General features: G+C 27.3%; 2 protein-coding genes across 3 annotated transcripts; both read left to right on the top strand.

Moving 5' to 3' along the window:
- Positions 1-17065: 17065 nt before the first annotated feature.
- Positions 17066-23589, top strand: LOC135924027 (uncharacterized). The gene is made up of 5 exons (XM_065459075.1): positions 17066-17083; positions 17512-17601; positions 17819-17984; positions 19646-22744; positions 22817-23589. The coding sequence occupies exons 1-5, from the start codon at positions 17066-17068 to the stop codon at positions 23587-23589; spliced, it is 4146 nt and encodes a 1381-aa protein (XP_065315147.1).
- An 8357-nt stretch (positions 23590-31946) lies between these two features.
- On the top strand, positions 31947-58202 carry LOC135923089 (proton myo-inositol cotransporter-like). Of its 2 annotated transcripts, XM_065457659.1 has the most exons (12): positions 31947-32442; positions 43565-43724; positions 46786-46960; positions 47859-47952; positions 50591-50696; positions 51075-51238; positions 51441-51555; positions 53598-53802; positions 54178-54334; positions 54609-54761; positions 55648-55881; positions 58048-58202. In XM_065457659.1, the coding sequence occupies exons 1-12, from the start codon at positions 31989-31991 to the stop codon at positions 58068-58070; spliced, it is 2040 nt and encodes a 679-aa protein (XP_065313731.1). In that variant the 5' UTR covers positions 31947-31988; the 3' UTR covers positions 58071-58202. The 2 variants fall into 2 exon arrangements, with proteins under 2 accessions (XP_065313731.1, XP_065313730.1); XM_065457658.1 differs by lacking the exon at positions 58048-58202 and having other exon boundaries at positions 55648-56199.
- The last annotated feature ends 9892 nt before the right edge of the window (positions 58203-68094 follow it).

Below are 68094 nucleotides of genomic sequence, written 5' to 3' on the forward strand. Positions count from 1 at the left end.
GCACGTATACAGAATAGCGAGTATTCGTGGAAAGACGTAGATGAAATTAATAATGCAGATAGTTCTGATGACGATGATATAGACGCTATCAAAAGTTTTTGTTTATATAAATTTCTTTAATATTGATAAATATTTATTTATATATTGATGTCTTTTAATCTTTGAGTGGTCAAATGGGAAATATAACTCAATCGGATGGGGTATTGCTCAACTTCCCTCTCCCCCCCCCCTCCATTTTAAAACTGTTATACGTCATAATTACGCGCATCTCGGCAACAATATTCATTTCCAATAAAAATTTCTATGAAAATTATAAATGTTATTATTAGATAAGAAACGAATTTGAACTCGATAGCTTTTACATTACCCAAGAAATTAAAGGCTAAGTATGCAAGAAACGCAATTTTGCCCTTTTCGGATATTATTTGTAAAAATAGAAAAAGTTTAGTTATTTATTAAAAACTAATTCAATTTGAATATTTAATTTGGAATATATCACTAGTAAAAGGTTGATTAGGTGGCAATGTTATCTAAATTAAAATGATATTCCTATAATGACTAGTGGATGTTCGCACAGCTCTTAGAAATTTTCTATATTTTCTGACGGATACATAATAATTTTTTTATAAAGAAAAACCTTAAATTTGCCGAATTATCTGCTTTAAATACATTTTCAAAATTCAGCCCTTATTCGTAAAGATTTTTTGACCAATTTGTCCAACCACTGACATATAATAATTTTCCGTTTTTTTTAAAGATCCACACTTTTTATTATTCTATTAAAAATATATAAAATAAATTATATATCAAGTAACAAATAAAATTTTAAAAAACATAAGTACAAAATTATCTATAAAAACATAATTAAGCTCTTAAAAAGGAGCAGTAATTATATTTAAAATTTGTATTTGTATTTTTTGTTTTAAATAAAGGAATTCATTGGCATTCAATGTTTGGGTTCAAATTTTATTAGCCAACTTTTCAAAAATAAGTATCACTGCTGGTGGGGTAAAATTGATGTTATTAAATGTTTTATATTTATTTATCTTTTTGGTCTCTGCTTGAGTAAGTGTGTTACGCATTCGTGGGAAAATTAACTTAGGTATAATCCAATATGAGAGATTTACCCATGGGATAGTTGTGACCATTATATGATGAAAGGTTACGAAATTCTAAGATATTCGGGATTCGAACCTTATATTCAGGATAGGCTGAGGAGTTTATTTATTGATGAATGACGTTGTTGAAAATTCTGGTTTTTAATATAATTTAACCCATGTCTGCCCTTAGAATTGACTGGTATGTTACAATTCATGCAACTATGAGGTTGGGCTATCTCACTCCTAATCTATGGCCTGGGGTAACAAAACTAAGTTGTTCATTAGTTTGGAAAGCTCTAACCTTTATTATCTAATTAATGGACACTTATTATATCTGCATATAATTTAAGTTAAATGTTTTTAGACTATTATTACGTGAATATAATAGAAATTTCTACCAACAAACTTTATCCTGTATATAAATCACCTAATGTTCATAATAATGGCGATTAAAATTTTTACAACGAATATAATCTCCGAACCAAGTCCAAGATTTCCACACTAAGTGAAGAAAATATAAAACATATATCTGTGAAACTGATAATGAATCGTGATATGTAAAAAAATATAAATACCTTTTTTTGCTGCCACAGTAATTTCTTTTACATAAGGTAAATAAAATAGATGGCCAAAGACAGGTTTATTTTATATATGGTAAACTCCATGACAAATCAACATGAAAGTCAACCCGATCCCCTCAGATCTTTCTAAAATTTTTACTAGTGTTTGAATATATTGTAACTAAGAAAAAAAAATTTTTAGCCATCAACCAAACAGCGGCTTAGATATGGACCTCTAAAGGTCGAAAAAATTGGGCATTTAGATCAAAATTCTCTCTTTCAATTTAAAATATCTTTGGAAATAATTTAGCTAGAAACGTCATTTAAATTTTTTTATATAGCCTAATGGTAAGCCTATAACAATAGGTTATATAAAGAAATTTAAATGACGCTTTAAGCTCAATTATATCCAAGGATATTTAAAATCAAAAGGAGAGCATTCTGCCCATATTTTACATTTTTTTGATCTTTTTAAGCCCGTATCTCAGCCGCTGTTTGGAGTTGGAGGCTAGAATTTTAATTTTTTCTTAGTTATAATATATGCAAAGACTAGTAAATAAATTTTAAGAAAAATCTGAAGGGTTAGGGTTGAAAAACGTGTTTTTTTTTGTTGATATATCAATTACAACAATTAGTTTAGGGGTTTCCTAAGATTTTATTAGGCAAGGCTTCTAAATACTCATGCCAATTTATTTTATCGATATTTTGAGGAGGTGGGTGTCTTCAAGGGTAGAAGAGTGGATAAATTGGAAAAAGATTTTGATATTAGGATAAAAAAAAATTTGTGAGTAATGATATCAGGAAAAACTAATCGAAACATTGTTCTGCACATAATGAGAACCTGATCCAGCAAATTATCATTAAGGGAAATTAAGCTTGATATTAGCGAATTTTTTAATAAGTGGGAAGAGAAAAGATGGTACCGACAAGGTTTGAAGGGATAATAATTCAATGCCACTTATTTTACCAGGAATTTGGGCTAACTTCCAACTGAGATAAAAACTTTTTCCAAGGTTTTGAATAAAGATTACAACTCAATATATTATTTAAGTTATTAAAAAAATGTAATATTCTAGAAACATACTAGCAATTATAAATTTTATAGACTCTGATGAGACGGTAGGGTGTTTGGGATTGGATCTAAGCTGAATATATTGTAAAAATTGTTAGCTAGATTCAAGGAGGTAGGTTGGATAAGGGTGAGCCCAAAAGAGTTAATATATTAAACTCGACAGTTTTGTAGTCAGATCAGATTTCCATCTTAATTTTGTTTAGGATTACACCTATAAGTTTTAAATTTGCATCAATAAAATTTAGTACCTCCATCATTCTAGATAGAGGGCCACAAATATTTCTATCATTCAGCCAAATGTTAAGGTCCGAATCAAATTTGAATTTGAAATCCTGGACCAGATCATGTATACTTAAACAAAAGATAAGGGATCTGAGCTCTATACCATCATCAGAGGCTATTATGCTAGAGCTCAAAAGGAGTGGTATTTTAATGCTATAGCAGGTTTTAATAATTTAGAATAATCAGTATATTTTACATAGAAGCATTTTAAAAATTATTTAGGGACAAGCTGTTAAATTAATTTTTGAAGTCCAATTTGATAATGGTAGAGGATTTAGTAGCCAAATTCTTATTGCATAGGATGCTATTTAACATCCTCTTTTTATACAAGATCCTAATTGATATGTGCTTATAGCATATCTGTAGACACAATTTTAATAAGAATCATTATTTAGTTAATAATCAATAAAGCTTATCTGTGCCGATCCACATATTTTTCACCAATCCGATCCGATATTTTCTGATATTGGTTCAAAACCGATGCAATATTTATACTGATTTTTCACCACCCCCATTTGAACCAAATTTAATTAAGAAATCAATATTTTTTATGCAAAAAATCAAATTAATTTAATAAATCTTTCATTATTCCTCCTCGTGAAATTAGAATTCCACAGATAATGCATTTGCAAAATTATCTTTGCCTTTTGTAAAATATTTCCATAGTTCAGATAGCATATTTAAAAAAATTCTTATTTAAAGTATAAATAATAAAATTGGCTTTATTCTTTAAGAAGATTTATAAATAAAACTTTGGGAGTTTTTTTCTATATTTATTTATTTTTTAAATAGATTTTTAGTATTTAGGGGGTCTTGTGCATTTGCATTGTTTAAAAATATATTTAGAAAATATTATAATATTGTAAAATAAATATACAAACATAAAATAACAAAAAAAAAGAAAAAAAGGTCAGATCAGTTTTTTGCAGGTATCGGCCCGATTTGATATGGAAAACACTAAATATCTGTGCCGATCCAATCCAAAATTGAATATTGGCACCACCCTACTTATGGTTATGAGTCAAATTCCTCCCAGATTTTGTAAGGCAATGAGATTAGTACAATATAAAATTTGATGGATCCATACAGTAAGTTATTATTTAATAAATTTTCCAAAAATGTTCAGGATAAAAAAAACTGAATTGGTCATATTTGTGAAGAAAAGGTTTGAACTAGATATCGCAACGAGCTAGGAAATATATGTCCAAATAGCTATTAACCCACCTAAGAAATAACGAGTGGTAATATTGGTCGCTTTAGCAGCTTCACTCTTCCCTAGCAAAATGTAAATATCTGTAATGAATCGATAATTTCTTTACACATTTAAAGAGGGAATAAAATTTCAAAAGGAATTGCAAATGAGATGGCCTAAAACAATCAAGCAGCTGAACATATATTAAAAGAATCAATGGTCTGAATATGGTGGCTTTTCCAGCATGAATAAAATTGCTAGCTATCATATAAAAATATCATACTATTGGTCTATTTTGTCTAAATAATCAAGAAGGAATTTCTTTTTTTTGAATGGTGCTAATAATAACAAAATTGAATTGGTTTTATTAATATTTAACTAATTTAATGTATGTGATCAATTAGAACCAAAACAAGGTTTATAATTTTTGGTTGTTAGATAAAATAATCTTTTATAATTTTAAAAATTTACAAGAATGAAAACTTATAAAATTTTTGATTAAAGGTCTTGCTGGGCAAAAAAAAATGGGCCACATCAAATTGTAATATTTTGATGTGCCAAGCAAGTTCAAAATATCTTTGAAGCTGATAATGATGTAAATTTATGCCATTATGGGGATTGTACATTATGGTCCAGTACAAAAGATGGCTTAGGACAGCTAGATTAATCTCTATTTTCGATTAATTTCCAGAAGATTTATGAATGAAAAAATCTAGCATGAAAATTCAATTTTTATTATAAAAAAAATATTATAAATTTTTATAATTCATATTTGTAATTAGAATGTGCATAATAATATATCAAAATTATTTAAATAAATATAATAAAGGTGGTATGGATGTTAAAAAATCAATTACTATTCTCATAAAATTTATATTCATCTTTGTTTTACTATTATCATTATCTCTTGAAGTGGGTATATTAAAACAACCTATTGTTTTCTTTCGGATCACCATATTAATTAGACGTGCTTCTACATCTACACACCCATGAAAAATGCTTTTGGATATACTGACATTAAAAAAAATTAAGCATAAACTAGCTTCCTGTGGCATATAAGGCAAATCAAAACATATAGGTGGTGGGTTAAAAGCTTACAATGAATTATTATACATTTCTTCAATAAAAATAAATACCTGATATATTTTCTTCATAAATTGTTATATTATTTATTGTAAATTTAAAATCAAACCCATATTCTTTGGGGTAATATGTAAGTTCAAAACATCCTTTTATTTAGTATTATTAAACAATATTATTTATATATGTGCCTGTATTATTTATCTTGATTTTATCAATTTCTAAATGCAAACAACATAAACATGTGTGCAAAGAATATTTGCATGGCTTCCATTCTATAGACTAAGATATTCTAAATACTAATAAATATCTATTATTGTAACTTGATTATTATTAACATTGATTGGGTTTAAGGTAACTTTTCGATATACCTTATAAAAAACTCCTTCAATTATATTAACAAAAATAAAAATATATGTAATCCTCAGATGCATTATAAGATTGCTACCTGTACTAATGATATGTCATTGACCTGTATTTTAAAGTATGGGTTTGAGGCGAGAGAATTTATCGGATGAGTATTATAGTGTTCTATCACTTTTTGCAAAATGAAATATTTTCGATAAAATTATTATACAGTTCAGTACTGTATTCTTCTATATCAACAAAATTTATAATTTTATTGTTTAAATGCTATATAATTTACAATATTTTATCTAACATTTTATTTTCTTAAAAGTTTAATTTTTTAATTAAATAATTTCCTTTCTAAAATGAGTGTATAGAACATTTTATGAATTGAGAATCAAAATGTAGATGTAAGGGCTACTTCTGATTTTCCCCACAAACGTAAAATAATTTCTGAGGTAATATTGTTTATTTTGTATGTTAATGGCCTTTTTTTGTTAATAAAATTACATTATCTTCAAATTTTTTTATAAAATTAATAGTTTTTGTTAATTGTATTATATTTCATTATAATTTTCAGATGTCCTCGCTACGTCGTCTTTACATCATATCATCGTGACGCAGGGCTGTTGGGGGGGGGGGAGCTCGGGTGGGTGCACACCCCAAAAAAATTTTTGGCCTGAAACATAGCTCTCAGAAAAAATTATTTGACCCCGCAAAAATATCCTCTAAAAAATTTTCCGGCCTCCCAAATTTAAAAAAATTGCTGCTAAAACATGAAAGCTCATTTAAATTCAATAAAAATTTGGTTTGATAAAAATTTTAATATAAATAAGGATACTAAGATAAACACAATTTTGCTAAGCCAACAAATTAACCATAATCGTTATTATCTTAATTCAATATTTGATATGATGCTATTTCTTAGCATATAGAAGCTAGCTTTTCATGGGGTTTGTTCAACAAAATATAAGGATGCTGCAAAAGATGAAGACATAATTAATTCTTCTGGACTATTTATAGCAATGTTTTTATACACCATAAAAAAAGATCTGTATTAAATAAAATTATGAAACTAATACCAAAAAATGCCCAATATACATCACACTAGATTCAAAACGAAATAATATCTATTGTGGCAGATACTTAAAATATCTCAAATTATAACAAAAGTGAATATTTTTTTTTGTCTTAAGGCTGATGAGGCAAATATGCATCAGATTTTAAAAACCTGAGCATAATTATTTACTATATATTTTCTGGAGAAATCCAAGAAAATTTAATAAGTATTATTAATTTACTCTTACTACTGAAAACATTACTAATTGCGTTTTGGGGCAACTTATTGAGTTAAATATTAATTCAACGAATATAATAAGCCAGGCATATAATGGTGCAAACGTCACGTATGATCAGGGTGGCCATGTCTCCCCCCATCAGCGGGAGACCCCCGCAATTTTTTAATTTACACGCAGACATCTCTCTCTCGCAAAACTACCGCAATCGGAAATCTCCCACAAAAATCTATCGCAATTTTTTTTTTTAGTATTTTAACGTTTTTAATATAATAATTTTGAAAGACATTAATTTATTATTTTTCATTTTTAAAAAATTTTTTTAAATACTTATTCGAAAAACATGTCTAGTTTGTAAATTTCTTTCTATCCTGTTTTATTTTTATCCATGAATAAATCTTTCATTCATATAAGTCAGTACAGGGGAGTAAATCTACATCGATTGCAATACAAAAATATTCTCAAAAATAGTAAATAATACAGATGCAACTACATTTGCGGAAATCGTATACATCTATCATGTAGTTCAACATTCACAGAGCTATATCCTCACAATGTGGGTCGAATCTTTTTCTCATGATATTTAATGACTCCAATATAAGTGCAAACTTTAATTGTGGCAGAACAAAAATGAGCAAGGCTATCACAAATATTACCTGAATCCTAGGATCAATTCTAGACTATTTGAAAGATGGGCATCCATTTGCAATTCTAACAGATGCATCTAATAAGGGAAATATTAAAACATTTCCCTCGATCCTTCGCTATTTCAATAAGAATAAGAACATTTTAATAAAACTGTTAAAATTTTTTCCTCGGATAGTGAAAATCCAACAATGTAGCTAGCCCAGTGGAGTAGCTACAGGGGTGGTTTTCAGGTTTGGATCCCTTTCAGAGCAAAAATTTATTTTTAGATTATACGTACAAAAGTCTTATAAGTGGTGACTTTATATCAAATAAATACGAATAATATTTTTATTTTTCTGGTTTTGATGTTTGTGGAAGGATTTTATATTACTATTAAAATTATTCTGGATAGTATTAATATAAAGATTGAGAATAATCTACTAAATTATAAAACAAATTATTGATGCATTTAAAAAAATATATTTATTATATATTATCGAAGATATGGTTATGATTTGTAGGATAAACCCGGCCGAAGGCCGGGCAAAAGGGCCGAAGGCCCGTTAATGGACCCCCTCCAAGGAAAATTCCTAGCTATGCCACTGAGCTAGCCACATAATGGTAAATATAGCTGGTTCAGGGTTATCAATGATTTGCATCTCAGCTTTCTGCGCTGATAATGCCTCTGTAAATTTTGGCAAAAACCAAAGTTACCGAATTGAAGCAGCACAATAATGAATTAATACCAATTGGCTGTATATGCCATATACTACATAATTCTTACAAGAGCAATGAATGTACTATCTGTGGATGTCGAAATATTTGTGATGAAATGTTTTAACGAATTTAGTTCATCAACTAAAAGAGTTAATGAATTAAAAGAGTTGGTGAAGTGGTCTGACTTGGAATGGTGTGAGTTGTTGCGATATATACCTATCAAGTGGTTGTCATTAATACCTGCCATCGATATAATTTTAAAATTTTACAAACCCTTAAAAAAATACTTCTTAAATAGAGATTTTAAAAGCTGTTAATAGTTTTATTGAAACGATTTTAATTTTGTTGAAATAGCGGAGGATCAAGGGAGATATTTTAATATTTCCCTTATTATATGCGTCTGTTAGAATTGCAGTATGCCCATCTTTCAAATCGTCAAGAATTGACCTCCTGAATTTAGCTCCTAAAACATTGATGATAGCCTTGCTCATTTCTGTTCTACAAGTATAGTTTTTATTTATATTAGAGTTCGTTAAATATTATGGGAAAAAGATTCTACCAACATTGTGAGGATAAGTATCTCTGTGAATTTTGTACTACAAGATAAGTGTTTACAATTGCCGCAACTGTAGTTGCATCTGTATTATTTCTTATTTTTTGAGTACCTTATTATGTAATGTTATACACACACACGGTAGATTTCCAATTGCGGTCGTTTTACTGGACATTCGCATAAAATATATTTTTAAAAAATTAAAATCGTTTTTTTTATATAAAATTTGTTGTAAATGTTAAATTTAATTTGCATAAAGATTTCTTTTGGATTTGTTGTACTTTATATGTAATTTGCATAAAGAATTCTTGTGGATTTATTGTTATAACGCGTGATAAAAAGATTATATTTGAATAGTTATGATTAGTTATAATAAGATTGAAAAGAGTATAAAAAGGCCAATTTTTACGATACAAATAATCATTTTTTTTTATTAACTTTTTGTATTTTATTTTTATTTTTATTTTTATTTTTATTTTTATTTTTATTTTTATCTTTATAATTTGTTAATTTGATAATGTTATAATTTTGAATAAAGCATTAAATTGATTTCGTGATTCCTAATTATTATTAATTTCTTTTATATATATATATATTTGTTTTCTATTTTTATATTTAGGTTTTGATGCACAATGACAACCTCATTGGGACAATGGTGTTGGAGAGAGGAGGCGACAGAACCTTTACAACCTTCAGTCTAATGCCAACCAAACTCCATACAAAAGAAAGAAATTTGAAACGGAAAAGGGGTAAGAAAAATATGAATTTGACAAGATGATATTTAAAATGTAGGTTGAAAAAGAGAAATTATTTTGATAAGATTAGGTTTATGTAGGAATATAAAATCTAAAATTAAAGACAAAGGTAACATGCATAGTAGATAAGATATAATTGTGTTTAGTTATTTAAAGGTGATAATTAGGAAGGTTATATTTAGAAGTTATTGGTAAACTAAAAACCATTTGAATTTTGAAACTTAGACTGATATTTTAGATTTTAGAATAATTTAAAAATTCGGCGAATAAGAGTAGAATATAAATTTATTGTTAGGAAATAGTTGATTAAATTCTTATTGAAGATTACGTTTAACTTTTATTTTAAGGGCTGCGAAAGATGAAACAGCCTCAAGAATTAATGTGAATTAGTATATTAGGTTGTAGATTAACCAAAAAATCTTCATAGAGAGAATCGGCTTTTCGTCATTAGAAAATTTATGCCGCAATCGAGCTCATATTGAGATCGGATTTTTATTTTGAATCATGAATAAGATTTAAGAAGAATTATACAATATTATTCTAATAATACAAAAGGAAAAACATGCTTTAGAAATATACATATCAGTTTTCAACAACGGTTGTGCGAAAAATTATAATGATTAGATTTCATAAGTTCTTCAAATACGTGGGGTGAAAACCATAGTGATTAGAGTTAAGAGGTTGTTCATAAACGTAAGTATGAAGACTTTTATGATTAGATGTCATTGATTTCTCAACAACGTATGTGTGAAAAGAGATTTATATATTTCAGCAGTTTTTTTTAGACTTGAGTGTCAAAGAGTACATGAGGAAATAAATACACAATAATAATTTTTTTAAAAGATAGGTTTTGATATATATTTTAGAATAGGATTTTTAGATATAAATTTAGTATAGACATGGCTGAAAAGAAGATGAGGATCAATAGCTAAAGGATGAGTACAAGTAAATTTTTCAATGAAAATATGGGTCTAGGCTTCATTAAGGGGAGAGGGGTGATAGAATTTGATATATTTATATAATTTATTATATTTTGCTACGTATTATAAATTTAAGATTTAGTATAATTTACGTTATTTATTAAAGGCAGAATTAGTTTAAAGGAGATAAATGTAGACATTAGGATAAGGTTGGTATAATTATATATTTTATTAGTATATTTGTATTAGGTAGTTTATATTTGAGAATAAATATAAGAAAGTGATAAAATATTTCAGAAGTTATTTAAATAGATTATTTTAGGTAGAAGTAGATTAGATGTGATTACCCGATATCTCAGCAAGGGCAAACTGTCGTAGAAGACCCGGAAGTCTGAAAGATAGATACGATTACAAGAATTAGAGGCAACAACCAATCAATTACAAGAGGAAGGGGAAAACAAGCGAATTGATAGAAAGTAGGGTCAAGACGTTATGCTGCAATCGTTAATCGCCCAATTATTACCGAGACTTTAGTCTTGATAGGAAACAAGCTACGATAAATTGTAAAAAAGATTAAGACAGACTAGCAAAAAACAAGAGAGGAAAAGAAACTGGATGTCATCGATAATCGTTATCAATCGTGAATAGTGGAAAACAGGAGTGTATCAAGTTCGTCAGTGGCTTACAGCGATATAAAGCTGATCGTTTCACAGGGTGACAAGCGACAGATAGAATTGAAAAATTTCAAGCTACAAAGCCTTCGATAGAACTTAGAAGACAGCAAAAAGTAAGAAGAATAAGTCGAGATCGAAAGAAGATTGATTATTCGTAGAATGTTGGGTCTAATTTAAGTAGGGAGGTATTGTAAATGTTAGATTTAATTTGCATAAAGATTTCTTTTGGATTTTGTTGTACTTTATATGTAATTTGCATAAAGAATTCTTATGGATTTATTGTTATAACGCGTGATAAAGAGATTATATTTTAATAGTTATGATTAGTTATAAGAAGATTGAAGAGTATAAAAAGGCCAATTTTTACGATATAAATAATCATTTTTTTTATTATTAACTTTTTGTATTTTATTTTTATTTTATTTTTATTTTTTTATTTTTATCTTTATAATTTGTTAATTTAATAATGTTATAATTTTGAATAAAGCATTAAATTGATTTCGTGATTCCTAATTATTATTAATTTCTTTTATATATATATATATTTGTTTTCTATTTTTATATTTAGGTTTTGATGCACAATGACAACCTCATTGTGACAAAATTTTATCTTGTGTACATTCTTTTATATTTAAAAAGATCATTGGTTTTTTTTAAATTAATATATTTTAATTAATCAAGATCTTATTTTATTTTGAAAAATAGTTACAGATATTTATATAAACTAATTATAAAAAATAATAAGCGGATAATTAAGTTAATTTAAAATCCCTGACCCGCAAAAATTATTTTAGCAATTTTTATATTTCTACCGTAATTTTTATATTTTGACCTGGCAACCCTGCGTATGATCGAAATGGAGAAGTGCAAATCCTACTTCAAAAAAAAATTAACAAAATAACCACAAGCTGCATTTTGTAGTTCAAAATTGGTATAATATTGTTATCATTTCTAATTTTTTTTAATTTATCTAATGCATTGTATAATTTTTTATGACATTTTAGAGGCTATTGATGAGAACTCTTAACTCAGAGATTTCCACTCATGATTTATTCAAAGCTTCTGGTTTTTTATCTCAATGCGTTAATATAAATTACGTTATATTAGCCATTATGAGATATTAATAAACAATAGATCCAGGGGCGTCGCTAGTCTTTACAATCTCAGGGGGCTCAACTAAAAAAATTTTATGGGCCGGGTTATATATTAATATATTTTTAAAAATTACTAAACTCTTGAAGGATTATTTTTATTTTCATATTTTGTTTTTTATTATATTATACGTACAAAATAAACTAGAATATAAATAATTAAGACTAGAATATTGATCATTTAAACTAGAATATAAATATCATTAAGACTTGAATATAAATATCATTAAGACTTGAATATAAATATCATTAAGACTTGAATATAAATATCATTAAGACTAGAATATAAATAATTAAGACTAGAATATAAATAATTAAAACTAGAATATAAATAATTAAAACAATACATTTCTACAAATTTTTCAATACAAAATCGATTTACTACAGTATAAAGTATTTTAAATTGCTGATATAAAAAATTTCGCGTCTAAAGAATTACAAGTGATAAAACCGATTAATTAATTCATACATATGCCTCAATTGTTAATGTTTTTAAAAACCCCATAAGGCAATATAATTCTAAGCAACTAACATTAACAAAAGGTCATGAAACTAATATAACTCTCTCTTACCATTTAGACAAAGTTTTATAGAATGGACTAATAAGGAAAAATTTATAGGCCTAACCAAATCAACAATTCTTGAAGAAGAGAATATAAACGACCAATCCAAATCATAAAACTATATGGTGGTTAGAGCTTCCTCTTAGATGACATGATGGAAGCTAGATAAGTAATCGAGAAAATTATTGAGATATTAAATTTCTAAAAGATTATATTCCATTTTTAATCCTATATAAACTACTGGACAGTTGATCATTGTTGCTCATCTTAATTATGCAATCATATGCTCTCAGCAGCTTTAGTAATAATCTTAAATTACATAGCCACACAAATAATAGATGCTGGTTAATTTGCAGTCATAGCCATGACATACACGATGTTAACTCATATCAAAATCTAGTATGTTAGATATATTGATAAAGCAAAAACACCTAAAATCTTGGAAGAAATTATGTTTGGAAGATATTATGCAAATATATTAAAGCCTTGAGTTATTTACAATTTAAGTGTGCCAAATTAGAAATAAATAATTTGGGAGCTAGAAAATAAGTACCATAGTGATATGATGAAAGCAATTAAGATCTTATATATTATTGTATTGTCAATGTATTCAAATATTTTTAAAATTTTTCAGAAACTTTGGTCAAATCAAAAGAAAGCATTTACTGCTTTTTTCTGATTTTTTCCTATCTCAAAAAGAATTTTTTTATAAGCACCATGTCTTTTAGCTAATTTTGGATATGAAAAAAAAATTTATAAAATAAATATTAAACGATATATTTACTAGCAGATACTAACGCCTAAAATTGCGTTTCAAAAATTATAAGGTTAAATTATTTATCATTCACAATAATTTCTTCATTATTCAATGAATCTAAATAAGATTAATTTTAAAATGTATTTCTTTTCAGTGTATTTATTTTTGTAAATATAATATATAAAAAGTAATATTCCATATTATAGTATCCATTTTTCAAAAATATATATAAATAAGCAAACTATTCTAAATTTATTTAGCATTTTTATTAAAATATAGTTTATTATTAAGTTAGGATAAATATATAAATATATAATTCTCAAATTATGAAAGAATGATCGAGTAAACAATTTAGCCAATATTATCTTTATTAATGTAAAAAGAATAATAGTGTATGATTTTTTAAGATATTGACTATTTTTATAGAAAATATTTACTATGTTTTATTTAGCTAATATTTTGACATTACCTTATGTGATTATAATAGAAAAATTTTAAAAAAATTTTCTATTTCTAGTGTCCTGCTCCTGAAAGGTGAAAATATATTGCAAAGCAATTTTTGCTTAACTTGAAAACTAAAGAAATCAATATTGTTTAATACTCTGGTGAAAAATGACTTAAATAGAAAATCTATAGAAATTAGGCAAATTTGGGAGGAAATAAGAAAAACATATAACTTCAATTATGATCAAGTGAAAAAGAAACCTTCCATTAAAATAGATAATTAACTAATAAATTTTTATTTTTTAAAACTTAAATGTCCAAAGTGTTTTGTTATTAATTTGTAAAAATTTTATTATTTTTTTCAAAACATTTTGGACACAGACTTATATATAAATTTATTTACCTATTTTCTTTCTTTTAACATTTTTGTTTTCAATATTTATATCTTTTAAAACTATATTTTAATCGTCTTTCAACTAAATCAAAGTTTGAATTTTAAAAACTGTATAAAATATACTTTGTTCATCACCAGCTTTATTATTGAGTCCTCTTCTTTGGTCCTCAAGATTATTGCTACTTTTATCTTTAGTTTTTTTCATAAAGTCTTTAATGCTTAAATTTTTAAATCGCAAAGTCATTTTATTTAAATAGTGATTTTAAACTCGGCTTACAATATTAAATTTGTTAATTTTCAATTAATAAATCTTTATATTTATTTAATTAAGGTTATATAATAATTTAATTAATAAAAATCAATTAAACTTCAACTGTTAATGCTAAATTGATATTTAAACATTATGCATGGTATTGATATTTTATTTTTAACAAAGAATTTGATTGCAAGCTGACATAGTGAAAATATAATTTATATGTATTAATCTAATCTAATAAAATTTAGATAGTCTTATTAATTTTTAAATAATAAAATTAAATCTATATATTACTTAATAGAATTATAATAAACAGGGAACAATCAAAAAAAGTTCTTTTTAGTTTAAGGGGATATTAAGGAACCATTAAAAAAAAAATTTTTTTTGCTTCAGGGGGCTATTCAAATTTTTCAGGGGGCTTGAGCCCCTGCGCCCCCCCCCCTAGTGACGCCACTGAATAAATCCTTTAAATAAGTATCTACTGTCAGTATATATACTAATAAAGTTAATGGTAAAAATTATATTGATTCCACGATCAATATGATAAAAGAAGCGATAATTCTTTTGATTTGATTATTAGGGCTGAAAAACTTTTAACAAAATTTAATTTCATCCTCCAAAAATCATAACGGGTATATAAAATGCTTACAAATTTTTAAGTTTTTTAGTCATGATTATATTACAATTTGATTGTGAAAGACTCCAATTGGAGTTCTTTAAAAAAGAATTATTATGAAAATATTGATTACTTTGTTGATCGTTTTATAAAGAGATTTACACAAGAAAATTATAATCTTCTATCATATTTTATTGCATTGTCACTACTCGACCCTGATTATTTTATATCAAATAAATTGGCCCCGTTATAATTATTATCAAACTTAAATATGGAAACGTTACATCATGAAATAACAAAAGGATTATTAACTGCAGAAACATATAATTTTGAAAATATCCTAAATATTATGAATAAAAAAAATATCATCTTACATTTAAAGAATTGTATAAATTCTATTCAGCAGCCATCATCATTGGGGTAAACAGCTTCTTGTGAGGGTTCATTCTTTACACTAAAAAGTTCTATCGAACACTAGAGAATCAATGAAAGATCAACGTAAACAAAATATAGTATTAATGGCTTATGAAAAAAGAATAACACAGGATTTATATTTTTATTCATTTATGTTCAAATTTAAAAATATAAATCGTCCTATTATATTATAGTAATATTTTGTAACTCCTGCATTTTTCGCACATACAAAATAAAGTTATTTATATATATATATATCTATATTATAATTTTCCGATGTCCTCACTACGTCATCGTGATGTCATGTCTCGCTACGTCATGTCATAGCTACATCATGTCATCAGTACGTATTTATTTATTTTTTTTAAAAAAACTGGATAAAATAAGTATATATTATTTTTTTTTAAAGTAAGTAAATAATTTTTTTAAAAAAAGATAAAATTACATTTTAGATTACAACCATTGTCACAATTGGAGGTTTTGGATTGTGAACTTAAGAACCTAAATATAAAATAAAAATATATACTAAAATATGATTCTAAATTTTTATTAAATAAATAACTATAATCAAATACAAAGTGAAAAACATAATCAAAATAAAAGAAAAAGAAAATTAATATAAAAATTAAAATTTAAAAATTATATTTTTAAAAGTATATATTAAAAAATTTTCCAAGCGAAAAATAAAAAGGTTTATCATCCCACTTGTTAAAACTCTTATAGTATGAAAAAATCTAAAATACGCGTTTTTTTCTCATTTTAAAAGACGGGGACCTAAATAATCTATATATATAATCCTCAAAAAATGTCAATCAAATTTAGCCAATAGTTTTCTTTTAAATATTATTTGTCCAATCAAAATGATTATAGCAAATTTGATCAAAGTCACAGTCACAACTGTGACATTATATAGTCAATTATTTTACCTGATAATAGTCAATTATAATTTTTTTAATATATTAGTAATATTCAACTTCTTTATTAATTATTGGACGTTTGTCCTACTTAAATAGAGAGTGATTCTTAATAATATTTAATTAATATTAACAAATTCGGAAGTATTTAAGTTATGTTAAATTGTAGTTTTAATCTCCATGATATTTAGCGCCATCTATAAAATTATATTTTATTTTAAATAGCATTATATTTCTAAGTTGAAATGTAAATATTTTGTCTTAATTGATGTCAAATATATTGTTCTTTCTATATATCTATAATTTATCTATCTATCTATCATAGCAATTTTAAGCCAATTTAGATCATATTAGCAAAATGGATTTAATCTCATATAAATCATGGAAAGCATTTCAGAAGTATTTTGAGGCAATAGGCAGGAAGGAACATTAGTATGAAAAAAATGTTTGCAGATAATCCTACAAGAGCTAAGGAATTCAAATCTATAATATATATATTCAATAAAAATCATCATAGCTTAAACATATCAAACACGCATCATAAACCAAATCGAACCGCCATTTTCAAAAAAAGAATTTTAATACAAAAAACAATTACAAAACATATAATAATATAATAATTACAATAATTGATATTTTTTTTAACAGACACAACATCGAGCAAAACCTTCAATCATCAGTAAATAATTATATTTTTTAACAGACACCACATCGAGCAAAACCATATACTTTCAATTTACACATCTTAATCTTGAAGATACTGAAAATCAAGAACAAGTTGAACATTACTGTGGGCCATTAAAATCTATTTTATTATTTTTTTTTAGATTCCTACACAAGATACCATTCAACAAAACCAAACAATGGAACGTTTCATACTACCAAAATCTAAAGAAGGCATTATTGCTTCAACAAGAGTAAATTTTATATTTTTAAGATGTGATTCCGAAATATATATTTATTAGGTGAGGGGCTATTCTAATATTTTCCATTATTTTTTATAAATATGTTTATGAAGTATATATTTAGTAATTTTATTTTATGTCCACAATAATAAATATTTTAAACTAAACTTATTTTTATAAAATTGAGTAATTCTTATATTTTTAAATTTTAATAATAAATCAACATAAGGAGAAAGCTAGAAAGAGACAGGCACTTTGTCGTATCAAGAAAAGGAACGAGCAAAGTCTTATTCCTACAACATCCAACCATCTTGAAGATACTGGAAATAAACAATTTGCTTCAACATCCAATCATCTTGAAGATACTGAAAATCAAGAACAAGTTGAACATTACTGTGGGCCATTAAAATCTATTTTATTATTTTTTTTAGATTCCTACACAAGATACCTTTGGTGCAATATCTAAGTATAATTTTTTCAGTGATCCTATATCAATAAAAACAAATCAAGTTAAAAATTTTAATTTATGACAATAAATAAATTTATTTAAATTAGATTCCACGGATCATATTGCCGAAATGTGCCATTCAACGGACTCTTAATCTACCCAAATCAATAAAAACAAACGAAGTTAAAAAATTTAATTTATGTTATCAAATAGATTTTTTAAAATTAGATTCCACGATATATATTACCAAAATGTACCATTCAGCAGAATCTTAATCTACCAAAATCAATCAAAATAAACCAAGTTAAAAATTTTAATTTATCTTAATAAATTAATTTTTTTAAATTAAATTCCACGAATCATATTACCAAAATGTACCATTCATTCAACAGAATCTTAATCTACCCAAATCAATAAAAACAAACGAAGTTAAAAATTTTAATTTATGTTAACAAATAAATTTTTTTAAATTAGACACTACCAAAATCTACTATTCACCAAAATCTTAATCTACCCAAATCAATAAAAACAAACCAAGTTAAAAATTTTAATTTATGTATAACAAATATTTTAATAAATATAAATTTCTGAATCACATCTCATAAGATAGATAAGAAAATTTTTGATTTATCCATCATCAGGGGTTATTCATAATTTATTATTTATTTATGAAGTATATGGTTATTAATTTTAATTTATGTCCACAATAAAAAATATATTTCATCAACTAATAAAAAAGAAAATTCTTATTTCACTATCATCTTGACGGGCAAAATATAAGATAAAATAAGTATATAATCGTAATTACCCATGGAATATTTTAGAAAAAATTATTATAAGCCTGGCATATGTTTACATCAGAGCCGGTGTATTGATTGTGAAATCAATACCCATTGTAACTTCAATACCGTATTGATATCATTATAGATTCAATACCGTAGTGATATATTGCTATTGTAGAATCAATACCGTATAGATTTTTAAGATGTTTGCATCGCTTCAAATATATTGGCGACCATTAAAATTATAAAATATTTATTTATTATATATTTTTTCATCGCTTTATAAATATTGGCCGCCATTTTCGATTTGTAAAAATTTTATTTAAAATAGATTTAATAGTTTTAAATATATTAAAATGATAAATATGATTTTCTATTCTTTTATATAATTTATCAGGGAATTTATTTATTTTACAATATCCTATATATTTTATATTTGTTTACTCATTATTTGTAATTTGTGAAGTGCTATATAATTGTTGATTCAAAGTTTTATAAATGATATTATGAATTCAAATAAATTAAATGGACCTTATTGATTGAGTTTATAAAATTTTGTGATTCATATATAAATGTCGAATCAAAGATTTATAAAAATCAATAACGTATTGATTTTTGATGGTATTGATTTTACAATTACACCGGGTCTGCAGGTCTCTGAATAATCACAAAAATATTAAATTATAATTTTTAGCAGGCCTCAAATTTATTTTAGATAAATATTTCTGCACAACAATCATTAGTACAAGAACATTATTGTGGATTACTCAACACTAAGTGCGATTATTGCGATTCTCTAAATTTTTTATTGGAAAAACCCACATAGGCAAATTTAAGAATTGCTGTCATAAGGGGAAAGTTAAGATACCATCAATCCGATATATTCCTTTTTTACAAGACCTTTTATCTAATCCTAACAATGAATTTCATTCAAACTTTATGAAATATATAAGATCTTATAATAGTTCACTTGCGTTCGCATCCATGGGAGCACAGATTTCTAATAGTTTAAACCCAGGCCCATATTGTTTTAGAGTTCATGGGCAAATTTATCACCGAACATCTCATTTATATCCTTCCACTGGGATGCCTCCTAAATTTGCACAACTATATGTCCTTGAGACCACCCAGGCTGTTAATGGCAGGTTACACATGAAAGAAAATTCTGGTTGCAATGAGGATCTCTTAAAAAGATTAGATATTTTAATAAGACAGAATAACCCATTTTCTATTAGTTTTAAAACCTTGGGAGAAATTGAGAAAGAAGAAAAAAATAGGGCTATTCAAGAAAATCCTCCAGTTCAAAAAATCAATATGATTTTTCGTGCAGATCGCTCAAGTGACAAGCGAAGATATAACATTCCTAATATAGATGAAGTAGCTATGATTTTTACAAATGATGATGGTGAACCCCCATTTAAACGGGATATCAAGGTCTATCCTCGAGTTGATGGTAGTGATCTGATAAATATATTAAGCCCTAATCTTGATCCAATGGTATATCCTCTATTATTTCCTTTTGGTGACCCTGGTTGGAAACCAGATTTAAAGGGTGAAGATACAGGTCGTACAAGGGCAAATATCTCACTACTACAGTTTAAAATATTTAGATTAGGAATTCGTGAAAATGAATTCAACCCAATCCTTTTTGCTGGGAAATTATCACAACAATATATTGTTGATTCCTATTTACAGGTCGAGGCGAATAATTTAAATTTTATTAGACAAAATCAGCCAAAATTACGAGTAGATGAATATTCTGGATTAATGGACTACTTGGAAACAAAGTCAAACAATATAATTCCCGGCAAAGCAGTAATATTACCATCATCTTTTCAAGGTTCTCAAAGAAATATGCGAGAACGCTATCACGATGCAATGGCCATTGTGCTCAAATTTGGCAAACCTGATTTGTTTATTACTTTTACATGCAATCCTAATTGGCGTGAAATTAAGGAAAATCTAAATCCCGGGCAAAGTCCTACAGATAGACCAGATTTAATAGCCCGTGTTTTTAAATTGAAATTAAATGAATTATTGTTCGATATAAATAAAAAAAATTTATTTGGTAAATCTATGGCTTTTATATATACAATCGAGTTCCAAAAAAGAGGTTTGCCTCATGCCCATATACTTATTATTTTAAACGATGATAGCAAAATTGAAACATCTCAAGCTATAGATAAATTTGTTTGTGCCGAAATGCCAGATAAAATTCTCGATCCTAAACTTTTTCAGATTGTTACCCATTTTATGATACACGGTCCTTGCGGGATATTTAACCCCAAATCGCCTTGCATGGAAAATGGCATATGTACCAAAAAATTTCCGAAGGATTTTCAAATGGAAACAAGACCAAATATTGATGGGTATCCATATCATAAAAGGCGAGATAATGGTATTACAATTCTTTCCGGTAAACCTACGGATAATCGTTATGTTATTCCATATAATCGATATCTAATGTTAAAATTCAATGCTCATATTAACGTGGAAATTTGTACATCTATTAAATCGGTAAAATATATCTTTAAGTATATTTATAAGGGCTATGACTGTACTAATGTTGACATTAATGTTGCTTCAAATATAAATATTCATGACGAAATTAAATCACATTTAAATGCGCGATATGTGAGTGCATGTGAATCAATGTGGAGGTTATTAGAAAATAATATGCATGACCGCTCGCACGCTGTTATTCGCTTAGGAATTCATTTACCTTTACAACAGCCAGTATATATCACTGCTGGACATGAAAGAGATGCTTTATTGAGATCAGAAAATAAACATACTACTTTAACGGCATGGTTTGAGTTAAATAAGACAGATCTAAATGCTAGACAATATCTTTATGGGGAAATACCTTATCATTATGTGTTTACAAATTACCATTGGAAACTAAGAAAAAAACGATTAAATGTAATTTCAAGAATGTATTCCGTTCATCCTAATTCTGGTGAACGATTCTTCCTTCGATTATTATTACTTCATGTTTGCGGGGCTACAAGTTTTGATTATTTAAAAATTATTAATGGAATTTTAATGAGTACTTTTAAAGAGGCAGCTATTAAAAGAAATTTGTTATCAGATGATAAAGAGTGGGAATCATGCTTAGAAGAGGGATCAATATATCAAATGCCGTCACAACTTCGGAGTACTTTTGTCTTTATCTGCATTTTTTGTCAGCCTGAAAATCCTGCATATCTATGGAATAGGTTCAGATTTATGATGATTAAAGATTATTTGCGTCAATATTCAGAAGTAATTGCAATAAACATGGCTTTAATGGACATTGAAAACGTTTTTCTTGATCATGGTTTATGCTGTCAAAGTTTTGATCTTCCTTCACCTACAAAAATCCCCCCAAAACAACATTATGATGCTCATGTTGAAGCTGCCGATTCAATCGAGCTTATATCTAAATTAAACCGATTACAAAAATATGCTTTTGATTTAATTATACAAGCGATTGAATTAGAAAATATTCCAGAAAGATATTTCTTCGTGGATAACCCTGGAGGTTCAGGTAAAACGTATCTTTACAATACCTTAATGTATTATATAAGAGCAAAAAATCAAATTGTATTGCCTTTTGCAACCACCGGCATATCCTCTATTCTTTTAAAGGGGGGAAGAACCATCCATAGCGGATTTAAATTACCTGTGCCTATCTTTGAAACTTCTACATCCCATATGAATTTACATAGTTCGCTAGCTCTAGATATTAAAAATAGCAAATTGATTATTATTGATGAGGCCACAATGATGACTAAACACGCTTTGCGATGCATTGACCGATTACTTAAAGACATTATGAAAAATTCCCACCCATTTGGCGGAAATGTAATTTTATTAGGTGGTGATTTTAGACAGACTTTACCAGTAGTGCTTAAAGGCTCCAAAGTCGATATTATAGAGTCCTGTATAAAAAGTTCATATTTATAGAGTCATTTTAAAATAATACATTTGATTGATAATATGCGTATTTCATCAGATCAAGTTGATTACAATGCTTGGTTACTTAAAATTGGAGATGGGCTATCACGCAGCAATTCTGATCTTCCTACAAATAGTGTTGAAATCCCATCTTATTTGCTTGAAAATGATTCATTAATAAAATGTGTAAATGGTAATTCTATAGAAATTGCTGATATAGATAGTCTTTCTACTAAAATAATATTAACCACCAAAAATGAAATTGCACTAACCCTCAACAACGATATCATTAATATAATTTCAGGCCCTATCAAACATTATTATAGTGCAGATTCCATTGAAAGCGATAATAAGGATGATATAATGAATTTTCCACTAGAATTTTTGCATTCACAAACTCCATCCGGTATGCCACCTCACAAGCTAACACTTAAGGTTGGTACAATTGTTATGCTATTACGCAACTTGAGCCCAAAGAAAGGACTTTGTAATGGTACCCGTTTAATCATACGACATTTACATAGTAATTTTATCGACGCTGAGGTATTGACAGGCAATAATAAGGGTAATCGAGTTTTTCTCCCACGAATAGATCTAGCTCCAAGTGACTCTCAATTACCATTTACTTTAAAAAGACGACAGTTTCCTATAATTCCCGCTTTTGTGATTACAATAAATAAAAGTCAAGGACAAACTTTTGATCATGTAGGCTTATTCCTCCCTGAGCCCGTTTTTGCCCATGGACAACTATATGTGGCTCTTACTAGATGTAAATCTCAAAATAATATGAAAATTATGATTTTGCCATCAGAATTACAAGGAAAAATTTAAAAAAATGATAAAACATTCACACAAAATATCGTATATAATGAAATCTTAAATTCATAATTTGTAAGAAATTTAAAAAAGTCACCAACTTTGTTATTCACCATCAAATCACCAACTTTACATCATCTTCAAAAACGAAACCAACTTGAGCAAAGAAAAGAGAACTTCTTCACCATCGCTAAACCATCTTCCTCACCAACAACAGTATATTCTATTTAATTTCAATTTACACGTTTTATTTCAGGTTATTTACGGCAAACTACGAGCAAGGAAATCACAACATCATCTTCAAAAACGAAACCACCTTGAGCAAAGAAAAGAGAACTTCTTCACCATCGCTAAACCATCTTCCTCACCAACAACAGTATATTCTATTTTATAATTTCAATTTACACGTTTTATTTCAAGTTATTTACGACAAACTACGAGCAAGGAAATCACAACATCATCTTCAAAAACGAAACCACCTTGAGCAAAGAAAAGAGATTGAAATCTCCTTTTTTAGGTAAAATTTTCTATATTATAAAATTTATTATATTATATTTTTTATATGGCTACAAATGCATATGTGTTGTAACCCGATAATCATCAACTCTTGAAGTATAAATATTTATTATATTTTCTTATAATTCATATCTTTGTCTCTTTTTTTCTATTTCTTCCTTCTGACTTTCATTCTTTTTTTCATTTCTTTGCTCCCCTAAAATCCATCTCCTACCTTCACGCGGTGGGGAGTGAACAGTAATTCTGACTAACAGGAGCTCTGGTAAATAATGTTAGTATTTAGGGTGCTAATAAGAGATATTGTTTCATTTTTGTAATTTAAAATATAAATTTCGAAATCACATCTCATAAAAAGGAAAATGTCTGATTCCTCCATCATCAAATAAAGGTAAAATATATTATTCATCAATCATTGAATAAAAAAGACAATTCCTCTCTCTTAGTCTTAATGGGTTGGAATTGGCCTGAAGGAGGAGGGGGAGGGGTAAAAATAATTATCGTAAAAGAACGAATAAAATTCTCATCCCCGTCATTTTTGACGGGTTATCAACTAGTAACTTAATAATTTTAATAAAACATTATTCTTGTTTACAATTTGAATAATTCATTTTTTTACTAACGCAAAAATGCAACAACATCTTTTTTAGCTTTACAAATATCTGAAGATAATCCCACAATTCCTAGAGAGTTGATCCTAATGTTGACTCCTATGCACGTTCAGTGCATTGAAATTATTTATAATTTGCTTTTATTTTAGAAAACAGACCCTATCTTAACCTCTTAAAAGCTGAACAAATTTTGGTTAATCTATCATTGCAAAAGATGGCTCTTATGAGCAAAATAAATATTCCAAAGATCACAAAGTTTAAAATTCTACCAACAATAAGTTAGTAAAAAGTAATGTCATTTATTTTTAAATTAAAAATATATATAGAAATAAAATTAATATTAAAATTAACATATCAAATATAAAATAAAATAAAACAATATTATATAAAAACGAAGGTGGGACTACAAGTTTCCAAAAAACATGAGTAATTATATTTTAAAATAGTGATTTGAAAGTTTTGTTTTAAAAAATAGAATTCTTTTGGTTCTGATGTAAGGGCTCTTGTCTTATCCCCTATATTTTTTAAGAACTTTAAAGTTCCGCTTGGCATATGTCCAAGGGAAGAGATTACGATCGGTGTAAAAATATAATTTGTGAATTTGGAATATTTCATTGTTTTTTTTTCTCGGCTATATCAACCGGATTAGAATTTAAATTTTTTGGGAAAGAAGATACGCATGTGAAGTCCCAAATTAAGGATTTCCCTAAAGACCAAGGCACGGAAGTTAAGCCATCTGGTCTTAAGCTATCATCTAATGATAAATTTGTAGGCTCCAGGATGTTTGGTATTCGGGCCCTGGTAAGAGAACGGCTAATAGCTAAATTAATTGCTGCATGCCTTGCATGCCTGCCTTGACTATATATACAATTTAGACCATGTCTCCCTTTGGAGTCAACTAATATATATTAAATATATATATACACTAAAAATGCATATATGTTTATTTATTTTTATAAGTTTTTATAATTTATTATTATTAAACATTTTTACTTATACTTTCTCATTTTATATTACATCTGTTTTAGCTTTACCAATATCTGATGATATTCCAAAAATTGCTGGGGAGTTGAACTTAATATTTATACTTTCTTACATTTTAAATTACATCTGTTTTAGCTTTACCAATATCGGATGATATTCCCATTATTGCTAGAGAATTGAACCTAATATTGTCTCCTCTGCAGGTTCAGTGCATTATTAATATTATTATATTTTTATTTTAGAAAACAGGCCTTATCTTAATCCCTCTTAATTTTGATTAATTAGTCATTGCTAAACAAAGAAAGAGATGCCAAATTAATCATCCTTCCTTATTAATTTATTTACATATTCATTTTCCTTTCTATTTTCCTACCTATTTCTTCGTATTTACCATCCTTTCCCTTTTAATTGCTCACTATCTTCCCCTTTCTTCTCTTTCTCTTCCTTTTTTCCCTTTTCTTTCCTTACCATTTTTTTTCCTTCTCCTTTCGCCTTCGCCTTTCTCTTTTCTTTTCTTTTCTTTTCTTTTCTTTTCTTTTCTTTTCTTTTCTTTTCTTTTCTTTTCTTTTCTTTCCTTTCCTTTCCCTTTCTTCTTTTTCATTGCCATTTTTCTTTTTCCTTTTCCTTTTTATCCTTTTTTCTCCATTTTCTTTTCCTTTTTTCCTTTTCCTTTTCCCTTTTAATTTCTTTTCCATATTCCTCATTTCTCTTTTCATTTTCCTTTCCCTTCTCCCTTCTCCTTTCTCTTTTGCTTCATTTCCCTTCTCCTTTCTTCTATCTGTTTTCCTTCCTTTCTCTTTTAATTTATCTTATTACATTCCCCTTTCTTCTCTTTTCCTCTCTTATTCTTCCTCATTTTTATCTTTCTTTATTTTTCCAATCCCTTTTTTTTCTTTCCACTTTCCTTTACCGTTTTCTTTCCCTATTCCTATTTTTACTTATTTATTTTTTCACTTTTTCTTCCCCTTTTTCTTTATTTTATTTTCCCTTTTCTTTTTCTTTCCCCTTTTCTTTACTTTTTTCTTCATTCTCCTTTTCCTAGCTCTTTTTCTTTTCCCACTTTCCTTCTTCTTCTACCAGTTCTTACCTTTTTATTTTATTTTCCTTTACATATTTATTTTACTTTTTCTATTTTCCTACCCTTTATCTTATCCTCAACTTTTCATAACCCTTTTTCCTTTCCCCTCTCTCTTTTTTTTGATTTCCTTTCCATATTCGTTTTTCCTTCTATTTCCCTTCAGTTCCCCTTGAATTCTATTATAACCTTTCTTTTTCTTTTTTTTTCCTTTATTACCCCTTTCTTTTTATTTCATTTTTTTCCTTTCCCCTTTTCTTTCCCTTTATCTCTTCTCTTAAGAAAAGCACTTCTGTGTACCAGGTCTATATGACAAAAATTGGGCAGCGCCCATGTAACAGACTATTAAAATGGATAGCACATTCATACGATAAGATTTATTGTTAAAAAAATAGGCAAAAACGAGCAGCACTTCCATGTATTTAGGTTTTGCTTTAATCCGCACACTTTTATAAGTTACACAAACCGTGTACTTCCCTTTTAAAAAACCCACACGTTTAGACACAAAACACATAAACCAACATAAAACCAATATAATATTAAGTATCTCTTACTCGTTAATTGCTAATATTAACAGTAATAAATATTTTCAGAAGGGATATGATTTAATTTGTATTTAATTTCATATTTTTAAATCAAATAATTTTATTTTCCAAAAACAATAATATAACGATTTAGTAATAAGATTTTACAATTTGAAAAAATTATTTAAATAAAATATATTAATTTTGATAATGATGACTTGACAAAATAACAAAAAAAAATAACAATGAATGCGCAAAATCCCTCCCCCCCCCCTACCCAATATATATGACAATTTTCTTGTTGAAATAATATACAACTGTTTTTTGTATACAATTTACTTTTACCGAAAGATATATATTAAGACATTATTATTGAGTGATATTCTTAATCAGGGTTGCTAGGCCAAAATTTTCAAATTGCGGGATAATTTTGATATTATGTGGGAGAAATATAAAAATTGCGGTAGAAATATAAAAATTGCTAAAAAAAATTTTGCGGGCAAACCCGCCCTTCGGCCGGGAAATTGAATTGATTTAATTATTCGCCTATTATTTTTTATTTAGTTTATATAAATACAAAGTCGGTATTTTCAAAATAAAATAACATCTTGGTTTATTAAAATATATTAATTTATAAAAAAAACCAATGATCTTTTTTAAATATAAAAGAGTGTAAACAAGATAAAATTTTATATAAAAAACGATTTTAATTTTTTAAAAATATATTTTATGCGAATGTCCAGTAAAACGACCGCAATTGGAAATCTACCGTGTGTGTATAACATTATAGGGATTTAATTATCACGTATCACGTTTAAATACATAATAAGGTACTCCAAAAATAAGAAATAATACAGATGCAACTACAGTTGCGGCAATTGTAAACACTTATCTTTACAAAATTCACAGAGATACTTATCCTCATAATGTTGGTAGAATTTTTTTCCCATAATATTTAACGAACTCTAATATAAATAAAAACTATACTTGTAGAACAAAAATGAGCAAAACTATCATCAATGTTTTATGACCTAAATTCAGGAGGTCAATTCTTGACGATTTGAAAGATGGACATACATATGCAATTCTATCAGATGCATAAAATAAGGGAAATATTAAAATATCTCCCTCGATCCTTCGCTATTTCATCAAAATTAAGGTCGTTTCAATAAAACTATTAAATTTTTTCCCCTCAAATAGTGAAAAATTTAAAGACATAGCTAACCTTATAAAGGTAAATATAGCAGATTTGAGATTATTAATATATTACATGTCAGCTTTCTGATCTGATAATGCCTCAGTGAATTTGGTAAAAACAGAGTGTATTTACAGAATTGAGTCAGCACAATGTTGGTTGCGATATGTTCCTAATACCCTCCATCGGAATTTTAAAATTTAATAAACCTTTAAAAAAATATTTCTAAAGATTATAAAAGCTGTCCTAATATTTTGAAATTTTTTTTCAATAATGAATGGCAGAGGTATATTTAGGAATGATTTCACATGTAGGAAATCTACTACATGCTATTAATGTGTAGTTGCAATCTGAAGAATCTTAACAAAGATTCACAAAATTATGCTACAGATGTGATCATCATTACAGTTAAAAATTCACAATAAATTTTAAGGGGCCTTTGCTAAAACTTATTTATATTTTATTTGAGATTTAAATAATAGAATTAAATGTTTACCGTCGTTATTGAGATATTTATAAAATTCCTGGCATGACATATTATATATTTGTTTAACCATTAGCTCGACCTCTAATGTTGTTAAAGCAATCCGATTTTTCTCCTTTTTCCAGGCAGTCCTCATCAATCTAAAAATGTGCTCTAATGAGGCATTAGAATGAGGTAAGGAGAAGACATACTCGCATATTTTTTTCAAGCATGGGGATTTATCGTTATTACGAAATTTTTTAACCCATTTCTCCTCTGCTTTTAGAATATTTATCTTTAAGTATTTTGACGAATCATAAAAAATAGAGAGAATTACAATCTCCTCAAACAAGACATCAATATCTTTCGGCATTTTTAATATATTTATTAAATTATAAAAACCATCAATTGATGGTTTCTGTTTCATGATATTTATACATTTGTAAATAGAGTTATTAAAATCAAATTTTGATTGTAGATATTCTAAAATTGTCTTAATAAAAATATCTGCATCATTTAAAAATGTATTAATTAGAGTATTATTTGAACATTTTAATATAATATTTTTAGCAATAGCGGCATAATATTTATTATCAATTCTTAACTGTAGAGATGAACAGAGCTGTAGCATGATTTTGTGAATCTTTTTAAATAAAAAATATTCTGATTGCAACTGAATATTAACTGCATGAAGTAGATTTCCTACTTGTGAAACGAATCTTAAATATGCTTCTGATTTTTCAAAATTTTAGGACAGCTTTTAAAATCTCTATTTAAGAAGTATTTTTTTAAGGGTTTGTAAAATTTTAAAATTATATCGATGGCAAGTATTAATGACAACCACCTGATAGGTATATATCGCAACAACTCACACCATTCCAAGTCAGACCACTTCACCAACTATTTTAATTCATTAACTCTTTTAGTTGATGAACTAAATTCGTTAAAGCATTTCATCACAATTATTTCGACATCCACAGATAGTACATTCATTGCTCTTGTAAGAATTATGTAGTATATGGCATATACAGCCAATTGGTATTAATTCAATTGTGCTGCCTCAATTCGGTAACTTTGGTTTTTGCCAAAATTTACAGAGGGATTATCAGCGCAGAAAGCTGACATGCTAATCATTGATAACCCTATTTACCATTATGTGGCTAGCTACATCATTGGATTTTTCACTATCCGAGGAAAATTTTTTAACAGTTTTATGGAAATGTTCTTATTCTTGTTGAAATAGCGAAGTATCGAGGGAAATGTTTTAATATTTTCCTTATTAGATGTATCTGTTAGAATTTCATATGGATGCCCATCTTTCAAATCGTCTAGAATTGACCTCTAGGATTCAGGTACTAAATAACTTGTGAATGTGATAGCCTTGCTTGCCACAAGTAAGGTTTGCGCTTATATTGGAGTTGTTAAATATCATGAAAAAAATATTCGACCCACATTGTGATGATATAGCTCTGTGAATGTTGAACTACATGATAGATGTATACGATTTCCGCAAATGTAGTTGCATCTGTATTATTTATTATTTGAGAATATTTTTGTATTTTGATATACTCCCCTGTACTGACTTATATGAATGAAATGATATTGATTTATTATTGGATAAAAATAAAACAGGATAGAAAGAAATTTACAAATTAGACATGTTTTTAAATATTTAAAAATATAAAAATCATCAATTAATGTCTCTCAAAATTATTATTTATATATTAAAAATGTTAAAATTATAAAAAAAATTGCAGGAGAAATTAAAAAATTGCGGTAGATTTTTGCGGGAAATTTCCAATCACGGTAGTTTTGCGGGAGAGAGATATCTGCGAGTAAACTAAAAAATTGCGGTATCACCAGTCGTGTTATCATTTTCAATATGTCTTCAAGGCTATTGCTTCTGATTCATAAAACGAAAAAAAAATATTTAACCTTAAAAAATTTGATAATATATGTACCATTTACTATATTTGAAATACACCTGTTAAATTCAACCTCTTTTTAATTTTTATATAACCATATTTTTCATGGTTTCAATGAGAATATTTATATTACTATACGACAATAGATAAGAATATAATTTGGATTATAATATCATTTTGTTTTTTCTCCCTTCTTTTTTCTTAATTTTTTGAATATACTATTTAAGGACAGGTTTTGAATCCACAATTTGTTTGATTATGTCTTTTAAAGCTACTATCTCTAATTGAAGCTTTTCTTTATATCGTGAAACTTTGCCTACCATGTCTTTTTCTATTATTGTCTCTCTATTTATCATCTCTTATATTATACCAATTATTAATTAAGCATTTGCTTTTTTTCTGAATAATATTTTTGGGCATATGTTGAAATTGTGAAAATATTTTTATAAGACAAGAAATTGGTTATGGATTGGTGTAATAAAATAAAAATCGAAATATTTATAAAACGTACCCCCATCAAATTTTAAGAAGCATGCTTTGACCATACCCTCATCTCGTTATAGGGGCCACTGTTAGAGCTTTAATTTTACTGAACTATGTAATTCAAGCCAAGAAATATCTGATTTCATTTTGATTGAAAAATTCTATTGAATTAATTTATCTATCAAAATTTTATTATAGTCTAGTTAGTTCAAAAAAATGATTAAATTTATTACGTAAAATGCAAGGCATATAGATTCCCATAACCACATATAACAGATATATTAAAAGGATTATAAAATAAATCTAGAGACATCCCAAAACTTTACTAATATTTAGTATAAATTTTAAACCAATATAATTAATTTATTACATACTCTGTTTAAAAATATATAAAATATTATGTTTAAAAATTTAATACATATTCTGTTTAAAAATTTATTATATATTTCAATTTATTCTTGCCAAGTCAACGGATTGCATTGCATATTTTGAAATTTAAATTAACAATATGATTAATATTATTTAGAAATTTTTCACATATGGGATTTTATAATTAGCATTCATTCATTCTTTTATTTTTTTTGAATATTTTACCAAAAATCACGGAATGCTCTAAAATAAATTAAACAATAGCCTTACTAATGTCAAAAGGTGCTCATATACACCCAGAATCCTCTTTATCTAAAATTTACCCACTATCACATAAACCATCTCATAATATATCAGATGCAGAAGACAGTTTATTAATTGACAATGCTAAAAGCAAAACGCCTAAATTTGTTTATATTATTACAATATTTGCAGCTATCGGAGGGTTTCTATTTGGTTATGATACCGGCGTTATATCAGGAGCAATGCTCCTTCTCAAAGATAATTTTAATTTAAATAGTTTATGGCAAGAAACAATTGTAAGTGCAACAATAGGAGCTGCTATAATATTTGCATTAATTGGAGGAATTTTAAATGATATTATTGGGAGAAAAATGACCATTATGATAGCCAGCATAATATTTATTTCTGGATCAATGTGTCTAGCATTCGCACTTTCAGAGGTGTCACTTATTATAGGACGAACAATACTTGGTTGTGGGATAGGTTACCAATTATTTTTTTAATATATTTCATTATCTTTTATTAATATAATAAATAAGGATATTGCTTTAACATAAATTTATGATAATGCAGACTTAATTATGATATTATTATGTTAATATTAAAAATGAATCAAATCTAGTGAAGGTTATAGTTGGTTTAAAACCAATTTTTAAATACTGAACCATAAACTATAATGTAAAGACCTTGCAGGCCACAATATAAAACCAAACTAGACTTGTCTTACCAATTTTTATTTTGGTTTTTTGAAAAAATTCTTATATATAACAAAATAAATAAAATTTATTATATATTAAAAAATAGATCAGATTACTAAGATTATATTGAACATATTGTTCATTAGATATTCCATTTTTTAAGGCATGATCCAATATATATGTTAGATTCCACCATTTTGCTTGATATATTATTACAATTATATGTTATTAAGGCACATTATTAGATAATAATTATTTAAAAAGAATAAAGGTTAATTAAATGATTTATATTTAATTTAATAATTCATCATCATCACCATTGATTTAAAGGCTTATCCTCCTTTACAGAATGTTAGACCTTGTTTTTATAAACAGGCTCTCCATAGTCTTCTATTGGATACTTCAGACAAATTTAAGCTAGTAAAATGTAGATTTTTCTTCAATACCTTTGCCAATCTTTGCTTGAGTCTTCCTTCAGACCTCTTGCCACACCTATTTCCAACATTGTTGTTTTCTTAACCAATTTGTTTTATGATGGACATTGCCCTTTCCCCTCAATTGATGTGCTTGTAGAAGGTCAGAAATCTATACAATACCAATTTTGGGAGATAGCTTAAGGAACTTTTCCCAAGTACATCTAATTCTCTGTGACATTGGTTATTAAGCATATCATATAGGTAACAAGACTGATCCACTTATAATATTTATGCCTCATAAAATATTGCTCATTGGGACAGTGATATTATTATTGTTGATGTGACTCTTCCGGATAAAGTTTATATCTCATAACATCTTACCTTTATTCCATGAACATTTTTTACAAATCCAGTTTTTATATACACGACATTGAATAGAATTCCTTCGAACATTTTTTGGATAAGCTAGCTACACATGTCTAGGATCATACCATATTTTTTGGTATTATTATTTATCAGTATTTTAGTTTTGGGAAAAATTATTTTTAGACCCTTTTCTTCCAAAGTGTTACTCCATTGGGCTAGTCTGGCAAGTCGTTCTGTTTGGCTTAATTTGATTAGGACTAAATCACCTACTTGCATGATTTTCCATAGCCCTTGTCATATATCTTTTATAAATGTTAATTATTATGATGGAGAGAGTGCTCAACACAGATTCTTGATAGCCTAACTAAGTCTGCGTCTCACTTTACTCTCGCATAAATGTAACCTTGCATAAAGACATATAACCATTTTAATTAGAACTACCGATATTTTTGCCGATATTGAAATGACCTAATAATAAATGTATTTATTTCAGAAATGATACGAGATTGGCAGCTATTTTTTTTATATCTTAAGAATATCGATATAACTTAACAACTTGTTATAAAATATTATTTTAAAGGATGCATTTAGAATAGAACGATTTAAAATTTGTTCAAAATTGGATCGGTTTTGCCTATCAAAAACCCATCCAAAAAGATAGGCTGATTTTATTTACCGCAATCAACCCAATCCTTAACATATTTTTGTTTGATTTATAACTAGGTCATAATATTGGCAAAAAATCAGCCATAATTATAATTAACCTTTCGTCGACACCAATTTTACTAAGGCCCCGTTTGCTCTAAATTTCTGGGCTATCAAACGCCTTTTCAAAATCGCTAAAGCATAGGAAAGGCATTTGACAGGTAATTATTAAAAAGGATAAAATATATATGTTGTAATTTTTTTTTTCTTGCAAAAACACCCTCCTTCGGTCCAGATCATGGTTTTAAACCGAAATCAAATCACATATATTTAAAAAAAATTTTTTATCTATGTATAAATAAAATTTTTATAGATTTTCAAGGCCAGCTAATATAAGTTTACTTAATACTTTTTTTTTTTTTACAAATATAATGAATTATTGGATAAGAAATGACCACAAAAATATTAAATTATAATATAATTTTTAAATTCAATTTTTTTTTCGTATTATTAGATGATAACTATTTCTCAAAAATCAGATATTATTTATTTTTATTTTACTTTTATTAGCGCTAAAACCTGCTATTGAAAATACCTAAAGTCCAATTATTTTTTGATTTCATATACGAAAAAAAAAACGAATAAATTTTTTTAAAGAGAATTACAATTTTCTTTTTGAATCAATAAGTTTTTAAATATATTGGAAGCAATTTCAATAACATTCCTTTTAAATCCAAAAGGTGCCATCTTTTTATTATTTTCTGCAAGGGCTTCGTTTTTTTATATCCCCATCTCTCCTCACTCCTCGTGGAATGAACTAACCTACAAATTAAAATAATAGTTGTCATTATTTCCCTCATAAATAAATCACGTTTTTTAAAAGCATAGTGTTGTCCGTCACATTAACCTTGAATATTTCTAAAAAAAATATATATAATAAACCTAATAATAATATAATATAAGATTCTTTATTGATTATTGGTTTATAATATTTTTTTCTTTTTTAAAAAAAAATAAACTTTATAGCTAATATAATAATTGGCCTAGAAAACGATGTAAAACTGTATTGGAAAGTGTGGGGGGGGGGGTGAGGCATTTAATTCACGTGATTTGTGTCTGAAATTATTTATTTTATTTTGTAATTATTTTCCTAAATACTAAATATAATAACTAAAATATTGAATTTTAAAACGTATATCCCTCGTGGCGTGAAAAACAAAACTCTACATTTTTCCCAAATTCACACTCGCGTTATCGGCGCAAAAGGCTGTTGCATTTCAGAATGAAAGGGCTTGATTATTGGGAATGTTTTTTAATTCTATTATTTGATGAATGCTTTGATATAGAAAATGTGATTTCCCTTCAGATCCTCTAAGATGTGTTTCTTAGTTTCAAGAGAATATTTGAGACGCTATTTTTGAGGCTCCACATTTTATGTTTTTGGTTATTTTTTGAATCAAAAAGGATGATAAGCTATAAGTCTGAAATGCAATAGATAAATAACTAAGCGAATGTTTCATCTTGAGATTAATGAGATAAATGTCTTTTCGACTATTGCAATATTATCATCACATTAAATGTTATTAAAGTAGGGTTGGATATTATTTGGCGATTCCTTATTTATTAAAGTGGACATATATTTATTTGTCTCGTTGAATGTTTTTTTCTTGGACTTCTCTATGGCTGCCATTTAATTTTTGTGATTGCATATTATGTAAATTGCATTTGAACTTATTCTCTTTTTCTTCTTCTTTAATCCGACTATGGTTCCGGTATAGGTAATGCGATTTAATTTTTTTTTCTGTTAACTAATGTTACTCATTCGTTTAAATCTCCATAATTTGTGTATAAATATATGGTATAAAATTTTTTAAAAAAAATGAAATATCCAACTAGTAAAAAATTTTACGTAACTAATCAAAAATTATTAAAGTCATATACAAAATTTGTAAAAATAAAAATCGTGAGAAAGGAATGAAGGGGGGGGGGGTGGTGCGTAAGATATCGAGAGATAAATTAATAGGTGGCGTGTTTGGCGTAATCAAGAGCAGAAAATCGGGAGGTCTGGCAACCCCGGTCCATAACTTAATAATTTTACATTTTTTGTAAGAGGATTATCTAATTTTCCGAACCCGGCTCAGCCCGACCCCGAAACTGACTTTTTTTAGTTGTCTCTAAAAGCCCGACCGAAAATAAAATTTGCCCGATTAGCCCGGGAATTTATTTAAATATAGAAATTAATTTTTTTAAAAAAAATATAGTTTTACATTTTTACAATTGAACATAATCTGGTTTTTATCATTCTAACAAACAAATAAAAAATATTGGGGCCTTGTTTCTTGCAATTTTTTTTTAAAAAATAAGTCCATTTTATTTCCTAATTTAAGCCCGACCCGGCCCTAATTTAAAAAAAATTAGTCTCGACCCGGCCAGATTCGATGCACATTCGGGCCGGGTACGAGTCGGGCCTACTTTTGCAGACCTTTAATTATTACTCGATTTCTATTACTAATCTGGTAAAAAAAAGTTTTTTTTAAATTTAATTGATATAGAACACGGTATTTTTTTTTTAAAAAAATAACGGTTTTTATCTGGTTTATTGAAGGGAAGAAATCGATAATTTTTTTTACCTACCCTACCCAGTTTTAAAAGGCGAAGAGGGCTGGAAAAAAATTTAATGATAATATAATGAAATTATTTTCATTTTTTTCATTCGTTTTTTAAAATCAATTATTTTTTATTTTTTTTATTATGAATTGAAATTTACCATGAACAATATTTTATTATGATACATCGGCGGGGAAAGAGATAAATAATTTTGACTTAATAATAATACTTTTTTTTTGTTCCCTCTTCCTTTATCTACTGATAATGATATTTTATCGTTTAGGCATTATGACCTGTTAAATATTGGGAATAATCTACTTAAGAAATATCAAAATTTTACCCCAATATAGGGATGATCCCGTTATGAGAATTCAATGAAAAATACACAACGCAAATGCAGTGCTTTTGGTAAAGTAACATAAAAGTAAAAGTAAGTATCGTTACTTTTTTTCTTAGAATGCCAAAAAATAATATATAGAAAAAGCCATACAATGTTGTTTTTTTTATTAAGCATTCGTTGAAATTTTTAAAAATCGAATGGAGTTTATCTCCCGTATCTTCAACCTTAAAGTTTTTTCGCATTTATTAATCACAGATTAAACGTGTCGATATCTACGTTATTATTTTTTTTAAAAATTTTTTTCACGTCTTCCTAGTGGATCCGCCATTTACTTGTTAGATGGTTTAATAAACAAAATGGAGTATATAATAACATCGTTTCTATATTTATTATACATCTTATTTTGCTATTTATTTCTTATTTCTGATGTTTCACTAATCGACAACTTAGATATGCCACGGCATCCACTCATCGCTATCACATTTAAGTAGAGAAAAAAAATGATCTAAAATTGAATAAATAATACGAATACGCTAAGAATACACAATGATATTTATTTGGCTGAAAATTAAAAATCAATTGTAAAAAAATAAACTGTCCCATTTGAAAAAAAAATTTAATAATAATTTTTTGATAACCCCCCCCCCCCCCCCCCGGAAAATTGAAAATTTAAATGAATATTGAATATTAATTTAACACATCTTGATATAGAATAGACTAAATCTAGCTCCGAATAATGTGATCCTTAAGCTCAGACCAGAGTTGATAAAGTATCTAGATACAAAAGTGGTATAACCTGTATCTAGATATACTTTTATATCGTATCTGTATCTAGGTATATTTTTAGAGGTAACTGATATCTATTTTAGATAGATTTTAGATACTTATTGATTTCATATTTTTTATATAAGAAAAATAATATTTGAATTTAATTCATTCTATATTATTTTCCTAGTTTATTTTTTTTCGAAAAGATTTCTAAAAATTTTTTTTAATCAATAGATTGAGGTCAACATAATAAATTATATTTAATATTTATATTAATTTAATTTATATATATTATATATAAATTATATATAATATATATATGAAAAAAGAAATAGAAAAAATAATCAACTCAGCATTAGCAGGCCTTTGCCAGTTTTTTAAAACCTATTTTAAAATTCATCTTTATTTCAAAATTAATTGGAGTTAGAGATACAAATGGAAGAAAATTTAAATTGAAAAAATGTTACAATTAATATAAAGATTAATTGATTAAATATAAATGTCTACAAACTAATTGTAAGCATTTTTAACCTCTGAAAACAAAAATCAAATCATTTAATATCTGATTTTTTTCAGTACCCTATGGAGGATATGATTTAAGAATAATTATAAAAATTTTGACGCTCGTCAAATTAATGATTTTTTTTAAAAAAAAAAGGGTTTCGGGGTTATATAGTATATTTAAAGATTATTCCAATTAATAAAATTGTTATTCATAAATTATAAACATCACACTGACTGCCGACTAATACCTCGGTAGAAAGATATTTAAGTATGGCTAATAAAACTGTCTTTACAGATGAACGGGGATGCCATAATGATGAAAATTTGAGAATGTTCTATTACTGAAATCTGTCAATTATTATTTATAAACATTTAATTATTATATTTTGCATATATTATTAAAATTGAATAATTATTATTTATAATTTAATTATATATATTTTGTATAGATGAGATTATCAACTCAATAAGTTTATTTATTTTTTTTTTTAGCTTACTTCAAAATTTGACAATAGAAATTTCAATTAGGCATTATGCACACCTTGCATAAGTATCAATGTATCTAGATATTTTTAGACGAAATATTTATATCTGAATAAGTTTTTAGGCGAGGTATCTGTATCGAGATCCGATTGAAAAGCATCCTTTAACAACTCTGGTACATAATGTTGGTGAAATTATAGACATACTAACTTTTTATTCCGGTTTTCAGCGCGTAAGTGCTTTTGTTTACCCGAAAAATTTTTTTTTTATGATTATTTTTTTACCAAAATTTCGAGTGTACCTTTTGATTCGCCCCACTACGTAGAACGGGTGTCGATAAATAGCGCCAAACTGATTTTTTTTTGATTAAAATGAAAGAAATTTGTAGACTAGCGAGTTTATAATATTAGACATGGATGAAGGTCTCTCCCTATGGGTTTGCTCTAGAGGTATAATGTGTGCAAAAATTGAGCGTTTTCATTTTACCTTAATTTTTTTAATAAAAAAAAACGTAACTCCGTTGTTTAAACTTGAAGTTGCCTTTTTATTAATATTGTCCCTTCAAAATAATTTAACAAAGTTCTAAAATTTTGTCTTCGAAAATTTATCTTCTGCCTTTTTATTTCTTTAATTTCGAAATATATTCCATTTTAAAATATAAGTAAGTTATTTTTTTTTACATTTTATATAATATTACGAAATGAAGAATAAAAAAGGTTTTGAAAAAAAAAGCGAAACGGTTAGCGTTTTTTTAAAAATGGTTGCTAACGCCAAACGTAATCTTACCAAGTTGCACTATGCCATTCAAAATGCATTATTTGCGTTTGCAACACAGCGTTGGAAGCGCTCAATTTGTGCGCAATAGTAATTCTATTTTAATTAGTTTAAGATAAGAATGAGTAATATTTAAAAAATAGGCCTATTATATATATCGCCTAAAGAGGGTGAGAGGTTACTGTTGATCACTATGAAGTCTTGCATATTTGAAGGTTTTACTTTATTAAAAAATTTTTTGCGGGGAAAAAAAGCATCCAAAAACTAATTTTTTAACTTTAAATTTTGTATGAATCCAATTTATCCGAACCCGACCCGACCTCTTTTCAAAATCTTAACCCGAACCAGGCAAATTAAAAATACAAGGTTTTCAATACCTGGGTTTACTGTTATATTAAAATTAATTTAGATAGAGAAAAAAAATTAATTAATTTATCACGCCTCATCTTTATTGTTCATCAGTTTAAAAACAAAACAAACAAACAAACAACGATGATTTAATATTATATTATCCTTAATTAAAGGTGAGTGCACGCTAAAAAATAAAAAAGACATATATTTTTGTTATGTTTACATCATTTTTTTTAACGTGTCATTTCCCCCTAAACTTTTTCCACAAATGAAATTTTAAATAACCAATAATTACGGTGTTGCTAATCGATTTAGATCTCGTAAGTTTTAAAAAAAAAAATGCGGGATTTGATTTTGTATGACATAAATAAGGTCAATAATTTATGGGAGGTTTTTTAAAAAAAAATTACAACATTTCTACTTTTCGATCCTCTAGGTACTGTACCGGCATTTTGAATTTGGTGCAGAACATTACTATCATTTTTTTCCCAAGAGGTCTGCTAAACACTATTAGCCCCCCAAATAAAGTGTCACGTGATTTTATTTTTAAGCCTTTTGAATCATTTTGCGTGTTATTTTGTAAAATCGTTTGGAAGGATAATTAAAAAAAAATACGAGTTACACCAAATGTTAAATTATCTGATTTTTCTAACTAGTTAATTTATATTCGTTTTTAAATTTATCGTAAAAAAAAATCAGGTCTAATCCGGTTTTATAGAAAAAACGATCCGGTCCGGGTTTAACGGGGGTTTTGCGGAAAAATATATTTAAGTTACCCGGGTTTGTATTTTAATTTTAAGGATCGGGTCGGATTCCGAAGCGATTATATTGTGGATGAATGTGTGGAAAATTGGTTATTATTATTTTTTAAAAAAGAATAATTAAAAAGCAAATATTCGGAAACATCTAATTTTCATTTTTTTTTTACCTGAAAAAAATGATAATTTTTAAATTTAAATTGATAAATATGATTGTGCACATTTTTCCTTTTGTGGCAAATCTTGTATTAAAATTAGATATAATTTAAATTCCTATGAACTAATAATTTAAATTATCTATATATTTTATTTTATTTTTTTTTCGGTGGAGGGAAAAAGAAATATTTATAATATTTAAAATGGCTGGTGGATGGAGAATAAAACGTAAGAAGTGTAATCGATGTTTCTAAAGTAACCATTGTCACTACTACTTAATGAAATCCCCCTTCCACCTGTTATAGGGCCCTCAGCTGCACATGAACCATTTAAATTTTAATTAATTTCTATATATGTGCCATAAAGTCCAAGATGAATTAAGGTCTTCAATGAAGTAAGATGGGTATAGCTTTGTTTTGGATTTCCTTTGTGTATCCTTTTTTGTTACTTTTATCTTTTTTTCACTAATTTTGTTTAGGAGGGAGACCGATCATTGGGGAGGGGGGCGGGGCTCCCTGAATCCACGGTATTTACTTTGAGATATTAAGTTCAGATCAGGCTAACACCTATGTCTAAAAATAAGAATTTGAATAAATCGGACGTGAAAAATCGATCAGGTGAAAATAGTGTGATATTCTCAAGCGTCTTAAAATGAAAATTAAAGACAAATTTTATTTATAATGAATAATGATGATAAATCTTATAAAAAAAAATACTTGAAATATTTTATAAATATTATGCTAATACGATTAATTATATATTCCATAGTCACTTTTCTTTTTTCTTTTAAATGTTATTGGTAAAAAAAATTATTAGTCCCTTGTGGAATATTATAAGCGGGTTTATTATACAGATGATTGAACATTTTTATTTCTCAAACTAATATAAAAGGGAGCGAAATAAATCGAAAATTATGTTTAACATTGAAATTTAAAAAATTGATCTCAAAATATTTACCATAAAAGAACGCTACAACATAGTACTCCTCATAATATGCGCACATAAGGTTTATAGTAATCGCGAAATACCGCGATGTCGTCCAAGCGGCGCGTAATTTACAAAATACATAATATGAAATTATACTAATATGCTGTCGTTTAGCGATAAGTTGCTCACCAGCTTACTGTAAACGAAGCTGAAGGGTTATACACATCTATTAGAAGGAGAACGCTCAGGAGATATGAATCCAGATAACTCGGGTGATTGTTACGACCTTTTTTTCTCTTTCTTTCTAGCTCTGAGCTCCAACCGATGGATATCTTCTTAGAAGTCTATCGTCTTATATATTCATAAATCGGAATATGACTTCACAGATTTACTAATGTGACCATGGTGGGGATCGAATTGATTTTTCTTAAATTTGCAATCGTTAATATTATCCTAAGTTAAAAAAAATTTTTTTGTTCGCGAATCAAATTTTTTGATATTTTGGAACACAGTCTAAAGTAAATTTAAAAAAAATGAATCGCACAACGTTGTTAAAACGATAAATATAAACGGACAACTTGCAAAAATTAATTTTTAGCGGGCAGGGCCTGACTAGAGTTTACAATATAGGCTAAATTATCTATTGTTTTTCTTCACTAAAAATTATTATGGGCTGCTGGGTAACTTTTCCTAGGGTTATAATGTAATTTTTTTTTATAAAAAAACCTTTATATGAATCAAATGGATATAAAGATATTTATAAGGAGAAAAAAAATTTCTACTAAACTGAAAGTTGAGAAATAGATTTTTTGAATTTTTTCTTCACTGGTTTTAATTTTGTGAAGATTTTACTACCTGATTCCAAGATTTACATAATATTTATGTCACGAATTGGGCTAATGTTCAAATTAATTTGCATATTCACTTCTTTTGTTTTGTTTTTTTGAATTTTTGATATAATAAATGTTTATAATAATAGAAAAAATAAATGACAAAAAAAAAATATTTGTTTAGCTGTCGCGCTTGGGAACAGGGCGCCACTCTTATTGAATTATTTATATTTAATAATCATTATAAAACCATTTATCAGACACGATAATAGAAATTTGGAAACCACTTACAAAATATTAAATTTAATTGACCATATCAGTGTCCCTTAAACGACTCAATTTAGGCAATTTAAAATTTAAATTTTCTTTATAATTATAATTTATTTATATGGATTAAAAAATAATTCTTTTTTTTTGCTATAATTGGTTTCAAACTCTAATATTTAATATTAAGATTACGAGAGGCTTTGTCCCCTTCAGGCGCGAAAAATTTTTTTTTTAAAATAATTTCCTTCCATTTTTTTTGGAAAATTTAAACTGTGAGTTATTTAGGTTTTTAGATTTGGCCTGGTTTCGAGTATATTATTAAAAAGTATGAGGGGGAGCGTTGACAAAGAGACATGAGTTTGGGTTGTAAAAAGTATTTTCCTTTATTATTCGAAAGCACAATAATTACCACAATTAAATGTTGTTAAATATCCCGATTATAGCCCATTCTTGAATAAACGGCTACATAAAAATTTTAGGCAAACAAACATTAACCAAAGCCTCGAAATTTTCCCAAAAGGGAACTAGATCTTTCTGCCATTAATAGGCCAAATCTCGAGGTTTGGGTAATATTGGCTTAGTTAGAATTTATCGGTTTTTCAAATACCGGTTGAATCGTTTATAACAGCATCAGCCAACAATACTCGAATTTTCATCTCAATTCTACTAAGTTCAAACTGACAATTTTTTTTTAAAAAAAAATTGCCAATTTTAGGTTTAGCCTCGATGTCCGTTCCCATATACATTGCCGAAATGTCACCCCCGGATAGAAGGGGCAGATTAGTCACGTTGAACAGCGTATTCGTAACGGGTGGTCAATTTATAGCCAGCGTTATAGACGGAATTTTTAGTTATGACCGCAAAAATGGCTGGAGGTTTGATTTTTTTTTTTGTAAAAAAAGAAGCATTTATTAAATGAATTACGGCGCGACTTGTCTAACCCACGCTCTTGGTTACCTGATGTGATTAAGAATTACAGCCCAAGGCGATTACCTATAATTGTTGGTAACATCAACTCAGAAGGGTGCAAAGATCAAGCGAGTTGCGGCGTACTTGATTTATCATTCATTCGTTAATTAGATTTGTGTCCCAAACTTTTAATTTATTTTTTCGCTGAATTGATAAATACTAATGATTTTAGAAATTTGTATAATTAATTATAAATGCAAATTTTTTTCCCCATAAAATATTCATTCATTCATTATTTTGTTGTTTATTCCATCTAGGAATGTTTACCATAAATAAATAAATTAATTTTTTTTTAAAATTTCAATGTCGCCAAGAAGGTAATAAATAAGATAAAATATACTAGTTATAATAATATAATAGTAACTATAGAAAATTAGGTTAATCTAAAAAAGAATAAAGAAGCATAAGCATAGAATAAGGAAGGAAGAGTGAGTCTAGGAAAGCTCCTTTAAAAGTAGGCTGCCTTTGAAGCTAATTTAGTTTGTTTTGATGATAACTCTGGCCAGCCTCTGTCATAACGATAAACCTTCTCGCAGATGTGAGATCCTAAATCTTTGAAGAAGGATACAGCTAGACTTTACCGAAAGAAGAAGCAAGGGTAGTGAATATAATTGAACTGAAAAAGCTGGATCTTCTAAAAATTCCCGAATATTTGGCAATTTCGAGTTGTTCATTTTGCTCAAGTAAGGTTTTTGGTTGGATGAAACGTTAGAAAAATTGATTTGGTTTCATTCCGGCTTTTAGTTTAAAATTTGAAAATTTTTTGGTTTTGAAACAAATTTTGGTTTATTTAAGTTTCCATATTTATATTTTTTTCTCTTTTCCGATTTGCTACTATATATAAATTTCGAATATTTTTAAAATCATGCATAATATATTTTATTAATTGAACTCAGAATTCTGATAAAATTTTTTTTTAAAAAACTTAGAAGAAGAAAAAATCGGTTTAAAATGTTGGACAGTTAATTACTGTCCAGGAATTTGTGACGGTTCTTATCGGTTTTACCGTTCGGGCTGGGTTTGACATCGTGCTAGCATATCGAAATAGGAATTAGAATATGTTGCAAAATATAATAATTTTCTAATTATATCATATCTATTGTTAACCTGGCAATCTGACAGGTGATATTATTGAAAGACTTTTTCTTGGTTGGAACAATTTGCTGTTAAAAATCGTATGTTTTATAAAGAAGAGGAAACCAATAAGAAAAACTTTTATGTCAAATATTGGCTTACCATTATAAATTGAATTAGTATACACATTTTATTATTCTTTAATAACTTGATCACGTGTTCTTTTGCGTGATTATTACGAGAATGTGAAACCATTCGACAAAAAAAAAGCAGGGTTCAGGTTCAAGGTTTGGAGAGCATAAAAAAATATTATCTTAAAAAAGGGAAGAATTCGATCGATAAAAGTAAATTTTATTATTCTTACGAATTGAATATAATTGAGTTTGCTATGTGAAGGCGCTTAAGAGTTTTTCCAGTTATAGAACCTAAAACAAGGAGAAAGAACTAAGTTCGTGTTAAGTAAAGAAAGTAGATACTAAAAAAAATTACCATCTTTTTTTAAACTCTTATGATGAATTTTGAATTAATTTAGTCACAACTCGTACCAAGACTCAGGACCGTGAAAACAAATTTATCAAATATATTTGGTTTGATTTTTTTGGGGGGTTTGAAAAATATTCAAAAAATAACTGCCTTGTTTTTGCTTTTAAAATTCAAAACTAAAAAATATTTGTTCTTTTTTGAATTTTCAAAACATTTTGTTTTTGACCCCAATCCTACTCCGTCACACCTATTTCTTCATTTTACCCATTCTAAACTCGTCCCTTCACCTGATCATAATCTCCTCATCAATATCAAATTTTATCTTGCTCTCTCCTCTAGTCCCCTTCCAAAAGGACCTTCATGTTTTATTTTCCCCTCACATTAATCAAGCCCTATTCTCTTCTCTCTATACGTAATAGTTGCCTCCTTATAGTTATTATATCTTATCCACCAACCATTGTACACCCTTGGCGCACTCCCTAATTTGATGTCACTCCTTACTTTTATTAAATATTAAAAATTGTAAATTAACTTCTTTTTTTTTTGTCAATATTAAGTAAATAATTGGTCAAAATTTTTTAAAAAAATATTGTATATCCAATAAGATATTATATTTTATCAAAAATATATTATGTATGACTATATAAATAATGTCATCCTTCATATAAAACTAGATGTGTTACGTTTAAACTGCATAAATACATTTAAAAACTCTAACTCGAGCGCCAACCTCAAAGTTGCTTAGTCGAATTTCGAGTTGAAAAAAATTGGCTTAACCAAAAATACGGTTTGAAATTCCACTAAGCGGTCTTGGAAGTTAGCTATAGTTAGGTGATTTTCCATCTCTAGTTGTCAATCATAATTTGGAATAGACTAACTAAAAGCTTATCAAGATGGATGGCCGTATCATAGGAATCTCCATCTTTATAGATTATAATCTTTTTTTTTTAAAATAAAAAATATCTATAATATAATATCAAACCACGAAGTGAATATATAATGCCTTTTAATCGCAAATGACAATATTATAAATCCTTTTTCAATTAATCCTTGACTTTTGAAAAATGAATTAAAAGGCTATCACAATTTTTTTAAAAATAATATTAAATTTTAATTTCAAAGGCACAAATTACCTATATAAATAAATATATGGATTTTGAAATCGTGTAGGTACGGTCCGGTTTTTAGTTCAGCTTTAAAATCGGTTCGTGTTCGGTTTTTGCAACCGGTTTAGGGATTAGTCAATTAACTTGCTAATAATTTAACCATGCTTTTTTCGTAATTTCAAAATATTCAAAAACAATACGTTAAATGAATCGATTCCTTTGATATCTCGATTTTTTTTTATCAGCCTGACGTCTTGTCATTGGCTATATTTTAAAAAAAAATTGTTTGCCCTTCATTATTTAGATACATGCTTGGATTGGCGGCGCTCCCGGCCGGAATACAACTCGCAGCCTTTTTATTCTTGCCCGAAAGCCCGAGGTGGTTGGTGAAGAAAGGGAAGGACGAGAAGGCCAAAGCCGTACTCGCTCAAATAAGCGGTAGTTTTGACACCGCCGAGGCCTCCTACAAGGATATTAAGGTTTATATGACATATAATTCAAAACTAGAGTCCTGTATAGTTACCATTTATTGGCACCGCGAAAATTGATTTTAAATCCCATCCTGGGCCTCGGACGTAGCCCGCATGTCTTATCTGTTTTCGTAAAGTGGAAGGGGAGGGGGGTGGTAGTTATAATGCAATTGTGTCATTTAAGATATCGGGCGGGGAAAGAGTAACCTGTTAGTCAACACAGAGAATATCATGTTTATATTTTAGTAATATGAGAGGGGTGCAATGTCATTGGCTTAGGAGGATCTAGAGAGTTTTTGTTAAATATATTACCAAGATCTAAAATAATTAATCAATTTCTTATATATATTGCATACGTCTCGAAATATAATTTATTTGCCAATCAAACATAACCTTTCTTACTATTATTATTTTTTTTTCTAGAAGATTACAGATTATTAATTAAAATCTTCTTTTTTTAAAAAAAATAAAATAACCTCTATAATATTATCGAAACTATTGATTGATTGATTGGTAAAAAGTCTTGAAAATTAGACATAATTATATCGGGATAATAAAAAACAAAATAGTCAAGATCGATATTAATTGATTAAAAAGGTCATTTAAATTAAAATTAAAATCGCCTCGCATTTAATATTTCACAAATGGCATCAAAAATGATTTATAGTTTTTTTTTATATGAATATTATTATTTTTTTTGTTAATAATTAAATATCTTGAGCTGAAATGATAATAATCAGAGTATCGTTTTTAAAAAATTGTAAAAATACTTCTTTTTTTTCCCAATCTATTGATTATTTCTTTTACTTTCTTTTCCCCCTCCTTTCTTCATTTTAATTCTTTCTCTTTATTTTTAAAGATTAGAAAACTACTATTTTTATATAAAATGTTTTATTATGCGACAAAGGGTGCCATGTCAGATCAGGTCATCGCGACTCATCCACCTTTCGGCGATAACGATAGAAGAGACGGCTTAAATCAGCGACCTAATCAAAACAAGGGTAAAATAATATCAAGTTAAAAGATGTATCCTTTACTAATATTATAAAAATGCGTTATAACCGCTTAAAAAAAATGGCCGACGCGGAATAATATTTCTGAATCAAATTACTACTAACTATAACTCTATTTTATTTTCACAATTTATAGAAAAGAAAGAAAGAAGGAAAGAAGGAAAGAAAAGAATTTTTTTTTTGACAAGATAATTGTAAATATCGGTATTTTCAGATAATTTTCAAAAAAGAAAAATTTTATATTTACGTTAGTGGTCGTATATAAGTAAAGTTAACTCAATATAAGTTATTATGGTGTATTCATGCGAAAATGAATAATTTATGAATTTTTTTAAAAAAAAAATAATATATGTAACAATAATTATTTATAATATTCTCCTTATATTTTTTGGATTATAATCATCAATTTTTTTTATAACTTTATGTATAAATATATAAATGAAAAAATATTACTAATAATGTTATAATGAAACAATATTAAAGAAATTATGTGTATAAGATAATAAGTTTCGATTTTTTTTTTGAAATAAAGCATAAATTGAAATCGAATTATTTTAATAATAATGTCTTATATCATAAGGATATAATATAATGTTTCCCTGTTTATTTTAGCGGTTTCTTTTTTTTTTGCCATCTTTTTATTTTCCGAGTTCACCCAACATGATTGCCGTCTCCGACTATGTATGGGGGCTTTCAAGAAGCCTAAAGTTTTGATCTCTGCAGGTCCCTGACTGCTATATTATTTAAGTATACTAAGAAGAAATAATATGTTGCTTTTCTAGTTCGCTTAAACCTCTGGAATCAGATGGGCTTCTGGAAAATAATTAAGCTAGCTAGAGCAATTATTTAATATAGCTTTTAATAATTAACCTTTTAATTTTTACATAAAAATAAATTAATCGGTTTTGTAAATATGGGAAAAAATTTTTCACAATAACATACTTGGTTTTAAATATTAGTCATTTAGGATTCTGTTAGTTGGTTGTAATACGTTTGGCTTAGACTTAGAAGCTCATAAAATCGGAGGAAATATTTCATGTAGTTTTTATATTATTTTATTTTTCAAATAATAAAAAAATTAGTTCTTATATAATAAATAAACGTAACGCCAGATTCATATTGAATTGAATTGCGTAGTTTACCCATTTTATTTTTAAGTCTATATTAAAAGTCGTCAGTCCCGTCTCCCACTCCCAACTGCCATATTCGGTTGACGATCCCTTCCCATCCCTGGTCCAACTTAGCTAGCCGGTGCCAAACTTTCCCCATCCAGTTCGGGTGAAGCAGCGATCATGCCGAGGGTTTTGACAATTTAGATAATTCACATATTGTGGTTTAATATTTTAGTTATAATTATTACCTAAGAATTTTGAAAGTTTGAAATCGTTACAAAAATTTTTTTTTTTGTTTATTGCTATATACTTAATTATGATTACGGTCATAGTATTATCCCCCCTAATTAAATAAATGATTGTTTTTAATGAAAAAATTTATCCCCCTGTTTTTTATCATATACCAGTACGGTATAATTAAGTATATTTAAAAAATATATATTATATAATTTTCTTTCCCTTCTAATATACGTATGAAACCTCTAAACGTGACCACTTTCCTTACCATGGAACCACCTTTAATTCGGGTCTGCCGAAATTCGATTTAAAAATTGGTTCATTACAATGTTCTCACACCCTTCCTTGAGTGATTAGGGTAAAGGTGTGCAATGATCGGGTTTTTAGCTCGTAAACCCGCCCGCCCATTGGTTTTAAAGGATTGTATTTACCTGCCGTTAAAAATAATTTGATTGGTTAAATTAGTTTGAAATAAAGAAATTAATTTAAAATTATAAGCTCGCTCTACCAATCCCCACCCTTAAAATATTTTATCCACTCACTGTTTAAATTTATTATTCCGCCCGCCAGCACCAGCAGTGGCTAACTCCGCCGTTGTTACCTTACGGAGGTTTCGCGTGTGTATTAAATTTATTAGTTAAGTGTAGTAGCTGAGGATTATACGACTTATTTTTTTTTCCTGTTTTAAAAAATAAAAAACTATAATAAGATAGTTAATTTTTTTTTTGTTTTTGACTGAATGAAAAACTGAAATATTTTTAATTCAATTTTTTTTCCCCTTCTTTTTCCAGCAAAATTTTTTAATTAAAAAAAAATAAATTAACTTTCTTTTTGACATTCCATTTTTTTTCTGTACAAAGGTTTTCCTTTTATATAAATTAATTATTATCGGTTTTTTTTTGTTTGACTTTTTTTTTCAATATGACTGACTTGTTTATTTTTTAAAACTATATATTTCCAATAAATCACCTGATTAATATTTGAGTTGGTTCTTTACGATCACAACTTTCGTGGGGTTCTTAGAACGATTAAATATTACGAAGTATGTGCCTAATGTTGGCCATAAACTTTACTAATCTACCCCCCCCCCTCCCCGATCAAAATCATACACTGCCAGCTTATGCAAATTTTTTTATCATCATTATTGTTTTTTATTGTTATTATTATACTCCAATACACCAATACTAACAAAATATAGGCCGGCAAATCTGGCTATAATGAAATTCAAAAAATTCATTCAATTAAAACGCAATATATATTTTTTTATTGATAACTAGGAACCATACTATGGCAAATATTCGAAAACCCTGTCACTAGGAGGGCACTTCTATTGGGATGTTCATTGCAAATTTTTCAACAATTATGTGGCATCAATACTGTCATGTGAGAGATTAAATAAAATGGCGACATTAATTTATAAATGATATTTATGATTTCTATGACTTAATTTCCCAATAATAAAACTAATGGTTAACATTTTCGATCACCTCTATTTTCATTTGTATATTCCACCAAATTTCTTCTTAAAATCGCAAATCAATATATATGATTTCAAAAATTAGCTGATTTTCATCTTTAATTACTATTATTTATACAAATAATGCTTTACAAATTACAAAGCACATTTATAAATATCGATTTCATACCTAAAATATTTTTTTATACAATCGTTTCTTTAATATATTATCTGGCCATAGAGGTCCATTAATGTTTACTCATACATAAATAGAAATATATGTAATTAAACGATTTATTTAAAAGGTATTATTCCGCCACCATAATAGAGATGTCCGGGGTACGGGACAAAAGCAAAGCCATATGGTTATCGGCCGCTACGGCTTTTGTCAATTTTGTGTGCACCTTTTTAGGTCTCTATCTGGTGGAAAAGATAGGTCGAAGAACCCTAACACTCTTTAGTTTAGCAGGTGAGTATTACATATGCTTATATTACTTTTTATTAATTATTATTATACCTTTATTTTTTTTACTCCGCAAAAAAAATATATAATGTTTCGATTGGATTTCACTGTATTTACCAATCATTATTCCTACTTTTTTTTCATATAAATATTGGCATTGGGGAAAATTTGAAAAATAAAATAAATAAAATTGTTTTTTTTTTCGCAGGCGTTATAATCAGCTTGAGCCTTTTAGCCATAGGTTTTCAATTGGCTGCCGTTCTTTCTCCTCCAGTCACTTACCACCCCAAGGAATTCGCTAACAATCCCTGTGACGCTTATACGTATATATATTAATATTTTTTAAATTAACTAATCTATACAGTACCTCTCCCTCCACTCCAATCTAAATGGGGTAATATTTTATTATCTAAATTAAATGCAAACAAAAATGTCTTCCACACTTATTACCCCGTATATGCTAACATATTTTTCAGCGCTGGGCTGGAGGCGGACTCGCAAGAGCTCAAAAGTGAATTCGCGACTTACGTGATTAAAAAAAATTTGCGATATAATCGGGCTGGTTGCTAAAGTTAAAGCGTCTATTATCATATTTATTATTTCTTTTTTTTTGCTATTGCTACACCATGGCATTGTATTGTTTAGCATTTATATTTTATATTGAAATTTATCTTTAAAATTTACTTTATTTCGTGACATTCATTGTAAAATATTTCCTGAGAGCTGTCAAATTAATTAAGGAGATCTATATTGAAAAATTAAAAGATAATTTGGGTGATGATGAAAAGGTGGAAAAACATCTTCCCTTTACCATGATTCAAATTAATAGAAAAGATAGTGTGTGAAATCTAGTCTTTTGATGACAACAAATCATTTTAAATTCGATGAAAATATAAATAAATCTTAAAATTACCAACACTTAATTGGTTTTTTAAAATAATTTATTGTAACTTAAACAGCCTCTTAAACATGACACGAGAGAAGAAAAAATTTATAACATTTATCAATTTTAAAAATACTAGATCGAAATTATTTTCCAGATTATGTCGATAATTATATCATATTCCTTTCACCATTATGAAAACAAAAAAATTTGCAAACACACAATTTGTATAAACTACGCAAAAGCTGAAAGAGGATTTAGCTTGATTAATGAAGTAACAGCAAAATATAGAAATTTGCTAACCGTGGAGACAGATGTGGTGATATTTTTTAATGGGTAAACCTTTATCGGAGTGGGATGTCTCACCTTTTATATTGGCCAAAAGTAATGATATGCCTATCCACAGACACATGCGGTAGAAAAATTATTTAAAAAAAAAATAAGATTGTGAAATGATCAACAAATTTTTGGAATTTTTTCGATTAAATACAATAATTATTATAGTGTAAATATCTTTTCAATAAAAATAAATTGAATAGAATACAAAAAAATTTGAACGATAAAGTGAATAATTCTAGGAATTTTCTAGCTAGCCCTTTGCTAAATATTTGGCAGCACAGATCTGTAAATCAGGTTTATAGGTCTAAATTTGAAATTTCGGGTTAAGAAGTGATTATCTACATTTTCCTCGCGGAAGAGAGGATTTCATAAGAAAAAAGATTATAACGAAAAGAATTTTTTTATGACATCTTGGTATTCGACATAATCTTGTATGAATAATATTCTAGTCTCCTTATTTAGAGGAGTTATGATAAATACTATGAGGGAACTGTCCAGGCTAGATCAAGGACTGCAGCATGATATGAGTCAGGCCTTAACTGTATTAATGTCAAATTGATCGATGAAAGAAAGGATCAACTATGGGATTAGTTATTTTTGAAAGCAATTCATATTTGTTCCCTTATATAAAATATATGATATAAATTCCACATATTTAAAATTTTAATGTATTTTATTTATTGGCATTCTCAATCTAAGATGTTTTATAAATTATGAAAAATAAAAATTTATTTTAATCTCATCTTCAGTAAGTAGCAATTTATCATATATCTAAATATAAATATTTAATTAATTATATTTTTTTGAAAATTGTTAAAAATAATATCTTTTTTTTGTTAATTTTGAAAAATTTTAATTAATTAATAAAAATTGGATGAATATTTTACCACATACATTACGTAATTTATTGTAAAAAGAAAATATAAATTATTAGCTGTTTCATTTTCTGCCTAATAAATGTGTGACAAATTATCGGACATTTTACTTTTAGAGAAAATTTTTAAACAACCTCTAAACCCAAATTATATAAAAGTTTAAGAACCCCTTGGCATATTTTTTATATAGCAGATCATGTAGACCTAATTCGTAATTAGTTTAATATATTACTTGTTGTTTATATTTAATCTCAAAATCTGTGTTCAGTTATTGCTATGCTTGTGTGGAAGACCGATCGTGCGGATTTTGCTACGTGGAAGACCCCGAAGACAGAAATAGGGCTCTCAATGGGTCTTGCCTACCTACAACTAGAGATAACTCCACTAGGCCGTATTACGGAAGATGCATGAATGGTATCCCCACCTTGGCCGACGAAACCCCGATGGAGCAGGATAAGGAGAATTTTTATAAGGTCTGTAAAGATAAGATTTCCCGGAAGTATTATATTCCTATAAAAAATATATTTTATCTTCTCTAGACAATTTTCATGTATTAATACTCCTTTGAAGTATCACTTAATTTTTGCTAAATATATAATTTAGAAAAAAATATTTGTGGGAACATTGCTTTTATTTTGGGATTCTGCAAATAAATAAATAAATAAATATAAATTTATTATTCTACAAAATGTCAAATTCGTAATTCTTTTGCAAAAATAGTTTTTTTTTTAAGATTTCTAACTAAATGCAGATTTTCAATAATGGATAGATTCCATATTTATTTTTTTTTAGATGGGCACTTAAAAAATGATTATATCTAGTTTAAAACAATATATTATATATATAAGGTTCAAGGTAATAAGGCGAGAAATTACGAATACAAGGGATCGAAAAGAAGCATAAAAAATGACGATGACCTGATTTGGGCTTACAACTTTTGTCCCACCGAGTTTTATTGGCTACCTATTTTCGGGTTGTTCTGTTACCTGTTCTTTTTTGCCCCGGGTATGTTTTATCATCATTATAAATTTTTATTGGACATTTAAAAGCTTTTTACGGGGTTCACTAGTCCATCATTCGGCCTTATTAATGTAGTGTTCCTCATAAAACAAAAAGAGATTTTTTTTAACCGCCCATAAACCATTTCGATAAAGTTCATTACGACTGTATAAATATCTTTCCTACTTTTGAATTTATCACTTTAAAACAATGATAAATTGTCATAAAAAATATGCCTTATTCCATAATAAATTCATCATCCAAACCTTACGCGAAACAGGTATGGGACCAATGCCATGGACCATAAATTCCGAAATATACCCACTCTGGGCTAGAAGTACTGGAAACTCGGTCGCTTCCGCCTGTAATTGGATGACCAATTTATTGGTATCTATGACCTTTTTGACGCTCACGGAAAAGATCGGAAAGCACGGTAATTTCATTATTTTTTAAACCGTTTTATTTTTTTTTGAATTTTCAGAGGAGTTAGATATAGATTATACTACCAAAAATAGCGATATACTTAAGTCGTATGCCCCTCCTACGATATTTAGATTATATTTTTAGCAGACTGTAAACTTACCACTAACCTTTGTAATGCGTAGAAATGTTGTAGACTAAGTCCTGCATGGCTGAGCGGGCGGTAACATCTTCAATAAAATACAGACCCGACTTGTGGCCTGTTACATTTTTATCCTATTCTTCATTTTTTTTGCCTGATTAATTATTACAATTATTAAAATCAATTTTAAAAATAAAATATTTGCTATTCAATATCATATTTTGTAATAAATAGAATAAAATCGATAAACACCATTAAATTAGCAAAGTTTTTGTTGAATATTTAAATGTAATGCATAACATTAAAATAGAAAATTAAATAAATATCTTTGAGTTTGTGATGTCATCCCTACAAGCTTTATAACAATTTCGGGCCGCCATGGGTCTAGCCCTAGATCTAAAAAAAAATTGTCACTGGGTCGGAATGGGCTCAGATCTTAAAATTCAGGTCTCTAATATATTATACTGCGCTTGGGAATACGATAATCATTTCGCTCTTATTCAGAACCCGATAAGCGAAAATCATAGTGAAAATTTTATAAATAGTACAAGTCAAATATCCCCAAAACATCACGGGATTCTGACCGTTTGTGGTGACATCTATAACAATACTGTTTAATACCCCCCCCCCGTCCCTACCCCCTCAATTTGTCCTAAGTTATAAGTTCACTATTTTAAAATATCGAGATTCATCTCAAAAATGCTATATTTTGAATCATATTGATCAATGAAATAATTAATCTTTTTTTTTTAACAAGTGACGTTTTGGATATACACAACCTTCGCATGCTTGGGTTTCTTGATCTTCCTCCGTTACCTACCCGAAACAAAAGGAAAATCCCTGGAAGACATGGAAATGATATTTTCCGAAAAATCCCCCATTCTCAGTTCCCCTTTGTCCAGCTCACAGCCATCCTCCAAAAACGTTAAGGATGATTCGAAATCTAAACACGCCAAAAATAATAAAAATAAAGCCGGTTCCTCCGACAAATGTAACGGAAATTCTGTTACTATTAATAACATGGTTTTGCCGGGTAAAGAACCAAGTAAGGATTCTTTAATAGGCGGATATTGTAAAGATAAACTTAAGGGTGTGAGGTTTAGCATGGGCGAGCTCCTAACCAATTTAAACGATAAAAGCGCGCTCCTAGGGACCGATAAGCCGGCGGAAAAGTGGGTAATTCTGAACAAAAAACCAGGGAAAGATGTCAATAATAATAATAATAGGTCTAGAGTTAAGTACGTTCACGTTAAGAGCGGCATTAAGGCCTCCAAGTCACCCACCACGGATTCATCGGAATAACGAAAAATATAATTTGATTGATGGGGTTTAGAGGGAATGGAAGTTAACAGAAGGGAGATAAGCCTGTATAAATATCAATCTTTGAATTTTTAACTGTAAAGGTCTACAATGTAATCGCGAAAAACCCTTTAACAATTTTATTTTGTGTAGAACTATAAATAATAATAATATAAATATTTATAATTAGTGATAATCATTGAAAATTTCTGGTTGAAAAACCATATCATTTATTTATAAATAATTTGAATTATAAAACTAAATTCTCTTAGAATTAAATCATTTCTGTATATAATATATATATTTTTTGTTCATTATGATGACCATTTTTAAGTTCGTACCTTAAAAAAATCGTTTTATTTATCATTATAAATGTTAAATTTTATCCTTTATAATATAGATAAGTTAATGTAATAGTAATACTATGAGTGGTATTCATAAAATTTAAGTCACAAATTTCTTTTTTTTTCAAATTGTATTTGTATTTACTATTATACTTTCCTATTTTTTATCCATTATTTTATATTCACATTTTACGCGCTATTATTTTCTTTTGCCTTGGATGAACGGGGGGCTAATTTATAGGAAACTCGATTAGGCGGTTGTTCTCTTCTTCGGTGCTGAGTTGACACAAAATAAAAATCAAGGTCCCGTTATATGGCTATATACGTGCTTACAATGACGTCCGTTAGCCAACTTTTTTAATATAAAAAAATAAGTTTCTAAATTTTTACACTCATATTTAAATATTTGTCACATATCTCACAAAGGAAAACATTGTCATTAGATTTTTAAAAATTTGCTAAGAAAAATTTTTTTTTTTTAAAATAAAGCAATATTTTTTTAAATTTCTTAATCTATTATGCAATAACAATATTTTTATTTTTTTAATTTGTGAAAGATTCTTATCTATTCTTGATATTACATTTAAAAAAAATATAGATTATCAATTGTATACTGAGATATTAAGTATGCGATTCCATATTTTAATATAATATCGTGTATATTAAAGTATTTCCTTAAAAGTTTATTTTATAAATCATATTTATACTATATTTATATTACACACATGGCCCCTTATCAAATATTTCCTTAAATAAAGTAGACCAATTTAAAAAAAAATTATTATTATTATTTGTTCCTATTTTTTTTTTGTTGTTCTTAAAATTAAAATTTTTGGTTAAAAGTTAATGGTAAACGACTAACCAAATATTTTAGCCCAAAAGACGCGAACCTCGAGATTTTTATATTTAAAAAGTATAATCGTTAAATTTAAACCCCTTTTTTGATGAATCTGAGTATTTAAAAAATTAAAAAGGATAAAAATTTTCCATATTTTATTGCCGATATAGATAAGAAAAATTATCATGTTCAAAACCTGTAGTGTTGTTAAACGGCTTGTTTTAAGCCGGCTAACTTAATATTTCATCCAGAAAAATATTACGCAAGCCTGAAGATTTTGTTCATAGAAGGAACAAAGGATATTATCGAAATCTCGAGACTTAGGCAATATCTTTCTGGCTAAAATATAGAGTTAGCAGTTTTTAAAAATCAGCTCAAAACGAACCATTTAATAACACTAAAAACCAGTATTATACACGTAGACAGCAAAGATAGTTTTTTTAGGAACGATATTCAAATTGACCTTGTAAGTTGTAACGATTAGGTAGATTTTATCTTTTGAAAAAAAATAAAATAAAGCCTTATATTAATTCCTTTCCTATAATTTCACTCGATTTTTGTAGCACGAGAATTTTATGATAATCTTTCATTTTGCTTTTAATGAAAAGTGAATATATTAAATTTATAAAATATTATTTCATGAATATATATTTTTTTATAATATATTTTTACATAGTCCAAGTCGATCATGAAGATTAAAAAGGCGTTATTATAGCATGAAGGTCTAGTAGTCAAAGTGTAATAGCGTTTAAACATTGTGTAGTAAATGTTTGTGTTAACGAATGTGTGATGCAAGTAGAATTTCATAACAACTTTGTATTTTATAGTATATATTTATATAGTTAATATATTGTGTTTGCGTATGTATATTATTTCAGATAATCATGACTATTCCTAATGCTTTTATTCGTTAATTTGTATAATTTTAGTCAATTTAATATATTTTGAACGATAATTTGTTTATCGATCACATCACAATCACTATCAACATATAAATATTTAATTCTTTAAACCTAGAAATTACATTATTTTATTTTTCAATAAAATGTTTTATATTTATATCTAGAGTTTTGCAATTGCATGTGCCATCAATATGCTTGATTTGAAATACTTTAATAACATATTTTTTTTTAAATGATAGATTAACGATATAAAATTATATATAAAATTATGGTAACCACTCTGAAAATTATTCCCTTAAAAAATATCTGAGTAAGATCTGGGTTTTTTACACTATTCGGTCCGTTAATACTTAGACATAATGACTATTCTATTCTCTTTGTTACTAAAATATCAATATCTGCAATATAATTATATGTTATATAACCCTACAAATACGAGGGGGGGGGGGATCGTAAATGAAATCGAAGAGGGGTAGATTAGGGGTGAAATGGTTTTCTAATTTGGATATCCTTTTACTGTTGATTAGAATTTAAAAAACGCGCTAAAAAATTTATTTAAAGAATAGAAAACAATAATTTGGTTAAAACATTATTTTAAAAATATTTTGTTAATCCGATTTTGTCAAAAAATGTGTACCAGTATGTGTAGAAATACCTATACTATAAATTTCAACTAATTGATCATGACCTTTTGCATTATTTTTAATTTATATGGTAGGAATAATCGAATTATCTAAGATTTAAATCAGCTAATACGCAAATTGACTGATTACTTGATTTGATTTTAACATATATATGTAATTGTAAGGAATTATATATTTTATAATAAATGCATAGTCATATTGTATAGTAAACCTTTCTTTTTATTCCCTTCAAAAAAATATTTGCAAGTTAATTTACTTTATAGAAATTTTTTTAACAAAAAATAAAGCATAAATATATCCTCTTCTTTGCCCAGGTCAGGTGAAATTTTGAAATGATTTAATATATATTTCTAAAAAATCTCAATTCTTTTTATTATAACTGGGATAATTTCTCTAAGAGCATTCTTAACTCTGATATCTTAAAAGTAGAATTTCTAAAAATTTTGATCAAAAGTATTTAAAGATTCTTTTTAAGAAGAAATTTTTGACCAGATCTTAATTAAAAATGTTAAAATCTTTTTAGAAAATCTTTAGCAATTTTTATGCATAAAAAAGATGATATTAAATTTAAAATAAAATAAAAATTTCTTTAAGAAAAAAAATTATTATTTTAAAATATATAGCTTTCGCTCTGCCCCTGTTTTTACATGCATAGACCTTTTTGTTAATCACAAGGCTTAGATAAAATAATATACCTGGAGGAAATTCTTAACTTAAAATTCTCTCATTCTGGATCCGGGTTTCTCTTCTATCCAAGTCGACTGGAATTCGGTCCTATTCACCTTTCGATTGTCGCCTTCATATCCTCGAGGCTTTCAACAAACGCATTAATCGTAGAGTTATCCCCTCAACCTGATTCACATTTAAATAAAGTTTTGATTATCTGGGACCTTAATATATCAACCTATTAAAGGGATTGGGATTTTCCCTTGATTGAACATTTCGTTGAATTTCTCCTTTGGACTTAAACATGTTCAAATTCGCAAATCTTGATAGTGGTTATGAATGGATAGAAGGCATTCACTCAAAACCTCTACCTTTCCTCTAGACAATTTAGGATTTTTATTGTGATGTGTACCGGCTGCAATATATTTTCTTAGCCTGAAACCTTTGTAATACTCAAGTCGAAAAAATGGCAATCTCCCACTTCGCTATCCAAGGCACAGTTATATAAAAAATATCACTTCTAATCTTAAAAGAGCCAATATACAATACTCCTTAGATTCTGAAGGTTAAATTTACCGGATGGCAAAAGGCAGAAGGGTTGAATTTGATACTCTAGGAGAAATGACTTCCACTTGCTTGGGATTATACCTGCAAAGATATATTCGCTAAATCATTAATTCATCGTATACGTTGTTAGTGATGCAAAATCGCCCCACTCAAACCAACTTTAAAACAACTTAGCCAAAAAAATCGGCTCAGCCTGAGAGCACGATCCAAAAAAATTGGCTCAAACTTGAAATCGAAGTCTGTGTATAATCGCTCAAAATTTGAACTTAATAAATCCCAGCCCACGAACGAAATTTTGTCCCGAAAATTATATTCAATGTGTTAAGTTAAAATAAAATCTTACTTTGTTTACCCCTTTTATTGTATAATGACACTCATTTCACTGTAATATGGGAATGGTAATTTTATTTCTTCAACTTAAAATTATTTATGTTTGAATATGTCAACGGGATCACATTTTGTTTCATGATTGTTTTTATCAATTTGAAATTTATAAAAATTCTAAATTTGCTAATATGATATGGAAGCTAATATCCAGACTTTTTATTATTAAAATATAACAAATTTAAGAATAATAGAAAGATGTAATTGGAAATTTTGATTTTGAAATTATACAATTAAAAAAAATTACGTAAAAACTTTCAGTGCTATCCGGCGATACTAAAGAATACTTATATGCGCCATAATATTGGCTTAGAAATTTGCAGGTCAAATTCTCTTTATCAATTCATGGTTCTAGGCATCCCCCCCCCCCACCTCTTTTTGATATCTTATATTTTTTTATATGGTTTTAAGCGGAAATCTATCTTTTTCGTAGTGTGTTAATTTTTCAATTTTCAATTATTTTTTAAACGCATATTCTACATTTATTGATATTTCTAGGAAGGCAGGTAATCAAAAAAAGTAAAATATTTATTTAATTTAATTTAACATTTTGAATTTATATAACTGTTTTTACAAAAATATATTACACTTTATATACATTTTCAATAATGAGTTTTTGTAACTATTCACAAAATAAAAATAAGGTTTGTTAAAGACAATTTTTAAAAGACAATTTGTAAAAGATATTTTGAATATCATACAATATAAAAACCTTCAAAAAATATAAATATAATATGTCATATTCAACATCTCCCCCTTTTTCTAAGTGAACTCTTCCTCCATTTGTCATAGCTCCATTAATCATTTGTCGATCTGTCTCGAATTAGTTTGTGCCTTGTATCATCGCTCGTCCAACATCGTTTGTTGATCCGTTGTTTGCATTTGACCTTTCCATTTAGTTCCAGTCATTCGTTTCTTAATTGTTCCATAAGTCATTTGTTCATATATCTTTGATTGTTTGTTTGACCAACTGATTATCGTTAGTTGAATCGATTATCGAACATCATGAAACATCGTTGGTTGAGCATCATTGTTGAAACGTCGTTGGTTGAACATTGCTGTTGATTTGCTGTTTGTATTGATCATCCCATTTCTCTTTCAAAATTTTATATAAATATTTTTTTTACAAAATTTTATTTATTTATAACAATCATTTTCTATGTCGTAGGTCATATTCTCGCTTTTGAACTTGACTTTGAATTCACTTGACTTTGAATTTTTTGAATTTTGAACTTGACTTTGAATTTTCAAATTTTGTTGCACTTGAACTTGAACTTGTTCACTTCTTCCCCCTCATTTTTTTTTCTCCTTTGTAGTATTTTCATTTGATATTTTGTTGTTGTTTAGCCTCAGTCATATCTTTTCATTAATTTTAGCTTGTTATCCTTATCATCTAATCATTCGCTTGAACATCATCTTCACACTAGCTTGTTCATCTCATTATTCATTATCATTTTTATCAATGTTTGTAAATATATATTATGATCAATAAATCTCAAATAAAATAATTTTGGAATAATTGAAATGATAATGGAATAAATAATTTATCATAAGAATAAGAATCATGGAATATAGAATAATAGAATATTTGGAATTGTTTCATTTTATATTATAATTTTTTATTTAATTATTTTTATTTTTAAATTTTAATCCTTTATTTTTCAATTTAAACATTTTTTTTATATCATAATTTCTCTTTAACTTGTTCTTTATAACAAAATTTCTCTTTCTCCTTCCATTTTCAACATACGATCTCCATATCGTACTCCTAATCTCTCTTTCAACATCACGATATTTAATCACCTTTGTTTTAATTTTCTTTTCCAAAGTTTTTTTTTAAATTTATTTTTATTTCATTATTGTTTTTAATAACTATTATTTCTTCAATTGTTATCAAATGATTTATTTCTTCTAATTTATAAGAATTTATTTCTTTTTTAACATTTAATTTACACAATTCAATTTTATTCAAGTTTTTATTATTATGACATTTATAATTTTCATGCTTTTTATTGTAATATGTACTTCATAATTTTTATTATCTACTTCTCTATTTTCCTCGATTATATTTACAATTTTATTAAGTATGTTCCCAAAAACTTTTATCCATGTCCTTCCCAGAATTGCAATATTGTCATTTTGGACTACATACGCATCTAAATTTTGAGTTTTGTCTTCATATCTCACTTTTATTTTAACGATTCCTAGCAGCTCTATTCTTCTCCCATCATAGCCAGTCAGTTTTGTATCCGATTTATTCAAGACTTTGATTCCTATCTTTCTAGCAATATTAATCGGCAATATAGAAAATCGTGACCCGGTATTTATCTGCATCTCTACCGGTATATCGTTAAGGTATATCGTAACTTTGTAAGCATCATTTGCCCTGTCATCATCATCCATTCTATTTACGTCAAATCTGTTCTTGTATGACTGATTATTGTTCTGATTATTATTGTATCTAGGTATGTATCTCGATTCGTTCTGATGTCTATAATATCTATAATTATTTTCGATTATATTTGTAATTATCATTATTATTATATCTATAGTTATCGTAGTTATAATTATTTTTATTGTTAAATCTTGTAAAATTATTATACGGTCCTGGCCCATTATACCCCCTATCATTATCATAAACTCTAGGATTATAATTGTTTCTATATCTTGGTTCATAATTATTTGTATGTCTCGAATCTTCATAATTATCGTATCTCGGTTTCCACTGATATCTATGTACGTGAGACTTCATCCCTTTATCGTGCTCATCGTATTTCATCATCCTTAAATTTTTTACTAAATAATCTTCTAATTAATCAATTAATTTTGTTTTATAAATATTGTCTTATTTTAAATATTTCAACATTAAAATTTTATTATATTTTTATTCAATTTTATATTTTAATCATCTCTTACGTTTTTTTAGAATAATATTAAAATCATTTTCCATAATCCTCTTTTGTCTAGCTTCACCATGTTTCAGTATAATTTGTAGCGTCTTAATTCTCTGCCACCATGATATTTCTAGGAAGGCAGGTGATCAAAAAAAGTAAAATATTTATTTTATTTAATTTAACATTTTAAATTTATATAACTGTTTTTTACAAAAATATATTACACTTTATATACATTTTCAATAATGAGTTTTTGTAACTATTCACAAAATAAAAATAAGGTTTGTTAAAGACAATTTTTAAAAGACAATTTGTAAAAGATATTTTGAATATCATATAATATAAAAACCTTCAAAAAATATAAATATAATATGTCATATTCAACATTTATAAACTAGATTTTACCGGAAATTAATTCCATTATGTTTGAAATATTTGCATTATGAATTTCAGACAATTTTGCCATGAACATTTGAATTTAATATAATTTATAATCGTTTTTCCATAAACATTTTTGAATTATAAATGACCTAAAGGTCAACCACAAAATTGTTTACATCATAAGATATATTCCAAACATACTGAAATACATTTCTGTAAAATGGGATATTTAAAAAACTAACTGAAAAAATGATTTAAAATTGACAAAATAACCCATTCCCAGAAAAAACACATCCTCGTTAAAATTACATACATTTTAAAAATATTTATAATCTTTAAAAATAGGATGTTTAAAATTATATTATGATGAAAACAAATTTAAAGGTACCACAATAACGAATGAATAATTGTTATGTATAATCATGATCAGGTATATAAAAAATTATAATATATCAATAAAGTGCCTTACAAGTATTTTTGTTTAATTAATTAGATAGATTTTAACATATCTCTATTTTTATATTTAATATATGTAATTTACTTCATTATTTATAAATTCTTTCGTTAATTTTAACAATTGACGATAAATTATTAAATTAAGTAAATATTAGATTATTAGCGCCATCTATTGTCATATAAATTATTTTTAGATTTTAAAAAATAATTTGAATGATAATTAATTAAAATATTTGTTTCCTAGATTATAATATTCGAAAGCAAAACATATTCTATTTGATAAAATCTTATCGTTTCTTCATTCATTAATTTATTCTCTTTTTTTTCTTTTTTTTAGATTTTTTTTATATTTTAAGCTGTCTTTTTTTAAAAAAAGATTTTTATATTTTGGATGGGGGTTCCAAAAATTATTTAGGTATCTTACCTAACATATGGTAATATATTCTGTATTATATACATGTATATAATATATATAATTTAATATATATATCAGAGAGCTGTAAAGGTACCATTTGAAAGGTCCGGCCCGGATTCTTTAAAAATATATTATATTAATATTTATAGCTAATAATTGCGATTTAAAATATTTTTCTGTTATACGGTCAAGCCCGGGTATATTTTTTTAAAATAATTTAGGCTCTAAAAATTAGGCTAAGTTTAACAGTAACTTCTTTTTATTGTTAACGATTATGGTTAAAAATTTTATTTTGGAAATCCTTTTATATTCTCCTGGAATTATTTTTATTTTGTTGTATCAAAATTTTTATAAACTTTTAAAAATTTTATTTTGGGAAATTTTTTAGGGAATATATTTATGGAAATTTTTTCCGCGAAATTATTTTCTGTGGGAATTTTTCCCCAAGAATTAGTTTCCTTTAACTTTTCCTAAGATATATTTTTGGAAATTTCTTTTTGGTCGATTTCTTTTCACAGAATAATTTTCTGAGCACTGTGCTATTTTCGGGGAATAATTTCCTGATTTCAGTTAATGTACCAGGCTGACTTAATTAAATCACCCGATTAACTTTTAGACTGGCCATGTTTCCATCGATCTTCTAGAGTGCTATGAATTCATAGCGGGACTAGCTAATTAGATGACATTATTGTCGTGGGAGAAACATTAAAGATACATAAAAGCAATTTAGACAACGTCCTACGAACCTTAAAATAACACTATTAAATTAATTTTAATAAATGCAAATTATTTAAAGTAAATTAAGTTTTTGGGCCAAACGATATCAGATGACGGCATGCATATTGTAAATATAAATGTATAAATTCTGAACGCTCGGTATCCAAATTAACTGTTGATTATTTATTACACCTACATTGTAAGGTATATTTTAAATAATGATTTATATCCTATGATATGCCTATACGACTATGATGTGTATATACGACGATGTGGAGATTCACGCATTAAATATATTTGAAAGTCTACACATATAGGAGTCAATTGCTGCGCCATTTTTGTTTGCAAGTCAATTAAATTACATTAAATGTGCAATAAAATAATGATAACTAAGATAATTAATCACCGTGCGAACCAAAAAATAGCACATTATGAGCTTCTACGCAGCGTCTACATGACAGGATTTTTACTAGATGCTAACCCCCTTCAAAAACCTTTGCCTACCCCCCTAAAAAAAATTTACCCAACTTCAGCGGCTGTGTCTCTTTATTATTATTTTTACCTTTTAAATTTATTGATACTCTTTTCAGAGAATTTATAAAGGTAACCTAAATTAATCTATCTCTACTACCAACTATCGATATTTTGTGAATATAAAGAATTTATTTTTTAGATAATAAATTCAATTAAAACCTCTATTATTTACAATGAATTAATTATTATGGCATTATGAGCTTGCTGAAATGATAGCAGAAAGTTTTATTTGGAAATTTAATAGATAGCCCCCCCCCCCCCAAATTTATTTTACCACCATATAAGCAGCCTACCCCTGCCCTCCTCAAAATAATAGGATGCAAACTGTTCCTACCCCTCCCGCTTATGTAGACTCTGCTTCTACGTATTTATACTTTTAATTATTAAATCGTTAATCTAGTAGTTTGTATAAATCATTACTCATATAATATATATATATAAATCATACTTCATATCTGTAAAAACCTTCCCTTAAGAGGTTAGGAAAATAAATAAAAGGGTAAGTCATACCGAACTGTCAGCCTGGTATTTTTAAGCCAAAGCTACAACTCTTAGTTAAACACACATAAGATTAATTCATTTACAGCAAGGCATTCCTCTGGGAATGAATCCGTCCATTGCCTGGGACAACGAATTTTCTGAAACCAACCCCTTATAGAATTTGTAATGCGTAATGACTAAAATATTAGAAATAAACGGGTAAAATAATTATAATGCTAAAAATGGTTAATAAGATTTTCTCATTGCTATTTGTTTAATAAATTTGATCTGCTCAATGAGATATATAGATATATACTAGTTCTATCATACATAGAGTCCGCGGTAGCGCCATTTTTTGTTTTCACCTAAAATAATTGTCTTTTTTTTATCATTATATGAATGCACATTAATGTTATTAAATAGATAGGATCATAAAATGGCGCTATAGCTGATCATTAAGCATGAACCATTTTAAATACCCGGAATGAATCGCTAATCTAGTATTATATATTCAATTGATCTGTTCCAAGCGACGTGAATAAAAGTGAAACTTAGGGCGGCATAATTGACGCGTATATCAAAACTAAGAAAATTAATATACGATATAAAATTAATTCTATATAACATGAAAAAGATATATTAAAATTAATACTTATATATAACAGTTGAATCATTATACAACATTTAATATAATATATTGTTATTTATCTGAAATATATATGTACATAATATAATTATAAAAGCTAGTTAAATTTTTCTAGCCAGGGATAGGCCATCATTATCATGAAATTCCATTATGTCTAAAAATACAAGGTGTGTGCTATTTATCTTTTTCATACTAATAGTTTATTAATAAGTCAAAATCAAGAACTTGATATTGGAAATTAGGTCGAACAATGCTAGTTACGTAGCCACCAGTAAATTAGTAAAAGTGGTACCAGCATAACAGCCTATATTTTTTTCACTAAGGTTTACGGGCAGTGACCATTTGTACATTGTCCTGCCCATTAATTTTTTAAAAAAAAGTATATAAATTTCCCTTATTAACAGCTTCAAAAACATCTTACACATTTGGGCCGAACCAGTAAAAAATATTTTACACAACTTGTCTGCCCGGATTTTCCTGATCCTATTTAGCAATATTTTAAATAGAATAATTAATTGCAAACAGTATTTATTCATTAATCTTCTACAATTTCATTCTTTATAATCAGCATGACATCTTCATTTGTATCAAAGATAAATGATTGTCGCCAATTTAATAAATTAGATTACCTATATAATTATATTTACATCCATGACTGCGCCAATAAAAGAAATAGAATAATTCCAAACACAATATTTATTCATCCATATAACACGAATAAGAGCCAGGATATAAAAATATATAGATCTGGATATCACATTATAATAGATTCTATGGGTGTTAGGTAGTTAACTTTCACCTAATATTATATCAATCATAAATAATTCAATCATTATAAAAATATTCATAATTAAACGATTATACTAATTTAATGATATACAAATAATATAAAATATAAAATGGTATATTCCTTCATATATTTCCATAATATCAATAATAAATATATATTCATTTTTACTACAACAAACAGCAAGGAACATTAAATGTTAAATAAGAATAAAAATGTAATTCAATTATTGGAAAAAATAGGATGTAAA

The sequence above is a fragment of the Gordionus sp. m RMFG-2023 genome, chromosome 2 (genome assembly GCF_954871325.1).
Source record: "Gordionus sp. m RMFG-2023 chromosome 2, tfGorSpeb1-WG-v2, whole genome shotgun sequence".
NCBI lineage: Eukaryota > Metazoa > Nematomorpha > Gordioida > Chordodea > Parachordodidae > Gordionus > Gordionus sp. m RMFG-2023.

Coding starts and splice junctions, on each gene's coding strand:
- LOC135924027 (XM_065459075.1), top strand. Junction 17,985..19,645: donor AGAACAAGTTGAACATTACT/GTGGGCCATTAA, acceptor AAACCCACATAG/GCAAATTTAAGAATTGCTGT. Junction 22,745..22,816: donor AGTCGATATTATAGAGTCCT/GTATAAAAAGTT, acceptor GTATTTCATCAG/ATCAAGTTGATTACAATGCT.
- LOC135923089 (XM_065457658.1), top strand. CDS start 31,989: ATGTCAAAAGGTGCTCATATACACCCAGAATCCTCTTTATCTAAAATT. Junction 32,443..43,564: donor AATACTTGGTTGTGGGATAG/GTTACCAATTAT, acceptor TGCCAATTTTAG/GTTTAGCCTCGATGTCCGTT. Junction 43,725..46,785: donor GACCGCAAAAATGGCTGGAG/GTTTGATTTTTT, acceptor TTCATTATTTAG/ATACATGCTTGGATTGGCGG.